This window comes from Dermacentor variabilis, chromosome 4 (assembly GCF_050947875.1).
Source record: "Dermacentor variabilis isolate Ectoservices chromosome 4, ASM5094787v1, whole genome shotgun sequence".
Lineage (NCBI taxonomy): Eukaryota > Metazoa > Arthropoda > Arachnida > Ixodida > Ixodidae > Dermacentor > Dermacentor variabilis.
This window is the reverse complement of record NC_134571.1, coordinates 143,387,572-143,459,660: the sequence shown is the minus strand read 5'-3', so window position 1 is coordinate 143,459,660 and position 72,089 is coordinate 143,387,572. Positions and strand designations below refer to the sequence as shown.

The 72,089-nt window shown below is 46.3% G+C and overlaps 1 protein-coding gene across 1 annotated transcript; it reads right to left on the bottom strand.

Annotated features, from left to right (window-relative positions):
• Positions 1 to 26,472: 26,472 nt before the first annotated feature.
• Positions 26,473 to 51,388, bottom strand: LOC142579871 (scoloptoxin SSD976-like). Its single transcript, XM_075690504.1, has 6 exons — positions 50,863 to 51,388; positions 43,527 to 43,614; positions 37,687 to 37,859; positions 33,521 to 33,633; positions 32,326 to 32,436; positions 26,473 to 26,690 (listed from the first exon to the last, which is right to left on the bottom strand). The coding sequence occupies exons 1-6, from the start codon at positions 51,190 to 51,192 to the stop codon at positions 26,588 to 26,590; spliced, it is 918 nt and encodes a 305-aa protein (XP_075546619.1). The 5' UTR covers positions 51,193 to 51,388; the 3' UTR covers positions 26,473 to 26,587.
• Between the last annotated feature and the right edge of the window lie 20,701 nt (positions 51,389 to 72,089).

Sequence of the window (72,089 nt, the reverse complement as noted above, 5' to 3'; positions counted from 1 at the left end):
TAATGAAAGAAAAAAGAACTGCGCATGCACGCCAGCAATGAATTTGCTCAAAATTGAACTTTTCTAGAAGGAAAAAAAATATGACGTTTTTTCATGTACTTCTGCAAAGGAGGGTGAATTATGGTAGCAAAATTATGTAAATGGTTGTATGCCAAAATAAAATGGCTGGAAAAATAATTGAGCACACACCAAAATACTCATATCGAATGTGTAAGCCAGTGCGTCCGTCATTACACAGCTGCAATTAAGCACTTTGTGTTGGAAGTCTTCACCTGCTGTCTTCGAAGCCTTGCAATCGTCTTATGAAACTTGGAATCTTGCCTTTGAGTATGCATGATTACTTTTGACTGTACAGTGTATTTTCAGGAACTGGTGGAGATTCGTGCAATAGGTAGAATGACAGACGGAAGTTAGGCAATACTGGAGGCTTCAAAGCTATTGAATGTAGACGCTACGTTCCTTCGTATAAGCAACACTGGAGCCTGCAAGGATTTATAATTTAAATGCTTCGTTCCTTCACGTAATGCGTATTTTTTGGTTAACGAAGCACTGTTATAAATGCTAAGAAACGAACTTTCTACGGTAATGACTCCATACACAATTAAAACATGAAAACGCATCTTCAGCCCAATGCAGAACACGTAACAACGCTCGAACGCCTTTAGCGTGCTACAGAGGTTGAGAGAGAGCGCATAATTGCCATACTGCAGATATTGCACGCGTACCGCTTTAGAAATAGCTACTTTATTTTGCAAAACTAGAGCATCGTACTTTTTCAGCAGTCGCTGCGCGTAACATAAAGCTCTCTGCCCCGAACAGTATGTGTTCTGTTTGGGATCGGACTGCTGGTACGATCTGTTGGGAACTCGGCGCTGACGCCCGTGGTTGTACCTGGGTCGCAAGCCCCAAGGGTAGCGTTGGCCTGGCGGCCTGGGGTACAACTGGAAGCATCCGAAGGTCCCGGCAAAGCATGAGTCGACTGGTAACAACGAAACAACTTGTTTATTTTAACATCGCAAAGAGTTGGCGGTCAGGTTTGACCGAAGTAGAGAGACGGGAGAGCACTTCACTCAACAGAAGAAATCGGAGCCCTCCCTTTTGGCGTCCGGGGGCAGCTGTTTTTATACTCTCGCAGTTGAGGGCAAGAAGGAACCCCTCAAAAGACGAGCACGTGAATGTACAATGGGCTAATGGTGACGCACACTGTCGTAGCGATGCCGTAGCACCATGTCGAGCACGATCTCGTAGCACCCTGTCGTGGCGCTGCCGGTCGGACACAATGACTGTAATGAGAGGATGGTCCCTGCTTTGGCATCGCCTGTTTCGGGCACAATGACTGGAACGAGATCCCTGCTTTGGCATCGCCTGTTTCGGGCACAATGACTGGAATGAGATCCCTGCTTTGGCATCGCCTGTTTCGGGCACAATGACTGGAATGCGAGGATGATCCCTAGGCGGTCGCATCGCCGCAGTCGCGCCTGGAAACACCTGGCGATGAGTGTTGCGGCGACGACGATCGGGCCAAAATGTCTGCCGCCCCGCCGCAGTCGCGCCGGCAAAACCACGTGTCGCAGGCGAAACGCAACAGACCGCCCCGCCGGGGGAAGGAGATCCCGATGGACAGGGGACTGCATCCGCTGTCCGGAGGGATGTCGCTCGATGATGCTCATAACCGAAGTCGGGCGTCCCTCGACGTTTCTTGAGCGCAGCGCACAGAGAAGGCCTCGTTCTCTTGTTCAGGTTCGCACGGGACACTGCAAAGTGACTTCGGGAGAGTTCACATTTTTGTTCTCGTTCCCGGCAAGCGTTAGAACTACGCTGAAACTCAACCGCTCAGTCAGCAAGCACGGCACAACCCTCACTAAGCCCTGCCAGGCTCTTTCCCCTTTTTATACCACTGCCTAGTTCCTTACAGTAGTCTAGCATCACTCAGAACGCGTCCACAAATTGAAAAATTGCACTAGAAAGCATATCATCACTTTGAAACACTAAACAAAAGCAATATGTTAAAAAAAAAAATCCTGCCTCAGGAAGAAAAACATCAGTAACAAACAATTTTGAGGCTGATTCCTACGTTAGGGGCTTCGACTTAAGCCATCGGCGTTACCGTTGAGACTCCCCTTTTTGTAACGCACCTCAAAGGAATATTGTTGTAAAGCGAGGCTCCAGCGCAGGAGGCGGCCATTTTTGGGAGAGATGGTCTGCAGCCATTGGAGAGGGCAGTGATCCGTCTCAATGATAAACCTCGAGCCGGCTAGATAGCATGACAATTTCTGAACGGCCCACACGAGACACGCACACTCTTTCTCGGTGGCGCTATACGCCTGCTCACGACTGGTCAGCTTACGACTAGCATACAGGACGGGGTGTTCTACTTCTCCATTTTCCCGTTGGCACAGTACAACGCCCATGCCTCGCTCACTAGCATCGCACTGAACAATGAACCCTTTTGTATAGTCTGGCGATCGTAGCACAGGCTGGCTTGTTAGGGCACTCTTTAGGGCGCTAAAAGCTCTTTCCTTTGTCTCGTCCCAGACGACTGTTTGAGGCTCTGTTTTTCTTAGAGCATCCGTCAGGGGAGCCGCGATATCAGAGTACCTAGGGATGTACCTCTGATAGTAGCCGGCGACACCCAAGAACGACCGAATATCGGTCTTTGTGCGCGGTTGCGGAAAGTCTCGCACAGCGGCCACTTTTATTTCAGAGGGGCGGCGACGACCCTGACCAATCACGTGACCGAGGTAGACAACCTCGGCCTGTGCTAACTGGCACTTAGGAGCCTTGACTGTCAAGCCCGCTTCGCGCAGGCGGGTTAGCACTGCCCGCAAGTGTGCCATATGCTCAGACCAGGATGCGGAGAATATCGCTACGTCGTCTAGATACGGTAAAGCGAATTCTTGCTGTCCCCGCAACACTTTATCCATGAGGCTTGAAAAACAGTATGGCGCGTTCTTCAAACCAAAACTCAACACTTTAGGACGGAATGTTCCCATTGGTGAAATGAACGCCGCATACCTACTAGCCTCTTCTGTAAGTGGAACCTGCCAATAACCCCTGACAAGATCTAGGGTGGAAATAAACTGAGCGCTACTAACTTTCTCAAGGCGCTCCTCGATGTTAGGGATCGGATAAATTTGATCCTTAGTGATGGAATTAAGCCTGCGGTAGTCGACGCAAGGACGAGGTTCCTTGCCCGGTACCTCAACTAAAATCAAAGGGGAGGTATAATCACTCTCACCTGCCTCAATAACACCGAGCTGTAGCATTTTCTTTACCTCAGCCTCCATAATATCGCTCTGGCGGGGTGACACCCGATACGCCTTGGATCGTACTGGCTCTGGGGAGGTAAGTTCTATATCATGAGTAAGTACCGAAGTCCTACCAGGCCTCTCAGAGAACAGACCTTGAAACTCTTGTAATAGCTGGTGTAGTTCGGTTTTCTGCTCAGGCGACAGCGGTGCTTTACTGATAAGGTCACTAATGACTTGACCGGTGTCTTCCCTGTTCGTCACTGAGCCTAGTCCCGGAAGCTCGACCGGAAGCTCTTCAGGAACGTTTACCATCATGCACACCACTGCTTCCCTTTGTCTATAAGGTTTGAGCAGATTACAGTGGTAAACTTGCTGTGCTTTCCGCTTTCCTGGCAGACTTACCACGTAGTTAACGTCCGACAGTTTCTGAACAATTCGCGCTGGGCCCTCCCACTGCACGTCTAGTTTGTTGTTTAGCGATGTGCGCAATATCATGACCTCATCGCCAACCTCAAAACGACGGGCCCTGGCTGTCCGATCATAATAAACCTTGGCCCTCTGCTGGGCCTTTGTCATTGCTTCACCTGACAACTCCTGTGCCCTTCTTAAGCGTTCGAGGAGCTTAAGTACGTACTCCACCACGACTGGGTCGTCGCCCCTACCTTCCCATGATTCTCGAAGCATGCGAAGCGGAGATCGAAGCGAGCGACCGTACACCAGTTCAGCTGGCGAAAACCCCGTAGCCGCATGCGGCGCGGTCCTTAAAGCAAACATCACCCCAGGCAGACACAGCTCCCAGTCAGTTCGATGTTCAAAACACAACGCTCTCAACACGCGCTTCATGACGGAGTGGAGCTTCTCAACGGAATTCGACTGTGGGTGGTACACTGAGCTGTGTAACAGCTTTACCCCACACCTTTCGAGAAAAGTTGTCGTCAAAGCGCTAGTAAACACTGTGCCCTGATCTGATTGGATTTCCGCAGGAAAACCAACTCGCGCAAATATGGACAGTAGTGCATTAACTATCTCAACTGAGCTGAGTTCTTTAAGCGGCACTGCTTCAGGGAACTTTGTCGCTGGGCAGATCACAGTCAAAATGTGTCTGTACCCCGTGGCTGTTACCGGCAGAGGTCCCACAGTATCAATAACGAGCCGTCTAAAAGGCTCCGTAATGATAGGTACCAATTTCAACGGCGCCCTCGATTTGTCCCCTGGTTTGCCCACCCGCTGACAAGTGTCATATGTCCTCACGAAATGGTCTGCGTCCCGAAAACACCCTGGCCAATAGTACTCTTGCAAGAGACGGTCCTTAGTTTTCTTAACTCCTAGGTGTCCGGACCACGAACCCCCATGCGACAAGCGCAACAGATCCTGACGATAGCATTGAGGCACGATCAGCTGATCGAACTCCACTCCTCTTCGGTCTAGATACTTCCGGTACAGGACTCCACCTCTTTCCACAAAACGCGCAGTTTTCCTGGCGATACCTTCTTTGACATTGCAGCGCACGTTTTCCAGGCTGCCATCCTTTTTTTGCTCGGCTATCAAAGCCGTCCGGCTGACTTTTAGCAACCTATCAAGTCCGTCTGACGTAGGCGCGATGAGCAAATCAGTAGATAGCTCTTCTAACTTTCCCGAATCGGGATTTTCCTCTCCAGTATCTGGCGCCTTCAACGCTACAGACTCAATTTTATTCAGTTCGGGCGTGCTCTGAATATCAGCTTGCTGCGCCTCTGACCCTTTTTCGTTGTTTGATAACGTCGGCCCCGCAACTACCGCCTTTGCAGCGAGCTCCCGAACCTTCGATCTGGTTAAGGCCTGAACACTAGCTTCACCAAACAAAAGCCCCTTCTCGCGCAGGAGGTGATCGGACCTGTTTGAAAATAGGTACGGGTACTGGGGTGGCAGCATAGATGACACTGCCGCCTCTGTCTCAAGCGCTCCGAAAGGTCCTTCAATAAGCACCTTTGCTACTGGCAGACACACGCTATGAGCTTCCACGGCTTGCTTGATCCACGCGCACTCGCCCGTGAACATATGGGGTTCTACGTAAGATGGGTGAACTACATCCATCGTAGCTGCGGAATCGCGAAGCACTCGGCACTCTTTCCCGTTCACGAGGAGGTCTCGCATGTAAGGCTCGAGAAGCTTCATGTTCTCGTCAGTGCTGCCTATTGAAAAAAACACAACTTTTGGTGTTGTTTCCGGACACTGCGCCGAAAAGTGACCCGGCTTCTGGCACGTATAACAAACGCCCGCTCGCCTCATCTCGAACCGCTTTCTGCGTTCGGCTTCGGCTGCCGCCGTCTCCTTAGGTTCGGTCGCACTGCTTCCACTCGCATCCGCACTACGCGTGTTCCCCTTTGCTCTCATGGGTGTGAACTTCGGCCTCTCAAACTTCGAGCCAAATTCACCCTTTTGACCGTCCTTAGCTCCGCGAGCCCGACGCGTCACAAACTCCTCGGCTAGCTCAGCGGCTCTAGCCACCGTACTCACGTCTGGCCTATCCAAGACCCAGTATCGCACGTTCTCAGGTAACCGACTATAAAACTGTTCTAGCCCGAAACACTGCAGAACTTTATCGTGGTCACCAAACGCTTTCTCTTCTTTGAGCCACTCCTGCATGTTCGACATAAGCCTATACGCAAACTCTGTATATGACTCCCTTCTGCCTTTCTCATTTTCCCGAAACTTCCGACGGAACGCCTCCGCAGACAGCCGGTACTTTTTTAGAAGACTCGATTTCACTGTGTCGAAATCCTCTGCCTCCTCTCTATCCAAGCGAGCGACTACGTCGGCCGCCTCGCCGGGTAACAAAGTGAGCAAGCGCTGTGGCCACGTTTCCCGAGAGAACCCCTGCTTCTCGCACGTTCGCTCAAAGTTAACCAGGAACAAACCAATGTCCTCTCCAAGCTTAAACGGCCGCATCAGGTCCGTCATTTTGAACAATACGCGTTCTCCTGCACCGTGTGCCTGACTTCCATTACGAGCGCGTTCCATCTCTACCTCGAGACGCTTCATTTCCAAAGCGTGTTCGCGCTCTTCTTTTTTCTCTTGTTGCTCTCGCTCTTTCTGTTCTTTACGTTCACGCTCTTCTTTTTCTTTCTGTTCTTTAAGTTCGCGCTCCTGTTTCTCTTTTTGCTCTTTAAGTTCGCGCTCCTGTCTTTTTGACCTCTCCTCAATAGTCTCAAGGCATTCCGACAGCTCGTCATCCTCAGCCTCTAACTCAAGAATAGCCTTTAGCAGTTCAGGTTTTCTTAGTTTGTCTGAGACATCCAGACCCAACTCTCTTGCAAGCTCCAACAATTTCGGTTTGCGCAACGACTTCAAATCCATGGCTGCTCTGAATGCTGCTTTCTCTACTGCTTACTATTGTCTTGCCGCAAACTAACCCGGCAGCAACGACAACCACAATTACCAGCTCTGTTTCTGACACTAACAAAAGCCTGGCAAAGCTCAGAAGAAGAAAGTCCCGCACTCACCAAATCTCGCAGGCAGGAATTCCGCGCAGTCGTTCCGCTGCAGGCAACCAGTCATCACACAGGGCTCGTTGCACTGCTCCCGGATCGTCGTTGAGCTGCTCAGCATACCGTCAACTGCATCTCTTCGCTGCTGGCCTCCGTTGTCGTGATCTCACCGCTGGCAGACAGTTGTTTGAAGTCGTAGGCGATCTCACCGCTGCCAACCAGATGTTTGGGATCGGACTGCTGGTACGATCTGTTGGGAACTCGGCGCTGACGCCCGTGGTTGTACCTGGGTCGCAAGCCCCAAGGGTAGCGTTGGCCTGGCGGCCTGGGGTACAACTGGAAGCATCCGAAGGTCCCGGCAAAGCATGAGTCGACTGGTAACAACGAAACAACTTGTTTATTTTAACATCGCAAAGAGTTGGCGGTCAGGTTTGACCGAAGTAGAGAGACGGGAGAGCACTTCACTCAACAGAAGAAATCGGAGCCCTCCCTTTTGGCGTCCGGGGGCAGCTGTTTTTATACTCTCGCAGTTGAGGGCAAGAAGGAACCCCTCAAAAGACGAGCACGTGAATGTACAATGGGCTAATGGTGACGCACACTGTCGTAGCGATGCCGTAGCACCATGTCGAGCACGATCTCGTAGCACCCTGTCGTGGCGCTGCCGGTCGGACACAATGACTGTAATGAGAGGATGGTCCCTGCTTTGGCATCGCCTGTTTCGGGCACAATGACTGGAACGAGATCCCTGCTTTGGCATCGCCTGTTTCGGGCACAATGACTGGAATGAGATCCCTGCTTTGGCATCGCCTGTTTCGGGCACAATGACTGGAATGCGAGGATGATCCCTAGGCGGTCGCATCGCCGCAGTCGCGCCTGGAAACACCTGGCGATGAGTGTTGCGGCGACGACGATCGGGCCAAAATGTCTGCCGCCCCGCCGCAGTCGCGCCGGCAAAACCACGTGTCGCAGGCGAAACGCAACAGTTCATAGGCCGCATTTCTTAACGAACAATTTCTAACTTCGTCATTCTATCGAAGGTGCCTCGCAGCTCGTACGCTGCCGCGTCGCTGTTATCACTAGCATCACCGCTGATTGCTGCGCATAAAAATGCGAAATGAAAGTCACCGTAGCAAATGGGCAGCAGCTGTTCATGGCTGCAAGGCCGCCGTCACTCATTCATGCGGCTAACAGTGACACAATGAAATGGGAAGAGAATAAGCCGTTAACAACGCGCACATGAACTTACTGTGGCCTTACCATGAAACGGTAACGAAGCAGACTCTGGCAGAAGGACCCAACAACGATGCTCAGGTGCATTTTACCGAAAGAGCCCGGCGGCGCGGCCTGACTAGGCTTCGCACGTGTTGGATCGTGCCCAGTGGTCGTGCCCCCTGTCAAGCTCCTAGCCGCAGCCGCAGCCGCATTTTTCATGATGTGCTCTACCACCTAGCGGAATCGGCGAAGCTCCATAGCTCGGTCGCGAAGCGGCTCAAGTGTCCACTCTTGTCGTTTACTATGTTACACTATGGTCCTGGTGGAAAGGTTTTGGGGACAGTGGGCCATATCAGATTCTGTCCCATAAGACGGACCCTCAATACAAGGACGCGAAGGCGGCACCCAGTACTTCATTCTCCTTGACTTTGGAACGCGGCGACGCCGTAACAGAAATGAGTGCACCAATATGTATGCGATCAGTGGTAACGACGTCGTCAACTTCATAAGACATGACTAGCATTCAGAACGAAGTACGAAGAAAGTATACACAGCGCCGACCTGTCAGCAGACTAAGGAAACAGCACGCGACATCTAGCACCTACAGAGAGGAGGTGAGATTTTCATGCTGTTACTGCACTGCTGGATCGGCTCCCCGCGAGTTGTTGCGGCAGCTCTGCCGCCACTGCGTTCTCACGCCAGCGGCACGCCGCGCGCGTTTTACCGCTGCTGTATACGGGACTTTCTGCTGGGACGATCCCTACGAGAAAGCGCCATAATCTAGAGTGCGTCGTCTGCTCACCGATGACGCCATCGAAGTAGGCATGCGGTGAGCGTGTCAAAACAAAGCGCTGCATGAGCGGAGGTCTGTCTGCGGCGGCTACTGTGAATCGCGCCCACGTGTCACCCGCGCACTGTCTATCGAGATCTCCCGACTAGCGAGGCGGTCGCGCCTCACTTCGCTCCATTTACAACGTGCCGCATGAGACAGATAATCTGCGCCAGCCAATATATCGCATAAATGAAAACATGTATACGGCTGCACTAAAGTTTTGCATCGGGGAGTACCGTAATCGTCGGTGGATTATTTGTCTGCATCCAAGCGCGAGTGTATATTTCATTTGGAACTTCTTGTGGGACTCGTTATCGTAAAGTCTTTTGGAGACATATTTTCGTGGTTTTTGTGTCACTGTGGCTAACTGTCAATGACAAGGTTTTGTGCGTTCCAAGTCTACGTAGTGACTAACCCATGACGCCGTGCTGCGCGCTTTATTTCATCTTGTTGTAAAGCTTTTGGTTTCAGAAGCAACGCCATGTAAACTTTAGTTTTTGCATGTAGCGTGAGAACGGCAAAATTATAAAATTTGTACGTTAAAAATAATAACATTTCCAAATGCTTTGTAGAAACAGCGTTCTCTTTTCGCTTAACTTTAAGTTGAGTATTCAAATCTTCTTTTTGCGCCGGCATAAGTGCTGAGCGAACGCTTCGCTACACTTTTTTTTTTCGATGTATCTCTGCTGAGTGAATTGCTTTTAAACAAAATCCCATTTGCAAATTATTTATGCTATTTACGCACAGACATTTTAGTAGATTTACCTTTTTAAAAACAAACGCTCCAACTATTACCTTGAAAATATATTTGCCTTGCTCTGTACCCGCCATAAGAGATAGCTACAAAAATTGTGTCCATACGAACGATTGAGAATGCCTTGAATCTTGTTGGAATATCGGCGAAACGACCAGTTGTATATTTCCAGCTCATGTATGTCAGATATTAGATGAACTATACGTAGATAGGAATAAATTTTTATTCAGTTCGCTTTCCATAGTCGCCGAGGAGGGGGGGGGGGAGCAAAAGAACACGCATAAAGCAGGGACTGGGACAAATATGGCACTGGAAGAGGCTCCCCTTTAACAACACTTCAGGTTAGAAACAGAGGAGCCAGTCTCTTATGTGTATATACTGCATGCCATTTTTGCAGATTTAACTCTCGCTAAGTTTTCATAATTTTGTTTAAGAATCCCAGTCACCCAGATACGCAAACATTTAAAATTCCGAATTCAAACATCAAAGTATATGCACTCCCAGTTGAAAAACACCACAGGAAATTTCAGTCAGTCGTATTTTGGGACGTTGTTTCTGTAGTTCCGTCGTCTGTAGTGTGACGTCCTGTAGTAGAAAATTTTGTAGTTCTTGATCAATATTTAATTAAAAATTGACAGAGACCTCCTTAAGGCTATGTAAATTTGCTAGTACAAAAAAGAAAAATATAAAAGTAAAAAATTAAAAGAAAAGACGTCCCCGCCGAGGATTCGAACTTGCGACCTCACGATTCCGCGCCCGGCATCTTACCACTGCACTACTCCCTACTTTCTCTTCTTTATTGCCTCGCTTTTCACAGAGTTTACGAGATCAGAAGAACAGATTAACAAGATAATAGTACCGAGAACCATCAGCTGTTTGCTGACTACAAGCCATCAGTATTTCGGCATCTGCAACAACATTTCCGATCTTGGAACACACTCTGGTACATACGACCGCACCTTCTGCACTTCGACAAAATGGGACACCGATTCGCAAGAATATTCGCGAACTGGTGTAGCGTCAATATCCGCATTGTGTACAGCAGTCCGAGTTCGCCAAATACTGTGCCGGCCCAGGAGCATAACCATATCGAAAGGCACACCGTTGTCGTTTTCGACCGTGAGGTAACGGATTCTATGCGGACTTAATGGCAACTCTTTTTTCAAGGTTCTCTGTAAGATGTCCCAGAAGAACACTCCACCCCAGCAATCTAAAAACACATGCTCAATTGTCTCTGGTTTTTTGCATAACAAACAATGAGTACCCCACGGAACAAATAAACCCTTTTCTTCTAACCATGTTTTAACAGATAAGGTTCCAGTGTGCAGCTTAAAAAGAAGGTTTTAACCCCTGGCGCAACCAGCATTTTTTTAACGCGTTTCAAAACATCTTTTCCTTTGCCTGCACAGTATAATTCACGGTAAAATGGCACAGGAAATAACACATCCACAAGGTCCTTGTACAGTTTCTTAGGTGACACATTAGTCAAATATTGCAAAGAAAAACGCACCGATAAGAAGCGGAAAAATGACACCACTTGTTTGAGATATCCCCTTACTGGTCCTTGCTGACACACCGAAGACACAACAAACTCTGGTAGCACTTTACCCAGCCTCAGTTGAATCATACTTCTGAGAAAGGTGTCATCTACATCTCTGAGAAAAACAAATCGACTGACGAGTTGTCTCACATACAGATGCACTAAAGCAAGGCCACCATCACTCCCTCTTTTAAACAGATTTGTTCGGCTCGTTTTTTCCCATACAGAGCTCCAGATAAAGACCGCGAACACTCTGTGCATTTTTTGTACATTTAACCTGCTGCAATGCAAAACTTGCATTACATACCATAGCTTGCTTACAAGAAATAGGTTGCACGTCGTGGCCCGTGCGAAAATTGACTCATCCCATCCTTTCCACTTTTGTGCATTTTCGCGTAATACCTCTGTTTGTTTTTTCCAATAAGGCTCGTTGTCAGAGTAGTACTGCAGGGGTACTCCTAAGTATTTTGTCGGTGTTTCTTGCCATTTAATGTTCAAAAACATCCTTAGTGCGACGCCCCATTCCCCTTGCCAGAACCAAACGCACTTGTGCCAGTTTACTGCACTACCAATTGCTTGACAGAAACTTTATAACAGCATTGACAGTATGCATTATACTTTCATGATCAACACAGAAAACTGCAATGTCATCAGCGTAAGCAAGAAGGCTTACCTCGGTTTGATGTAATTGAAATGCTCGTATCGCGTTTTTCCTAATTACGCTTAGACAAAAGGGCTCAATATATATGCAAAAAAGAAGCGGTGATAACGGGCACCCTTGTCTGACCGAGCGCTGTATACTGGTATGCATTCACCTACTTTTTTGTTTATTAGCAATCTCGTCATACATCCGGCGTAAGCCATCCGCACACCTTCGCTGATCACATTGCCTACATTCACATATTCAAACATAGATAGAAGCAGATCGTGCGGCACGCGGTCGAATGCCTTCTCAAGGTCAACTTGCAGCATAGTGACACTGAGTTTCATTGCGTCACAGAATTCAAGGATTGATCGTGCTATGTGTATATTTGTCATAATTATCCTTCAGAATCAGAATCGGTTTTTATTGAGATCATTAGAATGATTACAAGTTGTTAATATTCAGGAGGAGGTCCCGGAGTCAAAGACTGCAATGGGACCTCCTTTACAAAGTAAACGTAATAAAACAAAAGTACAGCAGTTTTCAACAAATTGTTAACATAGAAAAATTACAAGTTTTAGTATGAATACCATGATTGAAGAATTACATATGCATAAATGTCATGAAAAGAGCACTGTAACACAATCTCGTAGACAACTGATAAAGTAACTGCGTAGATGACGTTAAGAACACAGTAGAATTAGTTAACTCGAATGTACATGTGAGGCAGAAACAGAAACGTAACTGTATGGCATTGAAAATGAAATGAAGGCACCCTGAAAGAATGGTTGTGAGTATGGACTAGGCATCAGTATTCGACAGAATGTAATCTTTTAGTTGTTTCTTGAATTCGTGAATTTTAAGTGTTTTTATGTATAATGGTAGTGTGTTACAGAATGCGACAGATGAAAAATGGACGCTCTGTTTGCCATAATTAGTATGTATTTTAGATAAAAGGAAGTTCCTATTTATTGCAAACCTGGTAATATTAGTATTTAATAGAGAATATTGTGGTAACAAGCTATCGCATCGTGTGTAATTGATTTGACGGAACAAAAAGGTACCTAGATTATATTTAACGGGTTGTGTGACTGTAAGAATGTGATTAGTTCGTAAAAGATATGAGGCGTTGTTGTTATATGGGCTAAATGTAATTATCCTAATAGCCTGATTCTGTAGAATTTGCAATGAGTTTAAATGGGTTACGTAAGTGTTTCCCCAGCAAGTAACGCAGTAATTAATGTGGGAATGAATAAATGAAAAGTATAATGATAGTAATGTTTGATGGTCAAATATGTTTCGTGCTGTTAGAAGTACCCTAATCCCGTAGGTAATGTTCTGTTTTAGTTTGGTTATGTGTTCAGTAAATTTAAGATGTTTGTCAACTTCTATGCCAAGATAATTGCATGAAAAACTTGCAGGGATAGGACTTCCGCCCAATAAGATAGGAGGAATGGAGTGAAGTGTTCGTTGGCAGAAGTGAATACAACAAATTTTGTTTTAGACGGGTTTATCTGTAGCTGGTTAGTATGGCACCACTCCAGCAGGTTGTGTAAGTCGCCATTAAGGTTAGATACTAAGGTTGTAATACATTTATTGGAATTAATAATAGTAGTATCATCTGCATAAAGTATACATTTCGAAAAGGACAGGCAGTTAGGCAGATCATTGACGTATAATAAAAATAAAAGCGGACCCAATATGGAACCCTGGGGCACGCCAATATTAGTGAACATGGTTTTAGAATGAACGTCTGAAATGGTTACTACCTGCATTCTGTCTGTTAAGTAATTTTGTAGTAACAAGAGTGCTGGGCCGGTGATTCCCAATGATTCAAGTTTACGAAATAAAATGCGGTGATTTATTTTCTCAAACGCTTTGCTTAAGTCTACAAACACTGAAGCTGCATAATTCCCTTCATCGATAGCGAGTTTCAGTTGATCGGTTAGAGCAACGAGAGCCAGTTCGGTCGAGTAACCCGAGCGAAAGCCGTATTGGAATGGTGTGAGAATGTTCAATTTTGTAAGGTAATTAGTTAAACGTTTTTCTATTAGCTTTTCGATTACCTTACTAAAGAAAGGTAATACACAAATGGGGCGAAAATTGGAAATTAAAGAGCGGTCACCTTTCTTAAAAATGGGTGTGATCTTGCCTTGTTTTTGTTCTTGTGGGAATGTGTCTGATTTAAACATGACGTTGATTATGTCTGCAAGGACATCACTTATTCGGGGTGCAATTAATTTTATATGGGAAGGGTGTAATTTATCTATGCCGGCGCCGGTTATTTTCATGTTGTTTATAATGTTTAGAACTTCCTGAGATGTAGTTGGAAATAAAAAGAAAGAATGTGGCAGGCGCTGGGGCACGGGATTGTCATGCGCAGGTGGCTGTAGCTCGCTGCTAAAGAAGAAATCAGCAAACGCATCAGCTATTTCTTTGGCGGTCTTGTACACCATACCCTGATATGCAATTTCATGTATAGCTTCGCGATTATTTGTCCTGTTTAAGAAGGTGTTAACAATCTCCCATTTCTTTTTTATGTTTTTACCGCATTCCAAAATTTTTCTTTCGTACCATGTTTTTTTAGCTTTTTTCAAAGTGGCAGAAAGCTGGTTAGAAAACTTTTTGTACCGAATGGCTAAATTCTTGTTAAATGGTTGTCGTTTGGTTTTCTTATAAAGATTATCCTTTTTGCGCATTGAAGCTAAGAGCTTATCTGGTATCCATGGATTTTGAGGCGACGCGTACTTCTTTTTGCATTTAACTTGAACGGAATGACGATCAACACATGACTTAAGCATAGAGATAAACAGTGCAAATGCTTTTTGTGGATCATTTGTAGAAAAGATGGGGGACCAGTCAAGGTTCGACACGGCGTCCAGGAATGCTTGTTTGTCTAATATAAACTTCGTGCACGTGATTTTTTCGGAGCCATGAGTATAGTGAAAATTTAAATATATAGGATAGTGATCAGTTATGTCGGTCATTATAACACCTGCGTCTGGTGGATATGCCAAATTTGATAATGCATGGTCAATTAATGTACCTATGGGGTGGTTAGCACATCGTGTCGGTATCTTAATTAAACATTCATAACCAAAGCTGTTAAAACAATTAGAATAATGTAAAGCATTAGTAGACGTACTATCAGCGAGGTTAATGTTGATGTCACCTATAATTATTACATTTTTGTTTTTATCTGCTAGCAGTCCCATGACTTTATGGAGAGCAGTACAGAAGTCTGTTGCTGATGACGAGGGTGAACGATATATGCAACCAATTATTAGGTCTTTGTTGTCTATGTTGAGGAAGTCATTTTTAAGTTCAATCTAAACGTCTTCACAATTAGTTACATTAAGTTCAAGATCGTTCCTTCGGTTGTAAGTAATACCTGAATAGATATACAGCGCTGCGCCGCCATGGTTGCTGAACGGACGATTCGAGTGTTCAGGAACAAAACTAGAAAAACAGAAAAGGTGTTTATCGTGGTCGCTCAACCAAGTTTCAGATACTCCGATGATTGAAAATGGGAAGGTGAATGAAGAAACGACATCGGAGAATTCATCGAAGTGCTTGCGCAGACTGCGCGCATTGAAGTGCAAGACAGATCGCTGATGATTTGAAAGAAGATTGTTTAACTGGTTAGCTGTTAGATAGGACGAAATTGTGAGACTTGCCTAGGTGACAGGCGTGGCGCAAAGGTGGATTAGAGTTAGGTTATCACTGAAAGGTCGGATTCGGTTGCGATGCGAAAGACGCGGCTTTCGGTTGTTTTCCGGGCCTTGATTTGACAGTTTTCTGCCCACAGAAATCTCCAGTTCTTCGTTTTTTTCAGACCCAAGGCTTTGGAAAACAGAGCTTTGTTTTCAAGTGTTAAATGTTCATTAACGAAGACAGGGTTCTCTTTTGCTGTGGCGAGGCCAATATCACTCAGGCAGAGTCTAGCTTTCCGTGCTTTCGCGACGAACTCGGCGTTCTTCGTTCTCGAGCAGAAGCGAGCGATGATGTTTTTATGTTCTGTTTTAGTAGGAACACGATGAACAACGTCGAGGTCAGTGGCCGTTACTGGGCAACCAATTTTGTTGCCATTAGTTTGTATGACTGTCACACAGTCCTCTCCTTGTGTGCAAGAGATGCCCTTAATCTCGACGTTGTTTAATCGAGAATATTGCTCCAGTTCGCCAACTTTCTTTGTGAGAGTGTTGTTTGCTTGTAAAGCTTTGTTTTCGGATTTTAGCTCTTTGTTTTCGGCACTCAGCTTTTCGACGAGTTTGCTTAGAAATTCCACGCTAGTTTCCAAACTATCAGTTCTTCTCTTAAGTTCTACGACGTCTACGCCCGAATTGCTCGCCCTCAGCAGAAATTTCCTAAAAATGTCATCAAGAAGTTTTTAGCTTACGTTTCCAAGCTTGGATTCTATGTCATCAATTCTTTTGGCGAGCTCCGCATTTGTAGGCATTGTTCACCGACCACACCCGGAAGGCCGCACGAGACGACGCAAGCTTGGCAGTACAAGTAAACACAAGTTCAGCAGCAATGTTTGGCAGCGGCTGCAGCAATATTGGAATCACAAATGACAACGATACATACGCATATGACTAAACTGCGGATACAGAGAACGTTGGTCAGTCTGTGTTCCTGTTGCCACAACCGCTGCCAGAATAAGGTGCCGGTACCGCTGCGCCTCCTTATATCGTTTTCTCACGGCGGGCTGGTGGCGCAAGCGCAACGCTGGCTCCGATAGCACCGCAGATTCTAGAATGGCGCAGCTGCTGTAGGGCGGGACACACGTGGAAGCAGATAGCGGGACGTTGGTCACGGGGAGTGGAGGACAACGGCACAAGCCTGCGGATACAGAGAACGTTCCTTTTATTCCGTACGTTTGATGTGACCCGACTAAATCTTTCATTACTGTCTGCAATCTATTAGCCAATACTTTCATTAATATTTTATAGTATATATTTGTCAGGCTAATCAGCCTATACGATGTGACATTACGTAATTTGATTGGGTCTTCAGTTTTTGGTATTAGGACCATGTGTGCTGACAAAAAGGACGGCGGTAGATGCTTATTCGCGTAAGTCTCTTTGTATACTTCAGTCAAAATAGGCGCGATAACACCCTTAAACGCTTTGTACAATACAGCGCTTATGCCATCTGGTCCCGGTGACTTGCCATTATTTAAATGGTCAATCACATTCTTAACTTCCTCCACTGTTATGGGCACTTCTAATATTTCCTTAGTTTTATCATATAATGTTGGCATCAATGTCAAGAAGCCTTTTTTAAATCTGTCTGTCAACTCGCCTACGAGAAAACAATACTTTGTAATATTCCAAAAAATAACTTGCTATTGTTTCTTTGTTGGTAGACAGTGACCCATTATGTTCTATTTCTGTTATTGCATTTTGGGAAGCATATCTATTTTTGACTCCCAAGGCATGTTTTATTGGTATTTCTCCTGTGCACCATTTTTCAGCTCTGGCTCGAATCAATGCTCCATTGTATCGCTCTTGGTCTATCAGCTCAAGTTCTTGCTTTATGCTTTTTATGTCTTCTAAGAAATAACCGGGTTGTATACTTTCCGCTTCCAATAATTGCTTCAGATTCCATGTAAGACGAGACTCGAGTTCTTTTTTCGCGTGACTTAAGACATTGGCCCTTTCAAGTGCTTTCAATTTAATTGTTTGCTTACAAACTTCCCATTTATGTCCCCAACTATCTAAGTTTTGAGTTGTTTTATCTATAGCCTTGAGAAACTGCTCACAAAACTCGTCCTCTTTCAGCTAGTTTGCACTAAATTTCCAGAGATCCCCGGAAATTTCTTTGTTATTTGTTTTTTTTTTCTTTCCAACACGGAAAGAAACCAAACAATGATCACTAAATGCAACAGCTGTGACTCGATAATATGGACACGACTGAATTAGTTCAGCCGACACGTACACTCTGTCAAGTCTAGCATGGCTCGCACCCTGAAAGTGGGTAAAGGTGACCGCTTTTCCGCCGCAAAGACATTCACCCACGTCTTCTAGATTAAATTCTGCAATCAAGTCTTTCAAAACAGCAGTACTTGCATCATTGTGTTTCCCACTGGTTTTGTCACGTTCCGTACAGACACAATTGAAGTCTCCCGCCAGGAATAGTCTATGCTCCCATTTCACGTAAGTCTCCTTTTCTTCAAAAAAAAAAAAGCTTTCGCTCTTGAGCCTGAGTTGGCGCATAAACACAAATTACTCGCCAACTTTCTGTTGACAGGAAAAAGTCAGATACAACGAAACGGCCTGACTCACAGGTAGTCACCGACTGCACTACAGCACCAAGACTCTGCCGAATTAACAAAATGCACCCCGAAGACCTCCCCACCGCAGGGGCAACACACACGTTATAGCGTCTCGCGAAAGGACGCACCATACGCTCTGTCTGATCCTCTCTCTCCACTTTGGTCTCCTGAATGGCTACAATATCAAAATCGTGCTCCGTTACGAGGAGGTAAAGTTGGTTTTGCCGCCTCTTGGCACTAAGCCCTCGGACGTTAAGTGTTGCAATATTTATCGACTTCTCAAAGGACTCTATATTGGCGAGTGACACCAGTCCGAGCCTACGGCGCTCCCCTCACAGACCTTGCCTTGTAGCAACACACAGTCCAGTCGACGCTCAGGGTGTCGACTTGCCGCCGCCGCGTGTAAGCGACGCCGACCGCTGATGGCTGGTGGCCACACGAGGCTTTTTGGTTCCAGGCTCGGTCCCACGCCTCTCAGTCGCTCGTAGCCGGGTGTCTTGAGAAGCCGTGCTTGCTTTGTTGAATCGGCGCTTCGTAGGTGTTGCCTCGGCGTCCATTGCAGCCGCGTCCGTCGAATCCCTGCTTCGAGCGTCGCAACGGCCTCGCTTACTGCGGTCTTGAATTCAGCTGTTTTCTCACCACTCCCGGACGTACTTAGTGGCAGCTGCTTTCCTAAAAAGTTGGTTTCAGAAGGGCGCTCTGCCGAACTTTTTTAGTACTTTCCTGTCGAAGCGTCTTCCGCAGTGGCGTCTCCTGCCCGAGTGTCTGCCTTGTTCTCTTGCGAACCTGCAGAGCTGGTGGACGCCGCCACTGCGGCCGCGTCGCTGATAGACGCCACCATCCCAGCCACGCTCTCCGCATCCTCTTCGTCCATGAGCATCTCGTTCCCGTCTGCTTCACCACCTACGCTCGCGACTCTGGCGTACGAGCTAGTACAATTAGCCTGCTCGTGCCCGAACGCTCGGCAAGCAGCGCACCCGGGCACTCGGCGTTCACGCCGGATGTGTCCAGTGTTGTGACAACGAAGGCATAACGGGGCACGTCCCGGCACAACCACTAGCGCAGTGCCGCTACCAAGACGGGTCTGATATGGGATGCGGTCTGGTGTGACACCATCGCGCAGCAGAAGACGCACTAGACGAGTCGTTGACTCGGCGCCCTCAAAGTCCTCGGCCTTCCACCGATCACTGATGACTTCCTTTATCTCGCCATAGTCTCGGAAGGCTCGTCGAATCGTGTCAGAGGTGACGTCGAACGCGACCCAATGTAGCTTAATCCTGAGTTCTTGCCGCGCTGGATCAATGACGAGGCATGGCCGGTTCTTCACCAGTAACGGTCCGGCATCTAGCAGCGTCTGCTTTGCCTCATCTGTCCATGTTCAGCATCCACACGTGCGACATTTGGTATGCACCCAATTCTACCTACTTGCTGAATTACTCCAGCATCCTTCAAGGGCTTCCGGAAGTCGTCGATTCTATAAAGCCGTCCAGTGACGTCGCAGTGCAATACAACTGCGCGCCTTTGTCCTTCACCTGTTGGTAACGGAGGCAAGATGACACGGTAATCCTTGGGCAACGCAGAACACGGGGTACCACGGCCACCGTCGGTCGCTTTCGTAGCTCTCGAGGAGCCCTCCATTCTGCGTCCGTACTGCACTGCGTCCAGAAGCAGAATGACGGCACTACTCCTTACATGCCTTTCGAGTGTACATTTTGGCCATGTCAATAGTACGATGCGCTGATGTTTACTATTGCATTTTAAGAGCCAAGATCCGCTATCACTCCACCGCGTCAACTGCCGCATCTCTAGAAGAGCAAAAGTGTTGTTACCATCGACAGGTACATCGTGGACTGCTAGAACAACGATTTCGATGTACGATATCCATATTAAATAAGAAATTCAGAAATATACAACGGTGACTGTTAGGGTTGTTACTGCTAATTTCGACAGTTGTCTCTCGTTCTTTACACTTTTGAGAGCGCACATAATTCGTGTGTTCAATGCAAAATAGCTACATAAACATTCGTGGATGAGTGTTCTTTCTGACAGCATACTGGCTTCTCACTGCAGCGCTGTACCAGAATAATGAGACCAGAGCGAGACAGCTTTTCACGCAACTTTGAGGAACAACCCAAGACTTCCTTTTCGCTTCGCAAAAGCTTATGCAATATTTCTGGAAAATTAACTAATGTTTCAGTGTAACGGCACATGTAAGTCCACAGGCCTGTATGCCACATCTTATCAAATAAAATAAAACGGATACTCAGCCATTCCCGCAGATGGTATGATTTTGATCAGGCTGGTATGGCGTTGCTAGTGCCTCGTCGTAAGGCACAATTATAACAATTGGCCAGGTCCTCTTTAATACCGGTGTCGGTGCTATCAGCATTGCCGACTTCAGAGAAGCACGATTGAATACCATGCAAGAGAAAAGTACAGTGCACACCACCAATGCGAAACTGACATACAATTTTAAAGCGTCGCGACGGAAAGCGCTTCTGTCGAGGCGTCAGAACTTATGTCGCTGCGACAGAAAGTAGCACACTTCTGTGTAGTCCCGACAGAGAGTTCCTGTTGCGACGTCAGAAGCGCTGTTGCGATAAAAAGTTGTTGTTGCGACTTCATACACTCTTGTGGTCGCGACAGAACGTTTCTATTGCGACTAGAGAACTCTTGGTCGTCGCGACCGAGTGTTTCTGTTGCGACGTCAGAATTGATGTAGTTACGTCAAAGTCGCTGTCACGATAGAAAGCTGTTGTTGTGACTACAAAAAAAATTAAATTATGGGGTTTTACGTGCGAAAACCACTTTCTGATTATGAGGCACGCCGTAGAAGGGGACTCCGCAAATTTCGACCACCTGGGGTTTTTTAACGTGCACCTAAATCTAAGTACACGGGTGTTTTCGCATTTCGCCCCCATCGAAATGCGGTCGCCGTGGCTGGAATTTGATCCCGCGACCTCGTTCTCAGCAGCCTAACACCATAGGAACTGAGTGTTGTGACTACAGTATTCTTGTCACGACAGAACGTTTCTGTTGCGACTTCAGAACTCTTCGTCGTCGCGACAGGATGTTTCTGTTGCGACTACAGAATTTCTGTCGTAACGTCAGAATCGCTGTCATGATAGAAAGCTGTTGTGACTACAGAACTCTTGTTGTCGTGTTGCGACTTCAGAAATATTAGTCGTCGCGACAGAATCTTTATATTGCGACGACAGAGTTTCTGTCGTAACGTGAGCATCGCTGTCACGATAGAAAGCTGTTGTAACGACTTCAGAACTCTTGTTTACGTGACAGAACGTTTCTGTTGCGACTTCAGAACTCTTGGTCTTCGCGACAGAATGTTTGTGTTGCGACATCCGAATTTCTGTCGTAACGTCAGAAATGTCTGTAGCAACTACAGAAACATCAGGAACTTCTGTCGTACAACAGAAATTTCTGTAGTCGCGACAGAAATTTCTGTAGCTGCGACAAGAATACCTGTTGTCTTTTTCAACTGGGCTTCCATGCGACTCAAGAGCGTTCGTAACTATTAAAACGTAGCCTATACAAACCTGGACTAAATCTGGCTTATGCAGCTGAGGTGTTTTCCTGCTTGACCGATCTGTTCTTTTTTGTAGGTTTTTTTTCTACACAACATGACGAAAGGATTGAACACGTGTCTCGCGGGCTTCATCATCGCCATGCTCGTCCTGGAGGTGACCACCGGAGGCCATGGCGGCGTCGCATGGAACACGGGTGGTCGCGAATACGGCTACGGCGGAGGCGACCGCAGCAGCGAAGAGAGCCACGAACGGCACCCTCGCCACGGCCAGCAAGGCTACGGTCACAACCAACAGCCGCTCTACGGCGGCCATCCGACGTACATACAGCGGCCCATGCAGCACTCTGGCTACGCCCATGCCTACGGCTCACAGCATGGACATACGGGTCTGCTGCACAAGGTCGCGGGCAAGTTCCACGGATGAACCAGAGAAGACTACCTAGCAAAGTGCAGAAACATAGATGCATGTGTACAGCGTCTTTATTCGTTATAACCGTTTCTTGTTACACCGGTGTTCGTAATAAGACTTTGCGATTGCGGACAACCCTACCTCTCACGGACTACCGTTGATGCAGTATAGAGCGTTAAATAAGCCTAAATGTATTGCTTGTTTTTATGCGCTTCATTCTCGCATAGTTCAGCGATAAGCCGAGACTACCCACGCTCAAGCAAAGCTCCTCTGCGCACATAAGAATTAGGGCACTCATTTGTCGGAGACACCACACTTCCGGGCATTTGTGCCTTCATATTTGTCCGGTACTCTAGTAGAGAGAGAGAGAGAGAGAGGAAAGGGGAAAGGCAGGGAGGTTAACCAGAGAAAAAGATCCGGTTGGCTACCCTACACTGGGGAGAGAGGGGAGGGGGAGGTAAAGTGGTAACAAAGTAGAGATAAGGAAAGGAAGGAGCGTAGTTTCTTTTTGTAATATGCACCCCGTTCCTCACTGAAGAAAAATTAACGAGCAGCAATACGTAATGCATCATCTGAGCCCGTTAACTTGAGAGTGTGAATGCATATGACAATTGTATCTCATATAGGTAAATGCAAAGGGAAATAGGCGATATCTTGAAATACAGCTCATTTACTGTAATATGACTGAATATTTATGTACGCTTGTTTTCTATTGATGTATTTATTCCTTAATTTATTGTGTTCTTATTCAGTACATGTATTCGAGTGGTACTCATTGCGCTACGACATATGGAAGGATACACAGTTTTAAATAAAGTTATCATATTACTCTCTGTTTCGGTGTCGAGTTTCTTATTTCGTACCTTCCACACAATGTCGCGCAAGGAGCTTTGCCATTTGCGAAAAATTCTTGCACAATTTTTTGCATAAGAACAGACACAACTAAAGGCGTAAGCCTATTTCTTCCCGTGCTTCAGATGCATCAGCACGAGTTATGGGTGAAGAGGTGGTTTGTCACCAGCTTTATAGTGCCTATAAATGCATACTTCTGTCTTTTGTGCCTGTGGATATACCTATTTCTGATTTCTTGCAGCAATGCGCGATCGAAACCACGCTTTCAACTTTGAAAGGAGAGTGGTTTGCCGGCCTTTTCTATTTGCACTACCTCCTTATTATATCAGAACAAATGTACTGAATGTGTTGGCTACAGCACGCGGATTAGAATAATAATAATAATAATAATAATAATAATAATAATAATAATAATAATAATAACAAGAAGAAGAAGAAGAAGTACCCCACTACTCGATAATGTATAAAACCAGAGACGTGCCAGAAGAAATGTTCGCCAAATAATAATAATAATAATAATAATAATAATAATAATAATAATAATAATCAAGCGGCCTCTCATATGCCCAGAAAACCTTTGTGAAGCGACAGCTTGCACCAGCTAGCGCAATATGGTTGCGGCTTTCAGGCCTGAACTCGTTGGCAGTTTTCTTCAAGATCCACACTAGTGACGTCACTAGTGCTGACCTTGTTGTAACCACGTTTTATAGGTACGATCGCACTTTTTCATTCTCTGACTTCTCGCCTACACTTGGGCTACTGTTATGACATGTGCCATCTTCATTTTTGTCCCGCCTAATGTTTGTGCGTACAACAGATTGGTTTCAGTTTTTCTTTTCATGTTTATTCGGCTCAGTGTTACGGCCAGTCTGCAGAATTCGCTTAAGTTATCTGCACAAGTGTGAGTGACGATGTGGTCATGGGCCGGGAATCCTTGTTTAAATAGTCTTTGTAACAGCGCAAAGTAACAAGGCCGAGACACAAGCGCTGACAGTCAGCGCTTGTCTCGTCCAAGATAATTTGTGGTTGCATGTGTTTGCGCTGTTACAATTTTTATGTCAAGTACGCACCAACTCGCCCAGAAAGAAGTTTCAATGAAAAACAGTTGGCAGTCTGCGCCCGTGGTGTGCTGTGAGTTGCTTTCGCTTGTCCTCGTCTTTTCGTGCAGTTTAAACCTGCCTTCAAGTATGAAGGAACTAACAATCAAGAACGTCCTACCAAATAGAGGCGAACCTTAAAAAACAATACTGTCTCCCCAATTTTTCCTTTGGCAAAACAAGACCTCCCTCGGCCTCCTCCAGCAAGATATTTGAAAGCGATGACGACTTAACCATCTGTCATCAGTTTGTATCAGCGAAGAGCTCTTTTTCCGGTTCCTGAGGCGCATGCAGGCAGGCTGAAGTCAGGGCCCCATACCTGCGACGGTCGAGGCAAATTGCTCGTCCAGCCGTTGATGGATATACAAAGTCGCTCATGGTAAAGGGGAAACACTTTGGTAACATCAAATAATTGTACCAAGAGCACGCTTCAGCACCTCTGCCGACTGATTGCCAGTACACACGCGCACACATACCTGTCCGGTTCTCCGAGCCTGCCTACATGATGACGCTGCTGTTCCAGGATTCCTTGTAATTCAAAACTGATAAAACGCCTGCCGTCAAGTGGCGCATTTAGGAAAAGGGACCACAAACAATGGAGGCGTTCAAAAATAAAGTTCACAATAGGTGTTCAGAAACTTTGGTTATGGGAGTTCTTCGAGGTTTTTCGTTCTTTCTTTTTTTTCTTTGTTAACATAGGTAGGACATTAGGCAATAAAATAACGAGAGCTTGGTAGTGCAACCCACCACCCCTTTCCAAAGGGGATACTCATACCATCCATCCATCCATCCATCCATCCATCCATCCATCCATCCATCCATCCATCCATCTATCCATAACAATCACAGTAATGGGAAGAGAAATGCGGCCATAATGAAACACAGAGCGCTATATAGGGATACCATAGGTACTAGGTGCTCCATGGTATGTGAAAAGATTTCATTGTGCCAGGACTTACTTTTGAAAGGCGGTTGTTTGCTTGAAATGAGGGGTAAAATCAGGACTCGATGTGAACCAAAGGTCAGTTGGTCGCCTCGCAATGGGCGCTCACGGGAAGACTACAAATGAAGCTGTGCAGGGTGATACGGGCTGGAATAGTTTCGAAGTGAAGGAAGCTCGCAGTAAAATTGAGTATGAAGAACGACTGAGGAATATGGAACAAAGTGAATGGGCTGGGAGAGTGTTCATGTATCTGTACAGGAAAAACATTGATTCACAGTGGAGGAAAAAAACTAGGAAGCTTACCAGCAAGTATGTGGCCTGTAGGGTGGGCAACACAGCAACAAAGAACGTCAAGCGGAAAGTCAGAAAGGCCGAAATAATCTCATGGGTGGCAGCAATAGAAAAGAAACCTGCCATGAGTAACTACTTAAGAGGAAAAAACGAAAGCAGGAAAGAAACAATTCATGATAACTCAAAGGGAAGCTCATTACTTTTCGAAGCGAGATAGGGATGTCTTAGAACCCGCACCTATAAAGCGCGATATAAGAAGGAAGAAGAAACATGTGCTTGCTGCGGTAAAGCTAGGGAAACTATGGAGCACGTTTTATTAGAATGAGAAGAAGTCTACCCAGTGGTCGAATTAGGCACCACTGGCCTCCTTGAAGCGCTTGGGTTCAGCGAGAGCAGTGGAAAAGTAAACATGTCCGCAATAGACATTAGTAAGAGGCGATCAGAAGATCGGTGGAAGAAAATCAGGAAAACGACAAAAAACGGAAACGTACAACACCAAAGTTCACAATAGGTGGTCAGGAAATTTGTGGGAGTTAGTCATGGGTTTTTATTTTTATTTTTTTTTACCCTAGGTAGGACATTAAGCAGTATAATAGAAAGAGCTTGTTCCAAAGGGATGCTTATAACATCCATTCATCCATCTATAGCGGTAACGAGTCGGCGCAGCCTGCTGTAGTTGAGAAGAATGTGAATATTCTTCTTAGGCTTAAAATTTATTGTTAATATGAAAATTTATTAATTTACTTCTAGAGGTGACGCCTTCCGTCATCGCTTTTGCCCTCGGACCATAAAAACTGTAATGTTCTTCCGCCTGTAAATGTCTATATTGTATGCAATGATAATTTGTACCTCACCTTGTGTGCTTGATTTGAGTTTGAATTCTAGTAAAGGCGAAACGGGAACCAAATAAGTAAATAAATAACATAACCACTACGTGTTCTATTTCAACAAAATGTAGACGATGTAGGTGTGGAGAAGCAGAAACTGTAAACACTCATATTTCATTTGAGGAGGAATTGTGCTTGCTCGCATATGCCTATACCCATTATGTATTTTTTGACAAAGACAGGAAGAAAGCAGCTTTCTACTTTTCTTATCTTTTTAGTACTTCAAACCTCGTAAAAGCGTGCATAATTTCGTCTTGCACGAGACAAATCTTAGCAAAGACAGCAAACAGGGCCTTAGTCGTTCTTGCACGTATTCAGCAATATTTTAGCCGCCGCAATCTACATAAATAGATAAGCGTTCTTGTCAGTAGTTAATACGCATACAAGAACGCGAATGTAAGTATTAGGGGAATGGGCAATTTTCGCTCTTCCGGGGCCTGCTGGAAGAAACAAATAATTGTACAAGTGTGGAGCGGAGCACTTAAATTATGCTTCATTGGTTATATTTTGTACAAGAAGCGCACAGACACAAAACAGTGATGGTTGAAGAATGGATCATCGTGTTTGTGTGGTGAGTGTGCGAGTTCAGAGGCAGAACCAGAGAACAATCACGATGGCCAGGCCAATGCCCCTCCAGTTCACTTCGCCCTCGTCGAGTTTCCAATCCTGGTGTCCTTGGGCCTGAAACCTGGCATAAAGAAGAAAGAGATATCATTAAACATGGGCCGGCGGATATTAAAGCGGCGAGAATATCTTCGTTACCTCAAAGGCTAAGCGAATCACACATTTCAGAGAGCACTAGTTTAGGTAATCTTCTTGTTTTGATTGGGCAGCCGAGTACACAAAAGTGGTGGCACGTGCACGCGTTGCACCAAATTTGCATAAGCAGGCTTTCTCTCGCACTCCATCAAGCGTTACGCTCCAGTGAGCATCCGGCTACAGACTGACGGCTTGTTTGGCCAGCCAAAGGCGACTTTAAGTAAAGGGGAAAATTCCCACCTCATTTGCCTTCGGCATGTCACCTCGGAGGCTAAAGACCGTCGCACATTCAGTGTCTATAGCGGCGATTTCTAGCGTTGCATCTCTCGGCATCATCGCACAAACGGTGCCAAGGAGAGCGCCCTGCCACACGAGGAAATCGCAGACCAGCGTTAAAGACCCTAGATTTACTGCTCTTTTGAAAGAAAAAAAATATCTAGGAACTTTAAAGGGACACTAAAGTGAAAAATGATTTCTTCTGCATCAGTAAATTACCTTTTTACATCACCGAAAAACGCCACTCTTACAACGATAAGACGTTTGGTAAGCCAGAAAAAGCGCAAGAACGAAATACGGGTGGCGATGCCTACTCGAAGTTCCCGCACCTGGTGGCTGTGACGTCTTGAATTTTAATGGCATCATCTAGGGTCTACTAATTATATATAGCGGTACAGGTTGACTTCATTGTGTTCTAAAGGAACCGAATATTAAACATGGCAAGTTTCGGGAACCTTTACTCAGTCAACGCGGCTCAAATGAGAAAACATACTTTGGAATCCCTGACGTCACGCTGACGTACCGGCGCTGAGGTTTCGGCCTGAAATTCAAATACTGATACTTGGACCTTCATTTTCTCGTCTTATAATTAAAATATTTTTTTATATGACTGCCTGCAGGGTTCTCAAGCAATGCTTCATAAGCCTAAACTGATTTATTATTTCGCTTTAGTGTCCCTTTAACCAGCGCCTGCCCAGCGTCGCACAATGTAACCAGATGAATTTAACTTGGAGCAGTGTGCAATGCCAATTAGGTTCGCTAGCGTAAGTATTTCGTTATAGCTTTTTCCCGTTCTTTATAAATTCTACGGGGTAAAAAAATATTCAAGAAAGCAAGCATGAAGGATTCAGCGGCTGCTTTCGCAGATGGCACCAACGCGCCGCCAATGACCCGGGTGCCCCGCGGTGGCGCGCTCTGCAAACTGATGGCAGCTAACATGGCCTCCGAGATTTGAGGACGCGCGACTGGTTTTCCTCCGGCCGTCCCAATCGCGCGGAGACAGCGCAATTTCAAAGGTGGGCGTGCCCGACTCCACCTCCGCGCCGCAGCGCTCGCAACCGATAGAAATTCTCTTTATTTTTCTTTTTTTAACGTAGGTAGAGCATTATGCAATATAACAACAAGAGCTTGGTGACGCAACTCAACGCCCAGTTCCAATGGGGACACTCACCGAATCCGTCCATCCTATTCTAATGCGTCGGGAAGGCTTTAGGGCGCTCTGGTACTTTTGCCGCGGCTAGGATGAGGCGAGAACAAAAATTTTCTTGCGCCGCTATGTGATCTTTTACTGATTTGTAAATGACGGCTCAAGGTGTAAAAGGCGAAAAATGCATGTCCACTCTTAGGCAAAGTTACAGCCTTTGGAGTGCCCCTTCTGCCACACAACAATAATCGTCATCTGCCTTGATGCGCTTCCTTTCTTTAACGCTGCGAGCCCGGTACTTTCCAGAAACGAATGGCATGCGCGTTATCAGCATGATAGCAATCCCGACAGGAAAGTAGCGGGCGCGGCGTTCTCAAGAAAGGAAACGCATCAAGGCACATAACGATTATTGTTGTGTGGCAGAAGGGGCACTCCAAAGAGTGTAACTTTGCCTAAGAGTGTTGGAGCCTATTTTCTGAAATGCGCTTAATTCTAAAGCGAGAGTTTTACTAACCTAGTCGAGCCGAGTTTCGCCGTCGCCAGCAATTTGACCTTCATTTGACCGCAGCTGCTTCGTAGACTTATCAACGCATCACGTCACTCGCCGCGCCAAGCTACGCCGCCGCCGCCGCCGCATTGGCGCATGCGCTCTCCACAGCTGGATCGCCGCCTGACCACGTGACTCGCCGCGCGCCTGGCTATGAGGAGTGCAGCGCTCGCGTGGTCAGTGCGAGCTTGGCCATGGATGAGGGCGAGGCCGGGCCTCCTTCTCTGAACGTTGCGCGGGAGCGCGAGGCTTTGAGCCGTCGTTGCAAAGCGGCGTCTGACCCCCGCGCGTATATCGCCCGGCGAGCTGCTTCATGGAGAGGGTCCGGAATGCAACAGGCGTCGCACCGTCAAGATCAATGCAGTGAACGCGTTCGCGCCCTGTCCGTTTTCTGTTTGTGCTTCGACACTGCCCATGTTCGCGGCAGCTCTTAGCATGTCTAGCACATGCGGTTGCCCTGTGGCACAACCGACGTCACACCGTCGAACGATGCGTGTCTACCCAAGCCTGATCACAACCACGTCTAGCCACCGACCCAGGCACAGCCGTCATACCTGGCTTAACGATGATTGTACATCTAAGTATACAAACTACAGCTAAATTAAATCAACCTAACCAAGTGAAACCAAGAATTAACCAAGCAAACTCAAGCTTTCGCTTTGCATATCCAGAGTTAGCTGAGCTAAGCCGCGACCATTTTTTTTTTCTGCAAGCATACACTCCCTACATTTAAGTGAGCACGTCGAGGCGGTATCTCTCTGCAAAAGATCGTTATAGGCTGGATATGCACTATACTTCGAAATTTGCCGACTATATAGATGTGTTTACCGTTCTATGGGCCAGTTTCAAAACAGGCTCAAAAAGCAGTCACTTTCAAAGCAGTTTCGCCAACTGGCATCGGCACTTGCTTTCGTCTGTGCATTTCGCCGTCGCGATATGGCGTGAAGCACGACGTAGCACCAGTAGCACGACCCGCCCACAGAAACCTGTCGCAATCGTCCGTGTACTTAGATTGAGGTGCACGTTAGAGAACCCCGAGGTGGCCAAAATAAGTTTAGTGTTCCGCGCTACGGCGTGCCGCATAATCATATTGTTCTTTTTGCCCGTGCACCCAGAATTTTGTATTGGGATAGCGATTATGTGTGTACAACTCCAGGCGGTGACATCGACATTTCGTGCCAGTTGCGCTGAACGTCGGCGCCTCATCGGAACAACTCAACGCGAAGGCTCAGTTTAAGCAGCATGCGCGTGTTGCAAAAGAAAGACGCTCGAACGCACGCTGACGCTAACTGAACCAACCAAACTCGGCACTCGGAACATTGCTCGCTTCTCGCGATGTCGCCAGCGCCGGGTCAAGCATCGCCAGACCCTGCGGCGCCGGCGGTGAAAGCGAAAGCTATGCTCGCATATCGCACGATGCTTCGCGTTTGCCTGCGAGGCCTCCCATGTTTTCCTTCCCAACTCCTTTCGTCGTGCCGCGGTGGCGTCAAGTGTGAACGCCCACTTTTGAGAGCAAGTCGAGAAGCAGTGGGCTATGAGGAAGGTGAAAGTGGCCGTGCTAGTCTCAGGGTCGCCGGCGCAGCGACGGCTCCGGACTGTAGCGACAGGCGCGCACGTAAAGCTCGTATGTCAGTGTGCGAGCGCTCGCGTGCCTGGAGGAATGGGGAATTTGAATGTGTACGTGCGAGCGTTGGGCTGCCGATGACGCGGCGGTCGCGAAGTTTTATGATTTAGTTACTTTCCCTTTACACAGTCGTTTGGTGTGGGTGCGCGTCGCTTGGATAAACCTTTGACGTTTCCGCGATCGCAACGACTTTAGCGATTGTTTACTCTTTTCTTCTTTTCAAAACTTACCAGCTAGTCAAAAAATAGTCAGAACTCACTCACAACATTGTTTTCTTGTTTAAGGCTCACTCGGACACAGACTCACCAAAATTTTACTCAGTCAGCGTCACACTCGCGGATCAGTGTAAGTCTGAGTGAGTCTGCATGAGTGGACTCACGAGTTCGTTTGCGGAACTATGCTATATTCTCTCTCCAGAGCGCAGCACTTTCGTTCCCAAGGTCGTGGTGACAACAAATCCCGATGAGGATACGGCTCCCACTACTGAATTCCTATCTTGAGATGGCACCAAACCAGTTGCCTGGTGTGACCAGTTTCTCTGTGACATGTTTTCCGATATGGCAATTGGGATTGTAACGACTCGTTTCTGCACCAACTAGCCTGATCGCAGATACTGTTTGGTTTTGCAAAACATCCGGAAACACGTGCAGGATTCAAGATAACGTAAATGTGCTGCGTAGACATATATAATAATGCAAATATTAGGTACAAGAACATAAGCCACGAGCGGGTGCCAGGAGCTCGAATGCTTTAAAATGTTTCAGAGCTGCCAGCCTTCATTGCACAGCGACCTACGGGTTGCGACAGCTGTCGTCGCCTAATCGCTTTAACATTCAAACGGGCTTCTTATAACACAGGAAGTAGCCCTCCGTGCATTTGTCCGTACCTCATCAATATCTACTCGCGATCATATAATAAGGCTGTGTTTCACGGGATTAATATCACACAATGCGTCAGCGACCACAATCTCTTGAAAAAAAAAAGCAGGATGTCGGAACACCCAGATTACAGTGATCTCTCACTTGAGCGAACTTCAAGGGATCCAAGGAAACTGTTCACTTAACTGAAATATTACTATACTTAATCTGCACTAGAATGTGGAGCAGCATATGGCGCAGCAGACGAGTCAGAACTGTGAAGCGCAATTTACGGAGTCATGTGCATCAATATACAGGGTGCACCAGCTAACTTTAGCCAGCGTTTAAAAATATGCGAATGCCACATAGCTGGACAGAACGAAGATAATGTTGTTTGCCATCAATTGGAGATACTCAAATTACTTTTTTTTCATTACGCCTAATTAGATAATTCGTCTTAAACAATTATTAAACTCCTCAAATATTATAATGAGATGAAATGTGTCAATGAGAAAATTGTAGAGCGACATGAAAAACACCCGACACAGCTTTCTGTTGCTCAATCCGTGCTAAATAAAACTGTTTTTCTGAGCGTGAAAGCAGACCGCAAATACGCGCAAAATGGCAGCGCGAATGGCCGCTCGAGTCATTTTGCGTGCATTCGCTCTCAATTCCTTCCAAGGGAATACGGCTTACGAGCTCACCGGCTATAATTCGTAGATTGACATAGTGGCCGTAATGTTAATCATTAAAAAGTTCATTAGCCTAGTAATGCTTATTTCTTTAAATATTTTTATTTGTTCTATAAGTAATGGCTGCCTGACCGAGTAATTTAGATCAAAGATTACAATTGCGCAATCTGCCACAGGAAATTTTTTAAAAATTTGGTGCAGCTAAAAAGAATCACCCTGTATTGTAGCGCTTCCATTTGTCTAAAGAATAAACGAATCTTGGCTTCAGGCTTTCAGTGCACGTTAAATAACACCAGGCGGTCAAAATTATTCCAAAGCGCCCTACCCCCCCCCCCCCCTCCCCACTATCCCGTCCCCTGCGGCGTGCCTCCTAATCAGATTGTCATTTTGCCACATGAAATTACAGAAACAATTTTTTTCTTACTTGGTTTCATCCATCACGCACAGTCCTGTAGTTTGGTCGCAAGTGGTGCCAGTTGAACAGAGGCTGCACGTGTAACCTTCCTTGTACACAGGAAGTCCCAAGACATTACCTCTGCAGTGGGGCAAGAACGTACATCTGTGGCGATAAACGCAACAAACAAAAAAAGAAACATGTGCATCGGAACAAGTGCTATATGATGCACCAGGCAGATTTAGTTATTATATATTTACTCGCCACAAAACTCCTGTCTGGACTCATAGGCTAAAAGGTGTGGAAAAACAGGCTTACAGGCCAAAATCACTCAAGAGACCGCAGCGAGGCAACATACAAGTGCGGCAGGCCGTAAACGTTTACTATTCATGAGCTCCACGATAAATTTATACATGGCTGCAACAGGGCGCCTCAACAAGGACTAGAAAAAAGGAGGGGGTGCCACACGGAGGCAAAATCGGCTTTGCTAACACACAACGCTTCAAATTCAAGGGATCACTATGTAAGTCTCAGACACACGTACAGACTGAAACTTTGATTTGGAAGCCCAGGATTCTCTCTAGCCTATATAATTGCGTAAGTCTAACTATAAGCTTACAATTTGTTATAATGCTATTCGCAGAAAATTATTTCCGCGGACAGTCGGCTGGTGTCATAAGCGATGTTCCCTTCACAGCTGATAGTTCTAACTTGGTTCAACTTTTTCGGTCCTAATAAAATTAAGTATTCTTGCCTATTTCACTGCAGGGAGTTCTCTCAATTTTTTAAATCATGAACATTAATCCAGCAGACAATGAAGCTTCCTTGTCTGTTGGTTTAGTGTTCATCATACACAGTGTGTGCACATTTACATACATAAGACATATATATATATATATATATATATATATATATATATATATATATATATATTGTTACGCGCGAAGGAGACCGTTTATAACCCTTACGGAGGAAGGGGACCGTTTACTTTAGGTCGCGAGGTGAGCGCAAGAGCGGCCAGCTGGTTAATCAACTGAGCGTCGTCCTCTTCTTATGTGAATAGATAAAACATATCGAGTCAGACGCTCCTGTGCACCCACCTCATCCGTTCCCCCGCCGTGACGTGCAGCACGCAGCCGCCAAGTGCGAGCTCCAAGAGAGGCTACTAAGACGCGGTAAATGCGACGCGTCGAGAAACAGTGCTTTCCTCCGGTCTGAGACTCACCTGGGGCCGTAGTTGCACACCACCGAGCGCTGGTAGGGAAAGCGGCCCACGTTGTCGCTGCGGGTGTACGTGGCAACGCCGCAGCCCACGTACACCGTGTTGGCCCAGATCATCTACGCGGAGAAGGAAGAGAACAGAAACAAGGGTTAACGAGTGCCTTGTAAATGTGCGAATTCCTTTACTGGCATTATTAAGCTCCATTGGTATGTAATGCATGGGAGCCTGCACTATACTATCACCTCAATGTTTTACGGCATGTTTCATGTAATGTGGGAAGTAAACGATGCATGGAATGTTATTGCCGTCAGCCACGGTGAACACATGGGGATGGTGTTCAAGCAGATACCGAAGGAACGGTTTGAAAAAAAAAATACATGCATGTCCAATCGATTGGTGAATTGTTGTAATAGAATCTCGCGAAAATGAGTTCATCTCTCTTATCTTGCTGTCTTTCTTTCTAAGAAAAAAAAAGAAAGTAGCCACTGTTTCTTTAATATGTTTAACATCTCTCTTTCCTCTGACAATATTGCAATCTTTGATGCGTTACGATGTATTTTGGTGCGTACAAACAACATTGTTGGAGATGCATGCCCAGGGCCTACCTTGGCACTCTTACAACCTTCTGTAACTAGAGTAATTAATTCTAGGGCCATTACAGTAAATATAGCAGGCTTAGCCGTACAGGAAAGACAAGGCCTTCGGCATACAGATACAGCGCGCCATCTCGTCGAGTGTTATCCTTCATCTCTTGCGCATGCTACGGGACACGCGCGGTCCTCTCACCTTCATTTTTTCCCTCTTCTCTAGGCGCTCCTCTGCATTATGATGATGATAAAAACGTTTTTATTAAGGGATGTCCTTAATCTTTAAGGGATTAAGACGACGCTACTTGAAAGAAATGTGTTTTTAATAGTGGTGCCACTTACACCTAAGTGGACGACTTGTAGGAAAAGCGCTCTCTTTATAAGACGTTTTGTGTATGCGAAAGACTGAGAAGTTGCGAAACATCGCTTGACTTCATAAACTTTAGTGCTGTGTAGTATACGCTGATGATATAAATGACGCTGCTCGTAGATTTCCAGGCCCTGATGTGCCTACTGTATAAGCGTAAGCATGAAACGTTGAAGATAAAAAAAAAATGAAAATATGGGCTATTACGTGCCAAGGCCATGATCAGATTATGAGGCACGCCATAGTACCGGCCTCCGGAAATTTCTGCCACTCAGGGTTCTTTAAAGTGCGCCTAAATCTACGTAAACGGGTGTTGCATTTCGCCCCCGTCGAAATGCAACCGCCGAGGCCGCAATTCGATTGCCCGGCCTCGTGCTTAGCAGCCTGACACCACGGCGGTAACGTTGAAAATATCCGATGAGATTAGAGAGAAACACACATAGACAAACGCAGAACCGTAAATGAAATGTAATTGGCTACCAAATTATATAAATCCTTTGTGCTTACGACTGCAGTAGCGGGCGATCGTTGGGGCTGAATTAAAAGGCGTCTTGCTGATTCAGTGCATCAACCGATCATTGTACACCGCACTTGCCCTTTGCCCCTCGTTGGTTAGTCAAACGCCCTCTAAACAAGTACTGCTTTTTTCGGGTTGCTGCTCGATGATCTCTAATCATTGTAGGACCCCACCAAATACAGCCTAAACTAAATTTATTTTTGCGCTGTAGAAACCGTGCCGCATGAATGAGGGCTATTTTATCACGTCTTACGAACGGGAGGTAAAGTAATGAGCCAATTCACATATGAAAGGCAGAAGATGAGCAGATGGTGGAACGATACAGCCCAAGAATCACCGAAGTATGGCGCCCCCTTGTGCTGCCCCGCCTGACCATCTTACAGAGGCAAAAGTAACACGAGGGAATTTCGACTAGGTGTGATTAAGGCAGGAACACTTTTATCTTGCGTGGTTATCAAGTTCATATACCGAATAGGAATAAGGAAACTAATGACGCTGAAAATGTTTAATACACTCTTATATGGCTGACAAATGTCTCCTGGCTTCAAGCGTACCGGAATCTTGGAAGAACGCTAACATAATCCGAATCCATAAGATAAGAAATTAAATTATGGGGTTTTACGTGCAAAAACCACTTTCTCATTATGAGGCACGCCATAGTGGAGGACTCCGGAAATTTCGACCACCTGGGGTTCTTTAACGTGCACCTAAATCTAAGTACACAGGTGTTTTTGCATTTCGCCCCCATCAAAATGCGGCCGCCGTGGCCTGGATTCCATCCCGCGACCTCGCACCCAGCAGCCCAACACCATAGCCACTGAGCAACCACGGCGGGTCCGTAAGAAAGCGGACGCCAAAGACTTGAAAAATTATAGACCGATCAGCTTACTGTCCGTTACCTACAAAGGTAGTCGCAAATAAAACCAGGAACACCTTAGACTTCTGTCAACCAAAGGACAAGGCAGCATTCCGTAAAAGATACTCAGCAATAGACCATATTCACACTATCAATCAAGTGATCGAGAAATGTGCGGAATATAACCAACCCTTATAAATATCTTTCATTGATAACGAGAATGCGTTTGATTCAGTTGAAACCTCCGCAGTCATGGAGGCATTACGGAATCAAGGTGTAGACGAACCGTACTTTAAAATACTTAAAGATATCTACAGCGGCTCCACAGCCACCGTAGTCCTCCATAAACCAAGCAACAAAATCTCAATAAAGAAGGCGCCAGGCAGGGAGATACGATCTCTCCAATGCTATTCACGGCGCGTTTACAAGAGGTATTCAGAGACCTGGATTGGGAAGAATTGGGGATAAGAGTTAAAGGCGAATACCTTAGTAACTTGCGATTAGCTAATGATATTGCCTTCCTTAGTAACTCAGGGGACCAATTGCAATGCATGCTCACTGACCTGGAGAGGCAAAGCAGAAGGGTGGGTCTAAAAATTAATCTACATCAAACTAAAGTAATTTTTAACAGTCTCGGAAGAGAACAGCAGTTTACGATAGGTAGCGAGGTACTCGAAGTGGTGAGGGAATACATCTACTTAGGACAGGTAGTGACCGCGGATCCGGATCATGAGACTGAAACAATCTGAAGAATAAAAATGGGCTGGGGTGCGTTTGGCAGGCGCTCTCAGATCATAAACAGCAGGTTGCCATTATCCCTTAAGAGAAAAGTGTATAACAGCTATGTCTTACCAGTACTCACCTACGGGGCAGAAACCTGGAGGCTTACGAAAAGGGTTCTTCTTAAATTGAGGACGACGCAACGAGCTATGGAAAGCATAATGATGGGTGTAACGTTAAGGGATACGAAAAGAGCAGATTGGGTGAGGGAACAAACGCGAGTTAATGACATCTTAGTGGAAATCAAGAAAAAGAAATGGGAATGGGCAGAACATGTAATGAGGCGGGAAGATAACCGATGGTCATTAAGGGTTACGGACTGGATTCCAAGGGAAGGGAAGCGTAGCAGGGGGCGGCAGAAAATTAAGTGGGGATTAAGAAGTTTGCAGGGACCACGTGGCCACAATTATTACATGACCGGGGTAGTTGGAGAATATGAGAAGTATGGGAGAGGCCTTTGCCCTGCAGTGGGCGTAACCAGGCTGCTGATGATGATGATGATGGTGGTGATGATGATTATGGCAGAGAAAGTTACGTAGGTGCAAATAATCACTTTAACTGATAGCTGCGAAACGAGATTGCGCTTCTGCTTAATGACATGGGAGGCTACTGCTCCCATGCGACGCCTCACTAATGTAGCCGAGATTGTAGACGAATGTAGGAAGTGTAAAAAAACATTGTTGAATTGTGTTGAGCATACTCACTAGCCAGTACACACGCATCCCGCTTTCACCGATCACATCGTACTACAGCGAAAACGTATTACTACAGAGAATATGAGTGGTTGTTGATAGCCGTCAAACCTTGTTGTGTCGTAACGGCTCAAGGATATATTTCTTTTCCTTGTTTCTCAGACATGTTCTAACAGAAGACCGAGAACAAATGCCCGACACGCTTTGCAGTGATTACACCATTTTACGTACATCTAATTCTACTGATATATGTACCCCGACTTTCCGATGGTCAGCGTCCTGTAGACAAGTCTGGCCTATATGTGTCTTACTAGTGTTCCGCAACCATCTCATTGAAACAGGGGCCGGTGAGTAAAGTAATGCTTCGAACCTGTGTGAACTGTCCGACGCCGCGTTCGGTGTTGTGATAAGAGCTTATCACGTCGTCTCCGACGTCCGTGTGCTCAGCCTTCCAAGCCTTCAGGTGCGGCAGGTCCAGATGATTTGAGAACGGCTCCGAGCTCGCCTCCCAGCCAACGTTCTGGCCCACTGATGCAGGCCTGACTGCACGGCGACACGCACAAAATCACGCGTTGATCGCCACTGGTCGTGCATGCATACGCTCCCAGTTGTAGATTCTACTCCCACTGATATTGGGGGAAGAATTTGCCACGAACAATGCTGAATCAGTGAGAACAAGGGAAACCATATCGTTTAAGGATCGATGCTGCTCAGGGGCAGAAGTGTGAACTCCTCTTCCTGTCATTGATTTTCTCTGTTAGGCTACAAGAAGCCAGAATAATGTGCTGTGAATGGTTTCCATGTGATCGTTGGTCAGTTCGCCTTCCAGATGACAATTTAAAGTGTATTCTGTCATCATTTAACCGATGGCAAGGTGAACAATGTGTAGGAAGACTCGCCTTTACGCGTGCGTTAAGGCTACTACAGAGCCCATAACTGTACACACGTTATTAATTTCATTCGCTTCATCTATTTACACGTTTAGCCCCACAGCACTATTACGGGGATGGCAAGATGTATTTGAAATCACAAGGCACTCACAGCACACAAATAGCAAGGCATGAACAACACGTGCACAAGAAAAATAAATATGCACAGGAAGTACAAATCACTTTATACAAAGATAAAGAAAAACAGGGATTACTTTACAATATACAATGTCCTGGAACACCACGTAATTCAGATTTTTCAGAAATGAGCTCACTCATGTGTGTTTTATTACCATGATCGTGTCCATGGCAAGCACAGATTTTCAAAAGAAAACGCAAGCACACGTTTCAGGTGAAGAAGACGTTTCAGGCAGTTTTGAGCATAGCCATACATCTACCACGCTCAACATTCACGGTTCATGTGCCCGCCCCTATACTGGAACGCCAACGGACTGTCAGCGATATAGAAACAGCGCGCAATGTGTCCTGGGGAAGCCGATGACAGTTTTAGAGATTAACTGCTTTACCTGAGATGATAGCCGAAACGATAAGCTGGCAGCCACCTTTGCAGCATGCGCAAAAAGAAAAAAAAACAGAGGAAAAAGAAAATATGTACCAAGCCGTAGTGCTACAAAGCAATTAGTTACTAACTACGGGACCTCCTTCTGCATATACTTATCATGTAAATATCACCATTTTTGCTTTGAATATACTGATTCTGATTCTGATTACAGTCCCTGATTTTTTAGGGATTAGCCAGTGATTCGAAAATCAAACCCCTAGGGAAAAACCTGGAAAGCGCGCGTGCGTGTGAGCGGCATGTGTCCATTGGCACATTGGACAAACATTAGAGATAGCCTTAAAAAAATTACGCGATGGCACTCGCTGCACTTGCACATCGAAATAAGCGGCTGCAGGAAGCAAGTGCGCACAAAAATTCGCATCAGTTTCCACATAATTGCTGCTAACACGTCCAAAAAAGATGCCCTTACGCTTCCACGTTTTGTCCCGCAGGTTGGTATGCAGGTTTAGCATTTGGTGAGGAAAGCGGTGAATTTCGCGGCCACATTGATGCCGCATCTTCGAAAAGTGAGTCTTCTTTCGGAATCCCTTCTACGCGGGCATTCGCACTGGAATAATCAGCTTGAATTTCCAACTTGACATATGTTCTTTGTAAAACGTTTAGTAGTAAAATGTTTTTCATCAGCTAGTTGAAATTTGTGATAGTGCGCACTACTAAGACGAGCCTAACAAAATTAGGGAAATGCGCTACCAGGCGCCCGAGACAGTTTAACTTGGATATAACCTCCGTGGTCACACACATGGTTATAGCATTCTCTTGCTTACCGCGATGGGTGCGGAATCATTTCCCAGGGTGCGCAATGCGATAACACTAGGGTAGGCTGCTTTTGATGCACGTTAGATCTCAAAATTAATTCGGAGCCATTCGTTAAAGCATATTTGGCGGCCTATGTGTTCTCTCGGACGTTATACACCATCAGCCAAATAGTCAGTCAATGAATGCATCAAATTCTGATGAGGAAAGAAGAAAAATGTTAGGTCTACCAATGCCTTAACGCTATCGCAGATTTTCAAAGTGTCAAAAATATTTCCCTAAAGCAAACGCATTTTATTGACTGTGCCAGCTGATTTCTAAATTACTAGAAATAAAAAAAAATTACAGTCGCTTAAAGGGCAACGCCGGTGTTTTCTCAACCATATTAGGATATTTTGAATTTCGAACGGCATTGACAGTCCTGTCATCAGTAGGGTGGTTCAATTTGCTTAGACATTCATCAATAGTTTTAAATAACCAATAAACCGGATACCTAAACCGAAACGGGTAGCTGCTTCCTGTGACGCCACGATGAGTCAATGACGTCACATCCTGCACTACTATATTATAAACACGCAGTACACGTGGCGCTACCGTCAAATAAGCGAAGCTGATGATGCCTCCTGACGGTACAGACGGAGGTTTTGCAGAGCTTCCGAACTAGACAGCGGTGATTTAAGCGACAATTTCAGTGACAGTGGGGTGCAGTCTATGACGCCACAAAGACAGGATAGCCTGCAGAAATTACGTGTCCGGAACTCAACGAATTTTTAAAATTCATCTTGAGGAAAACTAAACGACTCGTATCCCTAGTATCGCACAGATAATCAGAGTGCAAAAAAGAACATATATTCAAACTTTTGTTAACATCAGGGGACATCAGAAAATTGCCGGAGTTGCCCTTTAAATATTTGTACGTGATTTAAATGCGGAAGCATTGTGACTTCTATAATTATATGGTTACGTCCGTGATGCGTAACGTCATACATTGTGACGTCTTCATCACAATTCTAACTTAATCCACCTTGCTCTTATTTTTCTCAACCTTAATCCAAGTTGCTTTCATTTGTACCAACCTTAATGTACCTTAATCCACTTTAATTCATCTTCATTCACTTTACTGCACCTTAATTCAGTTTACTGCGCCTTAAATGACCCTAATATAACTAGTTCTAACTTCAATTCCGTATTACTATTGACGTCATACAAGACACTGATTACGTCACTGATGATGATTTTTCGCGCCACTTGTTGCCTACAACACTGGCTTTTTTGTCTCATGGGACATATAATGCGTTCGCATTAATATCAGAAATGACTGAAGAATCCAAAGTGGGCTAACAAAACACAACGCATTGCTGACTTCATGAAAGCTGTAGGCCGAGGACTGCATTAGACGCATGATAGTGCGCCACTGATATGGCGCTTAGGTCTTTCATCTTGTAGCAGAATTGTGTGATCAATAAAATTCACTACTTACTTAGGCATTCGATTTATCAGCGTGCGCAAATTGAATTTGGATTCCTTGTCGTTATGCACACCCCTTTCATGCGGCAGACATTATACCAACAAAGGTATGCGGCTACATGCATTGCCTAAATATATGGAAGAAACAACACAATCATGGAGGCGATCAGTGAAACTGAAGTGCAATCGTCATTTTGTATTAAGATATGACCTGGTGACTTGCCGGCATATTTAGAAGATGTGTCGCCCTTTAAAAAATTTAAATTATGGGGTTTTACGTGCCAAAACCACTTTCTGATTATGAGGCGCGCCGTAGTGGACGACTTCGGAAATTTCGACCACCTGGGGCTCTTTAACGTGCACCTAAATCTAAGCACGCGGGTTTTTTCGCATTTCGCCACCATTGAAATGCGGCCGCCGTGGCCAGGATTCAATCCCGCGACCTCGTGCTCAGCAGCCCAACACCATAGCCACTGAGCGACCACGGCGGGTTGGTGTGGCCCTTTCTAAAGCAACGCTATTTACCTCAAAACTAAAATAAAGAAGAAAACGGCCACCGTTGAAGGTGTTACGTATCTAAGGCCTTTCGCATTTCAGGATTGGTTGTGCATGTGTGTCTAGCAAGTAATATAGACTCTTTTCATGCCGCTCCCGTACGTGCCACCATGTTTGATCATTAAAGCGTCCATTGTTTGCCTCAGCCTGCCTCCGCTGCCTCTGTTTACAACGGCAGAAAGGTGTCCTTTGACAACAGTGTTTGAACGCGGCGCGGCAAGCCGCTGTTTCAGTGCGTTTCACCATCGACTGCGTGCACGGCGCGAAACTTTGGCCGAAGAGCTTCAAAAGACATGTAAACTTCACATATCAATCGTTTCGAGCGAATCACCCCTTATCCAAATGGTGCTAGCGTTGCCGTGCGGTGCGGAGCTAGAAACTGTGTAACATGACATTGGGGTACGTATACTTTCAGCCAATGTCTTAAATGACCATAGCGATCATTCGATCATCGCGTTTGCAGGTTGTCGCGTTTTTTCTTATTCTGTAATGTGTTGCGCTGTCATGTCATTACATTATTTATTTCGAACATGATCTCACGTGATTTTTTCCTACTAATTGCTGTAGTTGTTTTCATGCCATGCTGCGCCAAGCTTCAAACTGGCTGCAAGTGGCAAGTGGCTTGCAGAAGACACGTCATATCGTACATTACTCATTTACGTTGTGGCTCGGGACGAAATGCTCAGCTTCGAATATTCCCACGTAGGAAATGCGAACATTCGTCGGTATACACTCTCTAACAAGTTCACTCGTATGTGTTATGCGACCATGAGCTTCAGCGTTTTTCAGTGATTGGGGCCGGACGTTTGGGGAGACTTCAAAAATGAGTATCTCGTATCTGTCTCTGTTCCTTTCCTTTTTCTGCCCTTTATTACCTTACTTCTTTCCTCGCGTGAGCGGGGAGGCAAGTCCGCGCAATCTGGGCAAGTGTGCAGCCTGAGAATGTCACAGTTGTCAATCCACTAAGTATAGAAGCAGTTTTAATCATGGTCTGTATACGCGTGTAGCCTGTTTAGAATGTGTTTTTTAAAGAAATGTGGGATTCAGTTTCCTCAAACTGCACATCGCATTAACTTAGGCTCCGGATTCATTTCGACCATCTGGTTTTCTTTAAGGGGCACCTAGAGCTAAGTACACGAACATTTTTTTTATTCATTCCACCCCTCTCGGAACGCACCCGCCGTGAATGGGAATCAAACCACCGCGGAGATTAATTGGCGGGTCTTGAGGCCGCAAACGGTTGGGCTCGGGCACTAGTGCCATCTATATATAGTGAGAGCACTAGCCGGTGAAAACGGTTGGTATGCTGAAAGCTTCGCGAAATTTAGGTCCAATGCGCCCCCACTCCGAGCTTTTCTTCAATGTTCCGTGTATGGTTTGATCTGTTCTTGTTTCACTGAAAGCTTGTTAATTAATAGCTCACAAAACGGATGTTACAGACTATCGCTGTTGCAAATTCCCACCTGCGTCGCAGAGCCAATGACGCAAGTATAACGCCCTGCACTTTCATGTCCTCGTAATTTATCGAAGCCCCCTTTATACACAAGCTTTCCTGTTATGTTGGCGTTTACTCTCGAATGCAATAAAATGCAATGTGTTGTTGCTTTTATGTATTGTTACACAATAATTTAACGCCATTCAGAAAACCTATGGCGTTGTGCGAAACATGGCTGGGAGTAGGAAAATGGCGCTCCTACCCATCTGTCACTTCTCTGACTCTTCACTGCAGTTTACTAAGCTTCAACTCACTTCCAAAAAGGATAGCTACTTCACAATTGCAGGATACATTTACCGAAACGACTCATCATAACGCTTCAGTGAGCAGCCCAATAATTATACTGCAGGAAATAAGCGGCTTCCACGGATTCTTACGCGCTGCGTTGTAAATCTTACGGCATTTTGAGATCAGCGCTGGCAACTCACGTGTTTTCTCTTCCTCTTCCGCCTCCTGCGAAACGCTGCATTGTTTGGCCTGCGCTTCAGCCAGTTCAGCCAGGTCGTCGTCCCACCTCTGCGAAGACACGAACTTCCTCAGTCGTATAGCACAGGAGCACAACATCAGCTCAACTGAATTAGGCCTCTTAGACTTCTTTTTTTTTCTTCATTTTGGTCACGCCACCGAGCTGATAGAGTTAACTTCGATCCTGTCCCAGCAACGTCGGAAATCTGTCTGTGTTTGTACAAGGGCACACGGGGCGATTTTTTCGACGTTCAATGGAGGAGAGCGTTTACGTTAAAGCAGTACAAGAACTCACACTTCGTAGACTCAAATTTGTAGAACGGAGCAAATGATGAGGGTTACTTTTAACAATAGCGCGGCCGTTTCAAAGCGCGCGTCAAGCACAGCGCGGCTTCCTACGTGAAGCCGGCGACTGCGCGGCACCGAAACCTGAAGGGGCGGTCTCGTGGAGTAGCAGACACAAATGACGCTTACACAGCACTAGCGCCGTGCTGCCGAAAGCTATACTTAAAGAAAGCGACCGTTTCACTTTCTTGCTGTCTTTCATCTCGTTTCGTTTCTTTCGTTTTATCGTTTTCTTTCGTTTGCAATTCACTTGCGCGCTTGGTTCTTTCGAAAACCGATTGACAGCTCTACAAACCATACGCGCAAACGCCCAGTAACGTCATCTCTTTTCTTTTTGTTGATATTTCGCAGGCTGTCTTTAGGCTCAGAAGAAAGAAAATATTACGTAATGAAAAGAACTTTAGCATGGACCTCCTAGCGCAGCGCAACCCGGACGAAGGACGAGAGGGAGGGCACAACACGAGCGTAGACTAACAACTGGTTTATTATTTCAAGCAACGGACTATAATATACAGAAAATGTAAGCACGTGTAAAGTGACGTTCACAAGGGCGCTAGCCTACCTTGCCATTCAAAAAACCAGTTTCTTTATCCTGCAGAGTGGTAGATGTCTGGCTGACGCATGCGCCTGAGTTCACATGCATGAAGTAGGCCTCTACAATCTTGGCCGCGACACTAGCTGTGTGTGAGTGCCGTGCAAGGGTGGCGTCTTGGCATCTTCGCCATGGTACGTGTCGAGAAGAAGTTATGGCTCTATGCAGAATTTTCCGCCCCTCGGTTGGCCACACCAGAAGGATTTTCAAGATCTTGCGGTCCCAATGAATGAGCCTGGCCAGGTTGCTGAGATACCACCTCAAGTCCGTGTGTGATTTTATGAAAGGAAGACAATGAGAGTGCCGTCGATACTACGAGTGGTCTAGGTCAAGCCAGTCGCTGGAATTCATCTGGAACGAGGTCCGGCGCACCCTACCCCCCAGGAAGAAGAAACCGAAGCCCACGACCAAAGTGCTGAACCTAACCGATATCGCCGTCCCAGATAAGCACATGAACATTCTTGAATTAGGCCCAAAGTTCTTCCTAGAGCCGTGCCTAGACTCTGTCAATAAGATAGCCGCCTTTATATCAGTGTCTAAACATGTAGAAGAAGATGAAAAATTCAGGTGCATTTCTGAGTGCGTTGACGTGTCAGACATGTTAGTCGTGTTAGTCAGACATCAAGGAAAGCAGAATGGCAGAGCGCGGAAAATTCAACCCCTTGTGCAATTTTTAAGGGAAAACGAAGTGAAAGTACTGACCGCTGATAAAGAAGGGTACTTCGTCCTCCTAACGGAAGGGCAGTTTCCTGAGAAAGCCTCAGCCGCTTTAACAAAAAACTTTAACAAGGTACACGCTCAACCTAACAAAGTCAAAGATCAGGCAAAGAAATTGTTGCTAGAATTGAACCTTGAGCGTCTATCTGGTGAAGTGAACAAAAGTCAGGGGTCGAACCTTGAGGTGTTCTTTACGATAAAAACGCATAAACCCGACCAACCGTTACGCACAATTGTGTCTGAAAGAAACACATGACGACACGTAGTTTCTGGTTATCTTCAGAAGAACAGGGCTCCAGATAGAAGACCCATCAGTAAAAAAACTCGGAAGATGTCATTAGTATTTTACGAGAAGAGGCGTATCCAGCATGCACAGCGTTCAGCATCGACGTCACAGATTTATACTATTCCCTTCCTAGAAATCAGCTGATCAAGACAATCAAAGATTGCATTATGGAAAACGACGAGTTAAAGTTTAGAAAGGATAGTGGCGTCCCGGTTGAGTCTTTTCTCGAACTCTTGGTTTTCTATTTAAATTCCACGTTCGTTATTTGGGATAATCAAATAATGATTCAGAAGCGGGGGGTCTGCATTGGCTCTCAGGTCGCACCCATTCTTAGCGAGATCTTTCTCGACACTGTTCAACGGGCACTCGAGAGCGTTTTGGCAGGAACTTTGATCAAGTGCTTCAGGTTTGTTGACGACCACTTGGTAGTTAACCACTCCCAATACAGTTCCGAGTTATTGGAGATATTCTCGCCGCTTTTGATAAAGAAGGAATGGGTCTCAGATTTACTCATGAACTGCCCAGTAATAATGAAATTCAGTTTTTGGATTTGCAGTTAAGATTAACAGCGCAACACATTTGTTGGCATTATAACCCCAGGACTAGCAAACCAATTCTAAACTACGCCTCGGCACACTCAAAACTTGTGAAAAGAGGAATTGCTATGACGTGTTTGGGTTCTGCACTTAGAAAGTCATGCCACCACCTCGCCAATCTGAGATTTTCGCAACAACTTAATCGTCTAGAGAAGCCCGGTTTTCCTAAATCCATTATTGTGTCAATATGTGAAGGGCTAGTGAAGAAAATAAAGAAAGGGGAAGCACCCCAAAGACAGATCGAAAAAGTTAAAAAGTACGCAGTCATCCCTTATGTACACCAGATGGGGCATGGGTTAAAAAAGACAGCCATGAAAAAAGGTGTTCAAGTAATCTTTTCAGGAAAGGACTCCTTAAACAAGATTTGCAATCTTGTCAATAGACCTAAACAGCCGTCCAAGGCTACATGCCACGTCAAACACTCGGGGCAGCTTGTGGCATGCTCGGTGGGAGTGGTCTACGTCATTCCACTTTCGTGCGGAAAGATATACTTTGGGCAGACGGGACATTGCCTTAACATCCGCCATAGGGAGCACCAAGGTGCGATCAGGAATGAAACAAGTTCTAATCTGGCCGCACATTGTAGAGTTTGCACATTGTAGAGTTTGCTCATGCAAACCCATGTTTGAACAAACGAAAATATTGTATAAAAATATGCATCAAATTAATCGCGAGATTGTAGAGGGCTACTTCATGCATGTGAACTCAGGCGCATGCGTCAGCCAGACATCTATCACTCTGCAGGATAAACTGATTTTTTGAATGGCAAGATAGGCTAACACCCTTGTAAACGTCACTTTGCACGTGTTTACGATTTCTGTATATTATAGTCTGTTGCTTGAAATAATAAACCAGTTGTTAGTCTGCGCTCGTGTTGTGTACTCCCTCTCGTCCTTCGTCCGGGTTGCGCTGCCCACCCATAGGAACATGTTCAATCACCAACTCGCCCAGCTTGCCGTCTTAATCCTAGCGCAGGTATACAGCTTTTGAAGTACGAGTTAAACCGCCGCGGTTGCTCAGTGGCTTTGGCGCTGCGATGCAAAGCACTAGTTCGCGCGATGAAATCCCGGCCACGGCGGCCTTCATTTAGATGAAGACGAAATACAAAAATACCCGTGTACTTAATTTAGGTTCATATTAAAGAGCCCCAGGTGACTCAAATTTCCGGAGTCCCCCCTACAGCGTGTCTCATAATCAGATCGTGCTTTTAGCACCTAAAATCCCATAGTTTAAGTACAAGTTATTCCGAAAAAGTTAATTTAAGCTTTTACACAATTATAATAACTAATTAGCTGATTGCTACACGAAAATGGTTTGATAAGCTTAATCCTGAACTGGAAACATGCTGCCGGCCTCACCCTTCTAAGGTATACCGCCTCATTTATTGTTTGGTTCTAGTTAAGTGAACCATACGCAGCATATTGATAGTGGAATCGCCTCTTCTTTTCTTTCTTCTTTTTCTTTGTTTTCAATACAGGTGCATTTAATTCCATTCTTACGCATGCAAGAGTCAAACTACTTGTTTTCAAAAATTTTTCATGCGCCGAAATGATCCAAATATAGACATTGACATATCTATAGGTGATGTCGCACTAACTTATACCGGCGCTGGAGTTTTTGTACGCAATTTATAAGATGTAGTTCGGCCGACATTTTCAGCAGTAATAATCCATTTTTTTTGCAGACTCATAAGTGACAACAAAGCTTTGGAAGGATGTGTGACTAGTGTAAACTGATGTAGTGTTTCCTTTTTTATTCCCTTGAAAACGTTCCGGCCGAAGTGACGCGACAGAACATTCCCAGAATAAATACCAAAATCGACCCTCGCTTTTCAAAGGAGTATTCACACGACAAACCAAACTCCGCGGACAAGCATGACGTGGCCGAACTACGGCAAATTGCGCCGCCAACTGCTACGTCCTTGAGGACGTTGCGATTGGGTGGCACTGAGCCACATAGTGCTCGTCCACGGATTTTCGCCCCGTCATGTGGATACCCCATTTGGGAGTTAAATAACAACTGCATGCTGGCAAAAAGAGAGAGAAAACTACATACACGTAAAAGTAAAACTTGCTATGTTGCAGAGAGAACGAAGGATTGAAAGAGAAAAAGAACGGCATATTTAGAGGGAGTTCGCATGTGCTGTGTGAGAGAGACACAGGTTATCCTTAAGCGTCTTTAGTCCGCCGATTTCTAGGGGACAAAAAAGGAGCCGTCAAATGATGTCAGAAACAGGGTGAAGTTGTCTGGTTACGCTAAATCTTGGAATATGTTTTTCGGTTGGCATCTGATAAGAAGGCATTGTCACTGCGTTGGTAGTGGAATGAAAAAAATACGTAGCTGCACTGGTCCTTTATGACAGATTAAGGATTTATGACAGAAATAATCATTTATTGCACGTAGTTTATTTACATAACTTGCAAACATGAATAGCACCCAGCCACTGGCAATGCCGTCCCCCACTTTTAGCATAGGGAGGTTTAATCTTTGGCATCTATACCATCTGATGAAATAATCTATTAGAATCCGTCACTGTAGGGATAGTAGGTGATCATCCATAGCTACCGAAAACGACGGTATTCCTACATTTTCTCATCGATTAGAGGGCGTAATACACCGATAAAACAAACACGTTTCTTTTTTTGCTTCCGCGAAAGACTTAAGTGATGAGAACAGAAAAGTGCGAGCGGATTGGGGCACTACATAGGACGCTCACTTTAGCACACCAATTAAAAAAAAAGATTGGCTTCACAAATAGCGCAATTCTAACCCTTCATCTAGATTACTCCATGAGGTGCAGCGATTACTTTTACAAGAAATGCTTAACTGAAGAATTATCATAATATAGGTTAATTACTTTCCTAACCATTTCACTTACGGCACACATTTCAATCTACGAATTGTAGGCATATCGACTCGGCGCGAATCCGGAGGATGGCACCGGTTTCCAGATATGCGCCCTCAAAGTTGCGGTAAAAATGCACTGTTGTTGCACTTATGTTTCATGAAAACACTGTTTTACGCACTGAAGCACAAAATCAACTGGAGCAAACATACATTACGTCGGACATATTGAAGAATAATATCTAGAACTGGCAGTTATTTGGTGATTCGTTCCAAGTGCACTCACTGGCTGCAACTCGTAGGTTTAAATATGTGCCGCAAAGTAATTAACTAAAGAGGCAATTGATGCAGTTGTGTTAATTGTTTATTAGGCATATTGATCTGCATTCAATACGGCATTTTTGATGAAAACATATGCAGAACCCACGCACTGTGGGAATCGATGTAAGCGAAGCTGTTTGTGCGGGTCGCTTTGCTTCCCGATAATTAGCGGTTATGTTGACGGCGAATGTCTAATTTCTTCAACATTTACAAGTCCAGCACGAGAGCGGTGAGTTGATGTTAAACGTTACCATGTGTGCACCATTGCAGTTTGGCTGCGTATTAAACAGAACACACCGGAAGAGGCGTTTGCTTGAAGCGTTGTGCGCCATATTCCATAACCGCTGAAAGGGTCAAGCATATTCATTTCCTAACATAGCACATCACATCGTGGCAGAAGAATTAAAATTTAATTCAATTATGGGGCGTTACGTGCCAAAACCACAATTGATTATGAGGCACGCCATAGTGGCGGACTCCGGATTAATTCTGACACCATGGTGTTGTTTAACGTGTCCCAAAATCTAAGTGCACGTGTGTTTTCTAATTCACCCGGGTTGAAATGCGGCTACAGATGTCTGCATCAAATATGCGACCTCGAGCAATGCCATAGAAGCAAAGTTACCGCGGCAGGCACAGAAGTGTCGCCTGTACCCTGTGGTGCGGTATAATTATTAGTGCGGCTCTGCTTCGGCACGCCCTGCTTAAGTTGGCCACTTGACAAATTTGCATGGCGTTTATTTTTCTGAAATAGCAGCAACGTACGGTACCCTACCTTGAACTTAAGTTTATCCAGTTTCCCCCCAGCCGGTGTCGTGTCTAGAGTTGCAGCATTTGGTTGCCTTCTCACGTCACCTTATACCACAACAGCCGCCCCCCCCCCTCTCTTTATATGGGAGCTGCCTCTTTTCCCCCGCCATTCTACAGTTCTATCTACGTCCCCTCTGTTATAGACTCCTACGTTAGTTAAAAGGTAAGCGCTGCAGTTTTGCAATGCTTTTCAGCACGGTCACGGATAATTGCACCTGCCAAGAGGCTAACGTGGCGACGCCCAGGGAGCTCGGGCATTGTGCGCATTCGACGCGGTCGGTCCAATCACGTTTCTTGCATTGCCTATCCTCTCCGCCTCTCGCTCCTGTCAAATATACACACACGCTCTGGACAACTCCCCCACCCCTCGACGCGGTGTTCCAGACAGGAGTAGCAGCAGCAGCAGCAGCAGCAGTTGGAAAGTCGAAGGAAGAGGGACCGAACTCTTCGCTTAAAACCCCGTACAGGGGCAATGAATGCTGCATGCATAAGCTTTCACAGTCCCTTGTGCCACGTGCACAGACTTATCAATGCACTTAAACTTGGCTTAGCCAATGCATCTTCGGTTAGTAGCACGACGATCTACATCGTAATAAGTCAGAGAGGCGGGAGGAAAGACCGCTCTTTCCTGTCACTTGCACGTAGAATAACCGTATGCAGAATAATCGCACTGCTGATGAAAGACGCAACATCACCAGCATTCTTGTTCAGCCACACTGGCGCGCTGATCAACGCAACGTGTATCCGTTAACGGTACAAAGCAAAGCATTACTCTTCCTCGCTCTCACCAGTGCGAGCATGTTGGCGGCAGGCTTGAGTCCCTCCAGGAGTCCCCTCGCCACCGTGCTACGGAGCTCGTTGTGCGCTCGGAGCACCTCGGCCTTCTCGTCGGCGCTGAGCCCGGTGCTGATGATGCGGCAGTTTGGAATGACCGGTGGTGACGCGACAGCCTGCTCGTCATCGGCTCCCCACAGGTGATTCCCGGTCACAAACGCCGCGACCACGGCGAAGGCCACTTGTAGCTTGGACACGTCGCTCAGCATTCTCACGGGCGACCTGTGAATGTGTGGCGAGATTCGGCAAATATGCACCGCGCTGTCTGCCGATACGCTACACATGTTAGCGCGCGGGCCGAATGCGGTCGTCCTCAAAAGGAGCAAGAACGAAGAACTGAGCCAGTGTAATCTCCAGAACGCCGCCTCGCGATACAAATCGCCGAGGACGAAGCTTGGTAGTAGTAATGTCCTAATAGTATGTTCGAGTTTGCTAAATCGCCCTCCACGTGACTTTTGCTAGTGGTTCGAATTCAAGTGGCTGCCCGTCAGATCCATCGACTGGTTTTTCAGTGTGGCGAGTGAAATATTGCGTTGCTGTATATGTGACGTCAAGCCACAGGTAGATGCTGTCACGCACACTGTGCAAGAGTGGCGCACCGACGCACGATCCCTTTCGAGCCGCGCATCGTGCGCCTAGTGGACCCTATAACGGTGGATGGCACAGAACAAGGTGATTGCACTGTAGAAAGTGTACAAGGTGTGATGACGTCAACCGCTGCAAAACTTAATTTTTTTTTCACTTCAGAGAATGTTATAGCGTTTGGAATAAGTCAAATGGTTGTTTAATCTAGAGGGCTCCAGAACACACCCTGTGGTGTACACGAAATCAGACTGCTACGAAATGTTGCGCGATATTCCGCTACAGCGAACATCCTGGGCATCGGCTTTGACGCCTTGTCTCGCATCAGTGAGCTCAAAACAGTCACCGAAACCGTGTTTCTCATGTGTAGAATTTGACGCAACTGAACAGGATGCTTCGCCAACATCAGCATTTATGATGAGCGCATATATTTGAGTGCAGGCACTTGCTCAAACGCCTGCATAACGCTGGGGCATGTGAGGAAATTCTACATCACACGACTCTTTGTAAGCTTTAAAGGGCTATCCGAAATATTGCAAGTAAACTGAGGCAAAACTTTTCAAGCTGTCCAAATGCAGCAGTGAAGCCTTCGCAGCGAAAATTAGAGTCCCCATGCTGGACTCAGCTCTTTGATCTCCATGCAGTCAGCGCTTTCATGAATACTTTTCTTGCAGGAGCAAATGCATAATTTCTCGTATAAGATATTATTGAAGTAGTTGTAACGTTTATTGTAATTAATTACTGTAACGAGATATTACAGCGCATAAAACAGCTGATTCACCGATCAACAGATCACTCACACGGTGAAGCAGAAAACATTAAACGAACAATGCATACAACGAGGAAATGAAGCCATTAGCTAAATTTATGCTCTACAATGTCTGTACTATTGCTACGCTGACCGTATTGTCATAATATTGCAATGAATAGAATTATTCGCTTGGCGTGGGGCCCTCAACATGAATCCCGAATACCCAGTTATTCTGAAACCTTTCTGGGGTGGAAACTAAGTAAGAACATAAAGATGTGCTCAGTAAGTAGCACGTAGTGGAAAACCAGGAAGCATAGCTTTTTTATCAGGACAAATCATCTACGCGCGCTTTCTTCGTCACGTTCGCTCAATGGGGGCTAGTCGTGAAACCTATTGGCATCTCAAACAGGGAGCATCTATAATAGGACTAAAGCAGTGCACTTTAAATCACGCCTTGCCACATCTAAATTTAGTAACAGGCGTGACACTGATTAACAGCCACCTTCTATTCTGTAAGTCTCCCAACATTGACATTTCGGAAGTGTTTGTTATTTTATTGCGGTAGCATTAATGTGGATACTCGTGGAGAATTTTCGCCGTGGACGTGACCGTAATGTATCTTCTATACTTAAGTATATGTGCGCAGCATATTTATCTATGCCTTATATGTGAGGTAGGCACTATACTATCCAACAGTCAAAGTTACTAAGACAGCTTTTATGCTGTTGGTTGAATTATTCTTCGAATTTCAGAAACTAAGTGGACGCAACACGATGTTTGCCAGGCGTGTAAAGCCTCATTTTCCTGCAAAAAAAAAGAGAAAAGACTCGCGAGTTTTGTATAATGCGACACAGCGGGTGTGTAGCTTTGGTCCCGTAAGATGCATTCCAGTGAGCTGTGTGGCGACATTCTTTTTATTGTTGACCCCACCTGGCCATATAGCTATTTCCGCCTTCATGTGGTAACACCTTCTTCAAGCAATGCTAAAACAGTGCGATATACCTGTCTGTATATAAAAATCGCCGATACTGCGCAATCATTCGAAGGGCGGCAAGTACGATTCGAATGCTCATACCGCTGGTGTCGTGCTGTTCCCAGAACGCAGGCTTGCCTCACTCAGCAAGAATCGCGTGACGGCTCACTGGCAACATGGCATAATGTATTGTAAATTGACCGTCCGCGCCACACCACGTACATGTTCAACATTCCAAGGCGGTTTGTGCAAAACGACAGTACAGCAAGCGTACGGCATGAGACTTGCCGCAAACGCCGAGCCTGTCGCTCGAGCGTTACTTAGTACACGAAGTAGCTTTCGTCGACAAAATTGCATGCTGTCTCTCCCACAAACTACTCAAGTGTTTCCTTAACAAACACTGTCGCCCAGAACACCTGCAAAATTATTATTCAGGCACCCGAAGCCAGAAAATTGTCCCGGATCATGCAAGGAGTCACGCGCTCATTTCGCACCGACGTTGCCTCGCGAGCCTGCCCTGTGATAATGGCGGCGCAGCCTGAAATGCAGCTGCGGCGAGGATACGCGCGTGCGCATAGGTGAATTGGAAGAAGATCCATTGAGGCACTCTATTTTACCTCAGTTGCAAACATATTCAACCTCTCCAACGAGAGCTCCGTGGTCGAACCCATACTGCATTCCATTCGTACTGCATGTTGTTGTTGCCTTCTTGTGGATGGGCTCGGTCCGTGCAGTGCGGATAAGGCTAGGGCACGTTCCAGGCACGCCCTGGAGAGACCGCGCTGCGTGTTCCGTGAAGCGAGGAGGGATCCTCTATTGTGTGCTAATAATGCTAATGCGGTTTCGCGGTGAGGACGATCAGTGGCCCACAACGGACCACGGTGTAAGAATGTGCGGGTGTGTCAGTGCAACGGACGCACCCTTTTACATGCGAAGTTGTTAGCCTTTATTGTTGGTCGGCATTTCTCGTGTTCACGACCGTCAGCAAAAATATGCGCCGATTCCAGAGGCGGTGCAGGGCCACTAGCAGTGGCTCACATCCCCACAAGGCAGAGGCTTCAAGCAGTCAGCAAAGTGACGCGAACAGTGCATACATTCTTTGGAATCACGCATACAATGTGCAAAACAGCATACGTTACAATAAATAACAAGCAAAAGACAATTATTCGAACCACATAGTTGATGATAAGGCGCTCCAGACAACAATGCGAATCAAGTCGCGCGCCTTTTATACGTTTTCCGGTAAAGATTACTGTTGCTCAAGCGGCCGCGCCAACAGGCAGCTTGCGACGTGGGGAGTGACGACCCTAGCCTTTCGTATACGGGGTGTCCCACGTAACTTTATCCAAACTTTAAAAGTATGCAAATGCAGCGTAGCTGGAATGAGCAAAGGTAATGTTTGCCGTCGCTTGGGGATACTCAGATAAGCTTAGTGTCTGCAGTGTTGGGCTGCTAAGCACGAGGTCGCGGGATCGAATCCCGGCCATGGCGGCCGCATTTCGATAGGGCCAAACGCGAAAACACCCGTGTATATAGATTTAGGTGCACTTTAAAGAACCACAGGTGGCCCAGATTTCCGGAGTCACTTACTACGGCCTACCTCATTATCAGATCGAAGATTTGGCGCGTTAAACACCATAATTTATTTATTTTTACTCAGATTATTTTTTTTTCTTTCCACCTAATTGCATAATTGCCGCGAATAAATGAACTTCTTAAAGTTTAGAATTAGATGAAAAGCATAAATGAGAAAATTGTAGGGGAACATTAAAAACTCCCGATGCAGCTTTCTGTTCTTCAATACGTGCTACATAAAAATGTTTTTCCGAGCGTGAAAGAAGTCCATGAGTACACGTAAAGTGAGCGGCCAGTCGCACGGCAATCTTACGAGAAACAGCAATAACGGCGTATAATATAAATGTGTCTGGATCACAGGTTGCAGTTCTTTAAGTAGCTTGGCCACTCATATTGAGTCGTTTCGGGTTAGAACAACGTGACTCATATGTGCAGATATGAAGTTTTGCTACGTATTGACACTATTTCATATGAGCGATGCGCCATTTCCAATTCGAAACAAACAATAGGGAGTTTTTGCAGTACCGTGTTACCGGGCGGTATATGGTAGGGTATTACCGGTGCGTACTAACCTACCGCGATCACTGCAGTCGTTTTAGCTGCGTGAGCCACCCGATGCATACATAAATGTGATAATGATGATAGTGGTAAGCACAGAGGCTTTGCAGAGTACTATAACTATGTGGTGAGCGGGAAATATTCGTTTTGCCGTCTACTAGAAAGCTTTAGCTTGTACATACACACATTATTCTTTACGGATGTTCCCTGTTACGGCAAACGTAGAGGCCAGTCCCAAGCGACATCTTGTGACACTTTGTCCTACAACACGTGAAACCGTTATTTTTGTTGTATAGGTGTTCTTGTCTAACAATATATATAAAAAAAGGGATTCCTTGTTCTAAATTTCAACGCTGCCGACACTTTACACGAGCCGATAAGAGAATGTAGTTACTGCTATAAAAACTCTGCGTCCCCTCCAAGTCTGCGTCACTAGATGGTGCTACCAGCCCGAAGCGCTCTTTTTCTCGCTTTTAATTTTCTGTTTTTTAGGTTATTTTCGTTTTTTAATATTATTTGTTTATCATTCGGCCTGAGTATACTACTCGCCTGCGATCAAGGGTACGGCCACAAGTTGAGTTCAGCCGAAGTTCACCTTCCGGTTAGAAGGGCATGCTTGCTGCCACTTCGTCGTGCCGCAGAAGGCGAATTAGAGTTAACTCATGTCTTCGTCCTATCAGTGTGAAAAACCCACGCGAGACGTGAACATGCACGGCATCGATTCTGTGGCCGACACCACTTTTTGACTGTTTTAGCTTGGTGCGGTTCTGATCTCCAAACACAGCGCGAGCCGAGCCTTGAAAGCTCTTTACCGTCTAGTATGCGGAGAGAAAAGTTTATCCTTACGGTAAAGCGCGCGCATGCGCAGTGGTCGGCCGGTACAGCACGGTACTGCACTTAACGGACGGTAACTTGGCACTCCTAAAACTCTCCCATGGTCTGTGGCTGTAGATATCGATGTAAATAAATGAACCGCTTTGGTAAATCTAACGGGGAAGGCTGCGTTCGGAGACTTCTTGAACATAGAAAATGGCTAAAGAATGTGTAAAAGGAGTACAAAAAGCTATGTGCAAGAGCCGACATCAGCGGCGAGAAATTACAAGGCAGCCACGTCTTGAGAAGAAACTCAGCGTGCCTTTATCAGCCGCACTGTTAGCACAACGGCGCACTCAGGCCTGCTCACCCAGCGGTTGGTGAGTGCTACCTGACTTGCAGAAACGAAATGTTCCAACGAAGAAACGATTAATAATTGAGATTCATGAAACACACATCCGACGCATAATAAGCATAGGCACAGGTGCACAAATCAACCGGCGAAAGCACTGGCACCCTTCAAAAAGGTTTGCAGCGGCGTGCAGTAGAGACCAGCACAGGAACATGAAAAGGGTGGATTGACGTAGTTAGCCCAATTGACGTCAGCTGGTCGAGCTATCCGATTGGCTACTCACGTCGCGTCATCGATCATTTTTCCAACGTTACGGCTAAGAAATGTTGTTTGTAATAGTTGATATGTTGGTTGATTTGTTGGTTGATAAAGGTATATAACGACCCCCCTCCCCTCCCCAATACAACACTCACGCACTTCCGGCACACAGCAAGTGTCGTTTGCTTGTGTTCTCCGTGTTGAAGCGGGCTGCGCGGTTAGTGTTGCTCACGAGCTTTCATTTTGCAAACACTATGAATCACCTTTGTTACGTTGTTGGCATGAGACTCATTTGTGAGTCTTTGGCGGATGTTGTTTTAGGCTACGCAAAGCGTTAGCCACTTTTTTTTTTTTTTTTGCTTGCTAATTGGTGGAGCCGCTCTAAAAAAGAAATTATTCTTTGTGATAAAAAAAATCTAACATCTAATCAGGTTAGTATTGTGCAGTGCTTTGCAGCCAGTTTGTGGCACGCTGCTACCTGCAGTGCTCAGCTGCTTACAATCTTTCAATGCATGGACATTGCGGTAAACGTCCATTAGCCTGTTCTCGACTGTGTGGATCAAGTTGTACAGTGACTCTGACGGCTACAGACAGAAGCTAGGCAAAATACCATTCCTTGGATACGTCAGTCGGCCCTTCCGCTGCAGCACTGTCAGTCCCTTAATAGCACATTGCAGGCATTATACATACTTGAGTTTGTTGGGAAACGCAACTTTCTTGTCATGTTGCCTGCAATATAGTAAAGAAGGCGAGCATCGCTGCATTGTTCTGTGTAGTTCCACGGCGACTTCTGCTGCTTCCATGGGAACTAATTATACCTCCCTGCTCGGCTCCATTTTGCTATGGAACCTCCTCTACAGGACACACATAGCAGAATTCTCCTGTAGAGCTCTGTCAGCCCTTAGGATAGCCCGATCCCAACTCGCAAACTGCTCTTTGCATGCCGGCGCGCGGAAAAGGGACACTTCTAACGCGATAGCGTTAAGGGACCCCTGTCGTAGAAAATTCGGTGTTGGCGGTGTTGTCCATGAGCGAAAATTTCCGTATATATTTCGCTATATCTATATGTCACGCCTTGCTATATGACATTCAGTATATGCGGATTACATTGCCACCTCATTCTATCACTAAAGTTGTTTATAACTTGTCTTACATTCAATGACAAAGTTATTCCTATTAATTTTAAGAAAGACCGCTCACAAAGAATTTTGATGAAACAAAACACCGACAGCGCATGTTTTTTACGTTAAATCTTCTGAGATCTAAATATGAAAAGTCGAAAACAATAACTTTGCACTACCTCCAAACAAGGTTGTGCACAACCTCTAGGATCGGCTCACGGAAGAAGCCACGTTTCCACAAGAAAGCTCGCCTTCATGCACAAATTTCACTGCCAGCGCTTCCCAGTAATCACTATGGCTACATAAACTGCTTTTGCCGGGAAGCGTGAGAAGCAGTCAGCGATGTTTGAATGCTATAGCATTCCACTCTTCAAGGGCCCCTGAAATGGTTCGGACAAATTTTGTAGATGCGTACAGTACAGCTAAAGCTAATCATTTGCACCACTATTTGTGTGAGATGTCTCATATTAAGAGAGCTACGGAGGATTACAAGTTACCCTCCTCCATATCATGCATTTTCTCCGCAACTCATTCGCCGAGTGATCAGGGTTAAGCTCCGCCTTCACTGGCTCTGCGTCATGATGGCACGTCGTGTCGTCGACTTCCGGTTCTCTAGGAGCAAGCGCGCGAAGCCTCTCCAAACTCTCCGCCAGCAGCTTGGCAGTCGACCCCAAGCGAGAGCTATCAAGGCAGCGTGCGTTGCGAGCATTCTGTCGCAGCGCCGAACGTGTCTGGTATTCCGGTAACCACAGGCTAGCTGTGCGTTTCGACGGAACGGTGGAGGCATAAACTCAAGCTGATGAAGGAACTTTAGCGTAGACGTACGTGAGCTGCCTGATCGGTCTCCACGGTTCAGCCACCCGTTGGCGCAGAGCTCAACCAGCCAAACAAAGCGCTAATATTGCTCTAACCGAGTGTAAAACATTTTCAACTATGGTGTATGGAATGGGGCAGTGTGTCGTCTGTACGGAAAAACAATGGGAGAACTGGGGACGCTTCTGTGAGGACGCCACCAGTGAGGCGCTGCGATCGACCGACGTGCCTAGCGCGCGAAATTTAAACATGTGAAAAACTTCCTGCATTCACAAACTAAAACGCTCTAAGAACGCAACTGAAATTCTTACAATTTGCAAAAAATAAATAATACAAACTGTTAAGGTACATCAATAACGCCGTCTATGCTTGCATGTTTCCGGCCACAGATAATGCAGTGTTCCTTATCGTCTACTCAGTCAATGGCTCAGCGATTCGGTTGCAGAAGACCAACAAACACTCGTCTGCTCGTTCCGTTCAGTAAGCCCGCATATGTTTTTAGTATTTCGAAAGACACGAGGATGAAAGGCCTGGAGAGAGCACCTGCACTGTGTCTGGCTGGTTGCAAGGCATTCCTTTCATTTTGTATCAACCAGAAAAGCGATCGCCAGGTTTCACTGAAGAAAAAAAAGTACTCTGTGGTGAATGCAGCTGCTAACGTTTAGATATTTCGCTCCGTAAAAGGGCGCCGAAGGGCAAGAATACAGCCAATGTTCTCAATGTGCCCGATCTGAAGCAGCCCGGAGTTGTGACCGTTATGCAGGAACCTTATTCCGCGCGCGCGCGCGCGCACACACGCACACACACACGCACGCACACACGCACACACACACGCACACACACACGCACACACACACGCACACACACACGCACACACACACGCACACACACACGCACACACACACACGCACACACACACGCACACACACACGCACACACACGCACACACGCACACACACACGCACACACACACACGCACACGCACACGCACACGCACACGCACGCACACGCACACAGAGGCAAAGTACGTTCGCGAACCCAGCGCTTGCCGTGCACATAAAGGATGTCCGAATGCGGCAGGGAAAACCAGCAAGCAATCGGCGAGCTACAAACGTACATGCATGACCTCGGCGACAACCACAACTGCCAATCCCGGAGGCCCTGTGTTGCACCATTATTTTTCCTCATGCCAGCAATGACACCAGGCTACATCGACAGATGACGCTGCAGTTGTCCGGCGTGTTCCAGCACTCCCGGCGGTCATCGCAAAAAGAGGCGCGTTTTCGCCGCCGGACGACACACTACCCTACCCAGTTCACCACATTTTGAACATTTACAAAGACATGTTAACGTTTACACTCATGGGGAAAATGTACACGAGCAGCAAAGAAGAATACATTTTGTTACGGCTACTGTGTGTGGTTGAGCTCTGTGCCACCAAGTGGCCGCACCCTACCGACCGTTCACATTGGCGCTTCTGCTCATACCGTGAAACGACACGCAAGGGGACAGGGCCAGGCCCTGTACCCTTGCGCTTGCGTTTACCTTAATACCGGACTCGCGAAACGCTATTGCGTTAGTAATCTTCCAATGTAAAGTGACGGCCGCAAACGCGCAAATCCTGGCGCCGATCGGATAGCGGCAGCCCGATCCGCTGCAGCCAGTCCGCTCGTCTGCTGCCTTGCAGAAGGACACGATGTCGCAGCTTGACATATGGCCAGTCGCTACGTTTGCAGTCCACAACGCAACAAAGTCAAATCACAGTGCTCCTTTAGGGATAAAACTGAAAACTGAACTGAACTGAACTCGCAAAAGGACTGAGACCGACTCTGACCGCGGAGCTCTCGTCAAAATGGAGCACGTTGTAACACAAGCAGACGACGCTTGCTGTGTGCCGGAAGTGCTTAAGTGTAGTGAGAAATTGTTCTTCTGCATTCTCTTTCTGTTACTTTCTTTTTATAGAAACAAATTAACTAACATTCCAACTATTGCGAACATCATTTGTTCACCATAAAGGTGGCAAAATTATTGATGACGCGCCCTGGGCAGCCAATCGCATAGCTGGCCCTACTGACGTGAATTGGCTGATTCACGTCATAGGGGTATGGACGGCTGAAAATTCCGCCGAGAAATGTGCTGCGATCGGCAGCGATGTACATTTTTTAAGACTTTATAATAAATTGCACACTTTACGCGGAGCACTTAGATTCGTCAATTAACGATCAGAAGGACTTACTCTAACGACTCAGTACGTCTGTAGAAAATCGTCAAGGGTCCCTTTAAAGGCGAAGCCTAAGCGTACCCCCATTTATTTTTTTGCAGCTATTTGTACCTCCAATTGCATTGAGGCAAAGAACACACATGATGTGTCATGATGTGATGGGAAATAAGATCAAAATGGCGAAAATGCTGCACACACGCATCGCTTATATTTCTTTTTCTTATGATTTTTTACAGCCTTCCTAATAACTGAGGACAGCTAACACAAAGGAACTGTGCAAAATCACGTTGGACGGCAACACGTGAATGCAACGACTCCGGTGCTATCAACCTCCTCCCTGATTTTTTTTTTTTTTTTACTCTTAACACTGAAACGGCTCTTGCTCATCCGGACTGCTGACCACGCCGGCGTCCCCGACCACAGCGCCCCCTCTCGAACTAGCGGAGGAATCCCGCAAGGTGACACTAAAACCCCTCCATACACGTTTCCGCCGACCAGGTTAAGTACCGCCAACTTGCCCGTCTCCTCCGCGCCCCTCTCCCACTCACCCCCTTAGCTTCCGGCGCCAAGCGGAACTTACGTAGCTGCAGCTTCCTGTTTCGAGTGGAAGTGACGTTTTGTTTTTTAGCGCTGTTTACTTTCGCGTCGCTGGAGAGGCTTTAATTGCACCAGCTGCGGTTGAAACTGTGAATGCAATTCCATTCAAGAACCTCCGCCTATTGTAACCAGCGATCTGCTCGTGTTCGCTGCTTCGCGTCAACCTGCGACCGGTTGTGGCACGAGCGACAACCTACAGTGGAATGTAGTGCCTGGGCGCTTGGAGACCACTGCCGTTTTTCGCGCATTTGGAAAACAGTGACCGCCAACTACTACTACAGCGGAATACAACAGCTTGTCCCCTTTGCATTCTTATGGCGACTGCCACAGCTGAACTAAGCACGCGCGGGCGTCTCACCATCGTCTAACAGCAGTCAAAGCGGACATTCCCGCAGCGCAACTCCAGGAAGCGGAAACGCCGGAACCGGAAATTTTTAAACCGAAAATGCCGGAACCGGAAATACCGGAATCGGATTTGGTGTGAGGAGAAAAGGCGGCGCACAAAAAAGGTTGGCGCTACTTAAGAAAGCGGCGCTGGCGCGTGGATGCAGGGGCTTTAGGTGACACTTCCGGCAAGGGAAATGCTCCGCGCTATTCGCACCTCCAGGTTCTAGACACCCTATAGCACAGAGCATCAGTCAGCAGTGCTCTTTTTTCCCCCTCTTATGAGCTTGTGCAGAGGATGACAAAAGATGACAAAACAAAAGACAGAAGATTTACATACACACAGCCTTCTCGAATAGAGGCGCCGTCAAAGAAGAAGACGCATGTCACACATTAGTCCCACAGGATTTACTTACTATCGTTATTTTTCTGTGAACTGATTTTCATCTCCTCGTCTGGTGCTTTCCACATGAAACACAAAAAATAAAAGCGCTACTCAATTGATAAGAACGGGCGTGCTGATCTCAGTGCAGGGAGCTCAATCTCACTGTGCGACAGCCGCATTTTGATGGAGGCGATATGAAGAAACCACCTGTGCAAAACATTTGCAGCCCCGAGCGACGCTGCAAGTGAAATACATGTTGGCACCCATAATAATCCAGCGTTGTCCTGTCCGTTTCCACTTACTTGTGCTCGCGTCCGTACCTGCTGGAAACCATTATACGTTCACCATGTACCAACTGGCCCAGAAAACTACTCTACTAAATCCATAATGCGCACGTATTATTTTTGGCTATCGTCACCTTTGCGATGACGATGGCTGGGTTCCTTCCAGCTTAACGAAAATGGGGCAAGAACAGTGCAAGTGACGAATCGTAAGACGAAGTATTATTTCTAACTACACTACGTATGGGCTGTGTACTATCAAGTTTATGCTCGTCTTTCCGTCGTTGGGTTGGACAGGCTCGCAGAGCTAAGTTCGATGTTCGGTTTCTTGAAAGAAAAAGAGGAATGTGAAATGGTATCCAGGAGTGCAGATTTTTGGGCTAGTTGGTTGGTTGCATTATTTGCCGTCATAGCGCTAAATTCACACGGACAAGAAAGACGACAGGCCGTGTAAATCTGGCGCAATGACCTCAATTAATGTGAAATGCTGCCTAAATTATAAAAATAATATCAATGTTTACGTGCGTAAACCACACTACGATTATGAAGCTCGCCGTTGTGAGTGACTCCGGATTAATTTTGATAGGCTGGGCTTCTTTCACATGGGTTCAATTCAAGGCACACTGACGTTTTTACAATTCATCCCCATCAAAATGGGGCCGGGATTTCATGCCGCGCACTTGGGCTTCACAGCCAAAGGCGCGACGAGCCACTACGCGACGACGACAGGTGCGCAAACTGTTCCACTCCGTGTTTCATACAGGCCATCTCTTGGATACGGGGTTCCTACCTGTATTACGAGGTACATTTTTAATCAACATGTTCACTATGTCCTTGTACGCCCAAACTAATCGCGTGCCAATTCCGTACGCCTGCGCTGGCAGCGTTACACCGTAAAAATTGCAAGAGCAAACTAATCTGCTGCTGGCGTGTAGATCGCACGCAGACTATGATTCGTTTTGTAGGATAGCCTCAAAGTGTATTTTTTTGCTGGGTTACGTACGCTATATGCTAAGTGTGTGAGCCTTATCATACTTTCTCTCGTGTTGCTGCACGTTCTCGCAACGGCTATCTAAAGCATGCATGGGAGGCAGTATAAAAATAACATTTATTTCCTTTGATAGGAAAGTATTATATGTCCCCTGAGGCAAAAAATCCGGCGTGATCAATCGATGGCACCAAAAATCATAATCATCAGTGACCTTATCAGCATATTGTATGATGTAAATTTTAATACATCATCATCATCATCAGACTGGTTACGCCCACTGCAGGGCAAAGGCCTCTCCCATACTTCTCCAACTACCCCGGTCATGTACTAATTGCGGTCATGTTGTCCCTGCAAATTTCTTAATCTCATCCGCCCACCTAACTTTCTGCCGCCCTTTGCTACGCTTCCCTTCCCTTGGAATCCAGTCCGTAACCCTTAATGACCATTGGTTATCTTCCCTCATTACATGTCCTGCCCAAGCTCATTTTTTCCAATAGTAATACGAAAGATTGTAAATGGTATGCGTCTTGCATGACGTCTCTAGTAATACAGAAGATAGCAAATGGTACAACAACGTCAATCAGTAGCAATTATGGCTAAGTAATGTAAATTACGGTGAATTAGAGTAAAGTGAATTAAAGTTAGGACAAGTTAAAGTAAGGTTACTTAAGGTGGAGTATGCGTTAAATGAATTAAGGTGAAGTGAATGAAGCGAATTTAAAGCAGATTAAGGTGGAGAAAAGTGGATTAAGGTTGGTAGAAATGAGAGCAGGGAAGAATAATGTGCAATAAAGAGGGTGGATTGAGCGCGGTACAAACTACAGCGCGGTGGACTAAAGTGAATTTAGGTTGAATAAAGTTTGTACAAGTTAGAGAAAGGTAGAGTTGGGAAGGACACGTGACACTGTTTAACGTCACGTATCGCGGACGCAACAAATTAATTAGAGAATTCATAATGACTTCGCACTGAAATCACGTAAGCGTACATAACTTATTTTTTTTTTACTTTACTATTTTCGCGGATTTCCTAATTGAATTCCGATATACTTCGGCAAGCTCTTCAAGGCTGCCGTGTAATTGCCGAAAGCGCAAGGAGCGCGGCAAGAGTGTGCTTTTTAATTGCCCTAGCTCTAGCACTTTTTTGATACTAAACTTTTTTTTGCGTGCTAGGACTGTCACTGCGTAGCTCGTGGAAAACTTGGCGAAAACGCACATGTGAGCATCTCTCCACGGCCCGCAGAGAACGAGAGTGTAGTACGTCCCGGAGAACAAGACATGTCTGACTCCTCAGACGCGATATGGAACTTAAGGGCACACCGAGCCAAGGTTGCACTGAGCTACTGCTTCTACTACCCACGTGCGCGGGCAGCCTGTCGAGAGCGCTGAACGACACACTGTGATCGTGCAGTTAATTGAGCCACTGCACCTTTCTGGAGCCGTAGGTGCTTGATACAGGGAAGCGGATGCGATTATGTGTCTACCGAAAACTAGGCGCGGACAGTGTTGCCAGCATTGAACTTTCCGCACCATTTAAACAATACAAAGACTTTCCAACAGGGGCGTGCAATTTTTCGGTTACTTTCTCCGCAGATCGTAATACACTACGTGCTTAAAATTTCACGCATGTTGTTATTTCGTTAAAGGGACACTAAAGGTTACCAGAAACTCAAGTTAAAGTGGTAGAGCAATGTTCTAGAACGTCTAAGGCGTCAATATAATCGCGAACAGAGCTTTAGTAACCGAGAAATTGAGGTAAATGCATGACACGATTTGAGACCCCCCAGCGACATTCCGGTACTAGCCCGATGACGAAAAGACTCCTCATAATTTGTGTTACTAATACTCAACTACTCGTATTAAAAATATCATTTCATTCGATTATAAGACGGAAAAATATGCTACTTGTCTACGTCTATTCGATTCTAAGAAAAATAACATTTTGACGTTGCCCTTCAGTAATATGGGTGTTCGAAAGGTTTCGTTTTCGCTCGACTCTGCGCGCTCGACTCTGCGCCGCGCACGCTTTGGAGTTTCAGTAGTTTCGTTATCGCGTCGTGCTGTGAGGGTTCTGCTGGCTCGCGAAACTTTCATTTGGAACAAGCAGCGAGAATGCCACGTCCATGTGATGTCGTGGGAAGCCCTCGTTGCTTTCCCGCTCCGGAGAGCCGGTGTCTCGAGGCCGCCGTCGTAGTACGCAACGACGCCGGCAGTGCGAGCCCTCAGCAGCAGGTCGCGCTCGTCGGTGCTCAAATCGCTGAAGTTGAGCCCACCATCGCGAGCCAATCTGTCGGTGTCAGGGTCCATAGCGACGAGCGTCGAAGTTAGCGTCAAAGAATGAAGTACCAGCTTATGGGCGTCTTGCGCTGGAGTTTGAGGTATAGTAGCGGCGCCTGGTGGCGGTGCGGGAAACGACATCTGGGTCGTGCCAGCTTGGGTCGTATTGAGCCCTGGCTGTGGCGAAGCACGTTTCTAGGCCGAGTTTTGCGTCGATTCGCACAATTTTATGCCCTGTTGCGAGTGCGAAAAGGCTCGTCGCTTCTCATAGACCACGCCGACCACGCTGCGAGCTCGCCGCAGCCTATAGTTTAACGAAAACGGACTCTCCGTGTGCCGTGGGACGTAATGTGGGACGTAATTCGTTTCTCCTTCCGCTAGCCACCATACTCCCGCTTTCGCTCTGCTGTCGGCTCTGTCTTGGCTCTGTTTCTGGCCGCGCGTTCACGTTTTGCGCAGAAAAGCCGTAGCGCCGTCTGCGGACGCCGTTCTACTCACCGATGGCGCAACGTCACTATGAGACCATGATGTCAGTACTCCTCGATCGGAGGGCGGGCGATTTGAACTGCGCTAGAGGTACGCGGACGCTTCAGAACGCATTTTCTCTTAAAATAAGTCTCTCCTTGGCACGAAACAAGCGTTTCGAGGTTTCTGTGATGGTATTTCAACAGTCCACGTTGACTTAATAGTAACCTTTAGTGTCCCTTTAACACAAAATTTTTGGTTGGTAACGAATTTTTGCCTTTGTTTGAACGTTTGCAGCTATGTCTCCAACATTACGATTGGAAATGACGTGTTGTTATGAAAGCCTTTAGCATAAGAATTCCTCTTGTGAATACAGGAGTCGTTTTCTGAAAAGTTCGCCTTCCACGATAGTTTCGCTGCCACGATGGTCACGTTCAATAAATCAAGTGACCGGTTACCCGTGACGTCAGCGTGTACAACCAACATGTGCTGTCGAACACTTCACATCGCATGAGAGAGCGCACCGTGCGAGTGCAGAGAGGCTCGGGTGTGTTGTCTTCGAGCGTAGTGGCCGCAGTACGGATTCTGCGCACTGACTACGGTTGGTTACGGCTGCTTTAGGTCAAATATATTCAATAAGTGTGGAATGTTTTATTTTAAATGAATCGACAAATATCGCCGCGGAACAACGCTTGTAAGACGCCAAAAAGAAGCTACTATAAACTACCTACTACCATCTATCTTATCTTTACTACACTCCATCACCAACCAAACGCCAAAAGACGTGTTCGTTTATTCAATATGTCGAGAGCACTCATCGACACCATGCCGTTAAAATGACGAAGGCCGGAACTTCTGAATGACGCTGTTTATTCTGTTTTGCTAAAACCACCAATCAGTGCGCGCCGTTGGCGAAGGCGTGGCCAAGGCGATAGTTTCGCGCAAGGCGAACGTTTCAGAATACGGGCCCAGTATCTCGTTTTGAAATTTCTAAAGTTTTTACCATTTTACGTTATTTTGGCGCAAACAATTTCGCCCCGAGAATGGACCTTTCTCTCGAGAATGAGCAGAGTGCGTACTCTAATAAAATGTGCCAAATTACAGATACTGTAAGTTTACAGTGTGAACATGTTTGCGTTTGACAGGCTAACGCTTCCTCTTATCAGAACCAATGCTCCGGTTATTGAGGGATATCACAGAGCTAAGTCGACACCTGATGCCTTACCGACCACATGGCCGCAGTCACAGAGGTCGCAAGACTTGAGGTTAAAAATATTCTAATTTTTAAAATTTATGTTCCGTTGAGATACCAACTTAAGCGAGAATAATTGCTACTTTTGGAACACGTACGCCTATAGATAGTCTTTGGCTAAAGTTTTGAGAAAGTTCATTGTATTAGGTATCTAAACATGCCGCTCACAGAACAACAAAATCATCCATTTTTTTTCTCAGACATATCCCAAGTACGAAATTGCACTCGCCAGACTTACAGTTCAAAATCGTTCGCAATCATAGCCAGCGTAGTTGCAAGCATAAATTATGGCATGTCAACAACCGGAAAAGCGTTCGATCATTTCCTTGAAATGCGCAAATTTTTCAAGCAATTTATGTACACGAAAGCGTTGTATAATATGCCCTCAATGTATCTACAAGAGCATATTTTCGCACACATGAGTTATATTTAGTGGGAAATAAGAAACAGATACAAGATGACCCAGTACGTACAAATTCAAGACGTCAAAAGAATACTAAATCGTCAGACTTACTGTGAAAGTCAAGTGCCCCCTCCCCCTTATCTCACGCACACACTGTGATTTAGAAACCCTTTACGTATATCGCCTCGCACTGCAAGTTTCATCACGCGTGAACGCAGTGAAATTTGCGGAGAGCGCATCAAGCACGCGATGTAAACTAAGCACCCCTCAAAATTTTGTGCTAAACTTGAGCCGTTTTGCACTAACCTAGACAATATTTTTGTGGAACGGAGCCTTACCTGAAATACGCTGGCTGCCTTTAACTGCCGCGTTCTTCTTCTTCGCTCTCTTCCAACGAGGAACACAGCCAACCGAAGAGTACAATATAGCACGACGATCAAAAAAAATAATGTTCACATAAATTGTTAAAATATGGAACAGGTTATTTACTGTACTGTTAATTATGGACACTAGACGCGATTTGTGTTGACGCAATATCCAGGATTTTTAATGTTCTTTTTGTTTCGGCCAATACGTCGTGGCTATGAAGTTGTCACTGCTGCTACGTTTAGAGTGTCGATTTACTGTTATAGGCTTCACACATCTAAGCATGCATCATATTTGAGAATAGGCGCCCTGCAATGAAGTTTGCCTATAGATGTCGCGCCACCTAGCAGAGGCGGTGAGCACCCGCGAGTAGACCCTCACCGCCATTTCACCATTGTCCGTGCAGTGCTCAGGCCCGCCAGAAAGCCTGCTTTTCCAATTTTGCAATGGATTCAGCCTGGCCTCTCGGAAGCTCCTCCGTGAGAAGTGTGAACAAAAAGAACAAGCGCAGATACTGCTGTGCTAAGGATTGTCACAACCGCGAAGAGGATGTCGGCATCAAATTGTACCACTTCCCTTAAAAACCGTGGGAAGCAACCCGGCGGCTGAAGTGGATCGTCGCGGTCCGTGTCACTCTTGCGAATTTCTGTTAAACGAACTAAGATGTAAATTAAAATAAGCAAGAACCGGTAGCGGCATCCGTAAAAACGCACAACAAAGCGACAACTGCATGAATGCGCGTGAACTGATTCCCACTGATGTAAATTCGTATAGATAGTTGTTTAGCTCGTCTCGCTCCAAAACAAACGGCAGTGGTTGTTACATCTCAAATCTAGCTTCGCAAGCGCTCCGTGCTTGAACTTTGTACACGCTGAGCTTTTTGTTGTGCGCTAATTAGCCAACGTGCAGCTTCCTTCTGCGCCAAGACCAAGACGTGATTTCTGGTACAGGACACATTCATGCTGATGTTTTCTCGCGCTTAGAACATTAGAACTAAGGTCGGAATGCACCGCAGCAGACGTCTATGGACGTCTGCTGCGGTGCATTGACTGCTACTGCAGTAATCACAAATTGGCATTTCTCTCGCTCACGCTAGCGCACATTTGTTCCGCCTTCACGAGGCTTAGTCTGAGCTGATTTCTTTCTATTATGTTTCAGCAGTGATGACCTCTAACATTCGAGCTCAAACGACAATACCAGAGTATGCTCTAGGCACTTTGTCAATGCAGAAAAAAGCACTCGCATTCGCCAAAACCTCTACAGTTGTAAAGTGCAAGGTACGCTCCGAGTAATGAAGTCAAAAATGATAGTTGAAAAACGCTTACGCTGCATTTGCTCACTTAAGTGGCATAAAATAATGATTTACTAGCTTACTTTGAGTTGCATATCGTAAGCATTCTTTGCTTTGTTGTGACAAACACTTCGCGACCTGCGGTGGTTGCTTAGTGTTGGGTTGCTAAGCGCGAGGTCGCGGGATCAAATCCTATAGCCACGGCAGCCGCATTTCGACGGGGGCGAAATGCCAAAACACCCCTAGCTAGGTTTAGGTGCATGTTAAAGAACCCCACTCGGTCCAAATTATTTAGGAGTCCCGCACTGTGGCGTACCTCATATTCAGATGATAGTTCTGGCACCTCAAACCCAATAATTTAGGTAGTGACTGCAGTGACGAGGCCCGGTACTTTAACATCTGCACTACAGTGACGGGGCCCGGCACTTTAACATCAGCACTACAGTGACGGGGCCCGTCACTTTAACAACAACACTGTAGTGACGTGGCCGTCACTATAACAATGTCGGTATTGGGGGCGAGCATAGAGTTTCATACAATAATTATTGTAAGAAACTTTATGGGGGAGAGGACCTGTGAAGTCGCCATCTGTCGGAAGCACTTCAGTTGCGTAGTGTTGCGTTTCGCCTGCGACGCGCGGTTTTGCCGGCGCGACTGCGGCGGGGCGGCAGACATTTTGGCCCGTTCGGCGTCGCCGCAACACTCCCAGCCAGGCGTTTCCAGGCGTTTCCAGGCATGTTCCGATGCCACGTGTCTTCATGTGCGTGTGTGAGTGTATGTGCCATTGTGCCCGAACGGCGGCGATGCGACAGCAGGGGGTCACCCTCTCCTTCCAGTCATTGTGCCAGACCAGAGGCGCTACGAGAGCCGAAGTTACCTTCTCCTCCCAGTCTTTATGCCCGACCGGCGGCGCTACGACAGTGTGCGTCACCATTAGCCCATTGTACAATCACGTGCTCGTCTATTGAGGGGTTCCTTCTTGCCCTCAACTGCGAGAGTATAAAAACAGCTGCCCCCGGACGCCAAAAGGAGGGCTCCGATTTCTTCTGTTGAGTAAAGTGCTCTCCCGTCTCTCTACTTCGGTCAACCTGACCGCCAACTCTTTGCGATGTTAAAATAAACAAGTTGTTTTGTTGTTACCAATCGACTCATGCTTTGCCGGGACCTTCGGATGCTTCCAGTTGTACCCCAGGCCGCCAGGCCAACGCTACCCTTGGGGCTTGCGACCCAGGTACAACCACGGGCGTCAGCGCCGAGTTCCCAACAACCGATGCCATCGGTGGGATCCAAACAACTGTCTGCCAGCGGTGAGATCGCGACAACGGAGGCCAGCAGCGAAGATATGCAGTTGACTGTATGCTGAGCAGCTCAACGACGATCCGGGAGCAGTGCAACGAGCCCTGTGTGATGACTGGTTGCCTGCAGCGGAACGACTGCGCTGGACTCTTGGCTGCGAGGTTTGGTGAGTGCGGGACTTTCTTCTTCTGAGCTTTTCCAGGCTTTTGTTAGTGTCAGAAACAGAGCTGGTAATTGTGGTTGTCGTTGCTGCCGGGTTAGTTTGCGGCAAGACAATAGTAAGCAGTAGAAAAAGCAGCATTCAGAGCAGCCATGGATTTGAAGTCGTTGCGCAAACCGAAATTGTTGGAGCTTGCAAGAGAGTTGGGTCTGGATGTCTCAGACAAACTAAGAAAACCTGAACTGCTAAAGGCTATTCTTGAGTTAGAGGCTGAGGATGACGAGCTGTCGGAATGCCTTGAGACCATTGAGGAGAGCGAGACTGCAAAAAGACAGGAGCGCGAACTTAAAGAGCAAAAAGAAAAAGAAGAGCGTGAACGTAAAGAACAGAAAGAAAAAGAAGAGCGTGAACGTAAAGAACAGAAAGAGCGAGAGCAACAAGAGAAAAAAGAAGAGCGCGACCGTCAACACGCGTTGGAAATGAAGCGTCTCGAGATAGAGATGGAACGCGCTCGTAATGGAAGTCAGGCACACGGTGCAGGAGAACGCGTATTGTTCAAAATGACTGACCTGATGCGGCCGTTTAAGCTTGGAGAGGACATTGGTTTGTTCCTGGTTAACTTTGAGCGAACGTGCGAGAAGCAGGGGTTCTCTCGGGAAACGTGGCCACAGCGCTTGCTCACTTTGTTACCCGGCGAGGCGGCCGACGTAGTCGCTCGCTTGGATAGAGAGGAGGCAGAGGATTTCGACAAAGTAAAATCGAGTCGGCTAAAAAAGTACCGGCTGTCTGCGGAGGCGTTCCGTCGGAAGTTTCGGGAAAATGAGAAAAGCAAAAGTGAGTCATATACAGAGTTTGCGTATAGGCTTATGTCAAACATGCAGGAGTGGCTCAAAGAAAAGAAAGCGTTTGGTGACCACGATAAAGTTCTGCAGTGCTTCGGGCTAGAACAGTTTTATAGTCGGTTACCGGAGAACGTGCGGTACTGGGTCTTGGATAGGCCAGACGTTTGTACGGTGGCT

Bases quoted from the DNA above. Each gene is read 5' to 3' on its own strand.
- LOC142579871 (XM_075690504.1), bottom strand. From the start codon at position 51,192: ATGTGTAGCGTATCGGCAGACAGCGCGGTGCATATTTGCCGAATCTCG. The intron at 37,860-43,526 runs GTGAGTTGCCAG...GTCGCCGTGCAG, and splicing joins GGAAGAGGAAGAGAAAACAC to TCAGGCCTGCATCAGTGGGC. The intron at 32,437-33,520 runs GTGAGTCTCAGA...GCCCCACTGCAG, and splicing joins GTGTGCAACTACGGCCCCAG to AGGTAATGTCTTGGGACTTC.